We start from the raw sequence: 72089 nt of genomic DNA, 5'->3' as shown, positions 1-72089 counted from the left end.
GTCAACTTTCATCACTGCATAAGATATCGTGCAAGATTGTTTTTTTATTTATCAATCAAAGAAATATTGGTGTATAGAGTTAAAATATAAATTATAGATTAATTATGATTTACCTCGGCCATAGTCACTTTAAATTTGATTGTAGGGGGGTGCTGCTTATCATCTCAAACTTCAATTGCATTCCATCACACAAAGAGCATTCTTTGTAGAAACTTGACCATCTTGTGGAGATTCTCACCCTATCTTCAGCCTTCTTCAACATTGTTTGCCATGTTTTCTCTTGGAATTCCAAAACTGTCACTTCAATATCTTTGTCTATCACATGTGTCCTCCAAAAATGGATTGGTATGTGCTGTAATGTTGATTACATTAATTTATCAATTTCGATTGTTCAATTTATAATAAATTAACACAATCATTATCAAATATATATATGAAGTAAAAGTATAAATTCTTACAAGACTTTTTCGGTTTGATATTGTCATGGCTAATTTGGAAGAAGGTGAAGCAATAGGTTGAGAAGACGATGCGTCGTCGGTTTCTTGGCCAAATGAACCTATAAAGAAGTGATTAAATCATGGGGTATTAATATTTTGATTGACAAAGTTGAATTCATTGTAATTACATACCCGGTTGTTGTTGGATTTCCTTAGCACATCCCGTAGCTTCATACATTTTCACAAAGAAATGATTGGGTGAAATCATATAGAAAGTCAAGAAGTCTCCAGCTCTCAAGTTGTGTTCCTTGTGGAATTGCTCCCAACCATGTTTCAAGCATATTCTTCCATCTGAGAGTGTTTTGACTTTTGTTGTCCAGAGCCTTTGTCCTAGCGGCAAGGAGCTTAGACATTATTGCATGAGGTGCCGAGTTCGAGCCCTCTTGACATTAGTTGTAATTTCCTCCTATCTATAGTATAAGAGTTAATTTTTAAAAAAAAGTGTTTTGACTTTTGTTTCCCTAATTTTTTTGTTGAATTTGTCTTCAAGTGTGCAAATTGGTTCGAGCTTAACAGAATATTGTGTTTGGAAGCTTCTTGGAAAGATCTGTTTTATTGTTTAACATAAATGTAATTATTTTTGTGCATCCAGATGATAGAAGGAATTTATTTGAAACAAAAACTAAAAGTACTAAACAAATTTCAATACAAATGATAATTTTTCTCAAAAGATATTTTTCAGCATATGTTGACGATTATCAAATACATACCATCTTTGATTGTTCTTCAATGCTTAATACTGTGAAGAACTCCGGAGCGTCATCCTCATACATGTAAGAGCAGTATTCTGGAATCACATCCCCCTCCATGTATGAGTTGTCTGTTGATTTAGCCATTTGTTAACAAAGAGAGTGTTTGGAAGATGGAATTGGTTTGAGATTTGAGAGAAGACTTGCACGAGTAATTGATTTTGTGTAGGTGTAGTGGTTGTTGCCTTTATGGATTGGTAGGTGAAAAGGATTTGAATTCTCTGTAGTGTTGTTAAGAAAATAATTAATGAAGAGTACCTCCAATTTTCACAATTATTACGCATAAGATTTACTTTTATTTGCACTTCGGGTGTATGATAATATATTAAGATTATACACAATAATGAAGTTCATCTCATATTCTGAATATGGATAATTTAGATTCTCTATGGAAGAAAAACCAAACATAATTATAGGGATACTCACAGATATTTAAAATTATATTCAATATTTTATACATATGTATTCTCCATTGACAACTCAGTAATTAATTACAATTATAATTAGATGTATACATAATTAACTATTATCAATTATATAACTAATATTATAATTTGATGTATATGTACGAACATAAAAAAGAATATAATCACATTCGAAAAATCCCTCATTTATTGTCCAAGTATTATTTTGCATTTGAAGTTGTTTACATTCTTTGTCCCAATTAAGGTGGTACAAAACTTTTGATCACGTAGACACAGAATATGTAAAATAATTTGCTTTATTCACATCTTGGACGAAGTATAGGATTTGCATGTGTGGAAGTATTGATGTTAGGTTTCTTGAGTTTAATTTTATAAAGTTCAATTAATGTTTTGTTTTATATTTTATACTAGAATTTTTTATTGATATGAAAATTTGAAGCATTATTAGCCCCAATACAAGTTTGTACATTTATTTTATGCATTAGTTATTCTCAAATTTTATTTGTTATATTTATCTTATTTTTCCTCTTTGTCAATTTTAATTTTCTCTTTTTAACTCAGTAAATATTTATTCTTAAATATTATACTCTCTCTGTTCCAACTAAGTTCGTACACAAAATTTTGGGTATGGAGACGTAGTTTCTAAAATAATTTCCTTTATTCATATCTTGCACGAAGTATAGGATTTATTACGAATGTCATCAGCTGCGCAACGCGCAGGGGGATGTACTAGTTATTTTTTAAAATTTGTGCCGATCAGGAACGAGGGAGTAATAACCATTACCGTTGCAGTGCTAAATGAGGCCCAGTTACATAGCACACCTTCGAAAAGCCCAAACAACTCTATTAAACTAAATCTCGTCTCTCACACTTCCTTCTTCACAAAAATTCCGGCGAAACTCGCCAATCGACAACCACCACCGCCGCCTCAGCCCCCTTTTCTTCCTTATTCTCGCCGGACGACCAGCACGTCAGATACTCACTGCTTTCGTCGTGGACTTGTGCTCGCCGCCCTCTTCTCCGCCTCAACTCAACGACATCGAGAAGCCTTTATATTCTATTTATTCATCAGGTCAACTTCTTCTTAAACAATGTTGCATCTTCTTCTTTCCATCTCAGCTCACTCTGCTTTTTGTAACGAGATCTGCAAGTTTGCTTATTTTTCCTGAATTGGAATTTATGCATCTAAAAATTGGAAATGCTAAGAATTGTGATATACTGAATTTGATGCCAACTTGTTTGATTTTAATTCACATACGTGATTAACATTAGGCTTGTAAAAAACGTTTGGTTTTGTCCTGAATTGAATTTTCATGCTCATTAACCGCTAATATCCAACATATGAATACTTCATCCTGCAAATTACAACTTAATTTGACTGTGCCACTGTATTGGCGGGAAAACATGGCTGCACTTGGCTTTTATACATGTACAGATGTTTATAGAATGTGGTCTGATTTCTTCGTCAGGTTGCTAGAAGATTAGGATTAACAGTAAAAGGTGCTCTATCCGAAGAAGAATGACCTTTTGTGTTTTGGTTTGAGGATTCACAATGTCAGGGGTACTGAGTGTAAGTTTTTCTCTCCTTACAGCTCACTTGGTTACCTGAGATAGCTTATTTTATCTCCCCAAGCAAAGTGCATTTTTTTTTTTGGATTATGTATTAACTAAATTAACATGTAAATGTGGACACAGTCAGGTTTGAATGGATCAAATTCTAATATTCCGGATAGCACTGGAAGAACTTTCACAACTTCCTTTTCTGCGCAATCAGGTTCCTCTGGAGCTGTCTTGAACCAGTCCAGTGGTATGCACTATACATTGCTTTATTGAGATTTATTTCCAATTCAGATGAATGAAGTTAATAATATATTTTCTCATCGGCAGGTAATCTCCAGGGGCTTCATAATATCCATAATAGCTTTAACATGTCAAGCATGCCTGGGCCTTATGCATCAAGAAATTCGACAAATATTGGTGGTCTTCCAAATGGTGTCCAACAAGCTCAAGGAAGCGTGTCTAATGGTAGATATGCGATAAATAGTCTTCCTAAGATACTTTCTCAGGTGAATCTATATATCTAGATTTTGGATGAGACTAATAATTTGATATAGTCCATAACTCCATAAATGGTCCCAGGAATGGGTCTTATAGACAAGTTGATTCTATCTTGCTACCCTTTATTTATTATAAAAGTAATTAACTGATGATGGCCTTTTGATGCAGCTATCTCTGGGAAGTTCACATGGACATTCAGGTCTTAATAATACTGGGGGTATGAGTAGTCATTTGTTCAATTGGTTTACATATGCGGTATTCCGACCCGGGTTTCTGAGGACACTAATTGCTACAATTGGATACCTTTAGGCCCCAGTGTACTTCCAAATATGGGAAATACAGGGAGAATTACAAATACTATTAGTGGTCTTGTGGGCGGGGGCAATGCTTCAAGGGGTGGAAGCTCTACGGGCATTGGAAACATCCCTGGTCTTGCATCTCGTTTGAATCTGTCAGGTAATTATTTGTTGTATCTTGGTGCAATTTTCTGGTGGCTCTGATTATTTATCGATCATAACCTAATTTGACAATAAAAGGCATATATAGTATAGCAATGCTGTTATGTTTAGAAAATTAAGCCGAGCTGGGGACTGCAGTTGCTAAATTTTTTTAAACATAACAGTGATTTTTATCATATGCGGGTATTGGATTATTCGGAATGCTGTATCCATATTTGCTATATTGTGCTCCTGAGATGTTTTGTTTAAATTATGAATTCCAAACCAGACTCTGCATCAATCCTTTTTCTTTAATACTAATGATCGACAGATATTTTTCAGCTCCACAGGTGGTATCCATGCTGGGCAATTCTTACTCTGGTGCTGGTGTGCCACTTTCTCAAAACCAATTTCAAGCTGGAAATAATAGTTTTAGCTTTATGGCATTACTAAATGAATCAAATGCTCATGACAATGCTACCTTTGATGTAAATGACTTTCCTCAGCTATCGGGGCATCCTCCTTCAGCTGGTGGCTCTCATGGGCAAATAGGTTATTCAGTTTAATTAATAGCAGATCTGTTTTATGTTACTTTCTGAAGTGGCAGAATAATTTATCTTTAAATGCCCTTTTGTGAAGGTATGATGCAAAAACATAACATTGGTTTTGGTCAACAGAACCAAGAATTCAGCATTCAATATGAAGATTTCCCTGCTTTACCGGGATATAAAGGTGCTTCAATATCTGTATTACTCTGATTCTGGGATATGTTTACTACGGCTCTTTTGGGGGAACCAACTCCAATTCTAGACGGAAGTCCAGATGGTTTGTGGTGATCTGTGTAATTCAATTTTCCTTGAAGAGATTCTTAATGACTATTATTTCTCAATAGATATCATATGCCTTTTATGGTATGGTACTAGAATACCTTGTATAATCTTATAATAATAGAAATTTTAGATTAATGTTGAAAATAGTTGCAGTGTCTCCTCGGTCAAGGCAATATCTCTGTCTAATTAAATAACTGTTCATCTTGGTTTAGGGTCATACTCATTAGATTTTTTCTTTTGTCAAGCATAAAATTTCACACATGTTGCAAGTCTTATTCATAGCTTGACTTCTGCTGAGTATTTACCCAATAAATTGTGATTTGCATGATACCAAAACACTAGAATGGCCTTCTGACTGAACATATAGACTGAAACATTTCTTAGTAGGTGTATACAGTATATGCATTGGTAGCATGTACTTGATTGTAATAATAATGTATATGGAAAGGCATGCTCCTTTTGAAACTTTAACCATATCATATACTAGACTTAGTTTCTTTTTTGAATGGTATTTTTTAATTGTTGATGGTTTTGTCTTTCAAGTGCTCCATATCCTTTCTGTTTGTGTTCTGCAGGTGGTCTTAATGTTGGTAGTGCTGAATATACCATAAATGCTCACCAAAAAGAACAGATCCACGACAGTATGACAAATTTAATGCAGCAGTCTCAGCAATTATCTGTAAGTCACTGTACGTGAACATTTGTCTCATATTGGACAATGTGGGTGTGACCTAGTGGTTGAATGCTTTTGGTTTCCAGCTGGGGAGGTCTTCAGGTTTTAATTTTGGCAGCTCTTATTCATCACATCATCCTCAACAACATCGTGGTTCCTCAATAAATGGCACAGGGTTTCCTATCTAACATCGGGCAGCTCCGATCTTCTATTCATCATGGTCCCGAGGTGAGGGACAGCCTATGCTTGTTATACTGAAACTATTTTTGACTTAAATGCTTTTTTTAAAAAAGATTACTGGTTTTCTCATCACACATTTTTTATTTCCCTCCTTGTAATTTTCATGGTCCTGAGGTAGGGACAGCCTATGTTTGTTATTACTGAAAACTATTTTTTATTTACTAAATATTTTTTTTATTACTAGTTTTCTCATCATACACTTTGTTATTTCCCTCCATTTGTTTTGTGAAGGGTTATGCTTTCTTATTTTATCATTCATCATTTTCCAAGGCCCATATAATAGGCCTGACAGTCATTGCTTTGGGACTTCTAATTGCTTTGGATCTTATGATCATCTTGTGCAGGCAGTATCAGCAGTTCCAGCAGTCCCAATCTCGTTCATAAGTCCATTTAGAGATAAAGACATAAAAGCCACACCGGGATCCCAAAGTATACCGGATCAATATGGGATGCTTGGTCTAATAAGTATCGTAAAAAAGGTAAATCCAACTTTGGCCACTCTTGCTCTGGGACTTGATCTGACGACCCTAGGTTTAAACTTGAATTCATCCGAGACTCTTCACAAGAAGTTTTCATCTCCCTGGTCTGATGAGCCTGTCAGAGGAGAAACCGGAAGTTCAGTGTACCTGAGTGCTATTATGCCAAACAGACACCTCCTTTAAAGGTGAGATTACTATGTTAGTACTCCATCCGTCCCATTCAAGATGGTCCACCTTTCCTTTTTAGTTTGTCCCATCTCTAGATGTCCACTTTCTATATTGGAAATAAATCACTCTCTCCTCTCTCATCATTAAAATATTCAACTACCTTTTTTCTCTCTACTTATTTAGCTAACAATTCCTCCTAAAATCCCGTGCCACTCAAAGAATGTGGACATCTTGAGTGTGACAGAGGGTGTTTGTTTTAGCTTCAGTATGCAATAATACTTAGTTTTATTATGCTAAACATGTTAATATCCACCGCCAAAAACAAGATTGTCCTGCTCTTTTTTATTTCTCTTTTTTGCTTTTGCAGAAGAATATCAATTGTATGCCCTTTAAGAGTGTTTTATTTTTATTTGAATTTGCAGCAAACCTATTTTGCAAGATTCCGTCCAGAAAACACTATTCTACATCTTTTACAGGTACGTTGTTATCAGTTTCTCGGAAAATTTTATAGTTGGTAATGATCATACTAATTATGTGATTCTATTTTCCTGTTATAGCATGCCCAAAGATGAGGCACAACTTTTTGCAGCAAACGAACTGTAAGTTTCTCTGTTCCTAATTCTTTGTTTCTTGTTCCAGCTTCCTCTCACGTATAACACATGAACTAAGAAGTAAACTTCCCTCGTGCAAAGATAATAATGAAAGTTTAGTTGATTTAATGCTTGTTCAGTGATGCCACATATAACAAAAGATGCTAAAGCATATGATAATTGAAGTGCAGGAAGTAATGTATAGGAGCGAGTGTGTTTTCAGTAAAAATGCGATGTGCTACGCTGGGTCGAGATACCAAGACCTATGAATCCACTAGATCACTTGGTCTAGGAACTCAAGGGAACACGGAATACTCTGTCGTTGTACACACTAACCTCCCCTTCAAAGATCCCTCAACCCGAATACTATGGATTAGTATAGAGAAGCAGGGGTCGATCCCACGAAGATGGATACGTAAGAAAGCATTTAGAGATTCTTGACAAAGGCGGCTGCTGCCACGCAAACAGGGTTGAGATATAACTACTAGTAGACCTAGGCAGGAAATGTAAACACTAGACCTAGAAAGCTGTAAACATGCTGAGACCAAACATCATCAAGACTTCGATATATTAAATTCACTTCCTAGACCGTGTAAACGACTACCTAATTTAGCTAGACAGGGAACAACTAACAGTGGGGACCATGACCCAGAAATAGCGAGTACGGCAGAAAAGCTGCAAATAACTGACTGAGAAAATAACTAACAACGACATGCTTTTCTTCAACGGATTTAAACACGAAGATGGAGTAAACAGAGCACATACCCAAATTCGAACAGAATGTAAAAGTTTGGTCGTCGGAAACTTACGACAAGCCGGAAATAACGCAGATCTACATATACTAGACGAAGCGAAATGAAAACTCGAAGACTAGGCATCAAAATAAACCAACTCTGCTCAGATCTCACGTCGAACGCTTAATCCACTTTGGATCCAAGCAATCCGAAACCAACAACAACTAGATTCCACTCCATAACTTCCGATCTAACAGATCTACTCCGATCAACTCCGAATTTAAACGTTTCTTCTCTCCAATGTGGATGATTGGTTATGCAAGCTACAAAACTAAATTCAAACCTCCCGATATTCACCAACAAACTCCGATCACTGTCCGATCCAGCCATTATACTTGCTGCTCAGTTTTCGCGTAAACAATTGCGAAACGTAATCCAAAACAAGTAAGCTAGGTCAAACTCCGAAAATCCACAACGGCAAAAACAGAAATCAAACATTATCGACATAACAAGAAAATTAAACTTGCAATAAAAAACGGGAATAGTCGATAAAACAGAATGCCGAGCTTCGTACTCCAGAATCCAGTCCGCGAGCCTCTGCTCATAAACTGAAAGAAAAGAAAAATAAATCAAAACTATGTACGCCAAAATCTCTAAAAACAATCACAAATACGCCATCCATCCCCGGCAATGGCGCCATTTGAAGTGCAGGAAGTAATGTATAGGAGCGAGGTGTTTTTTCAGTAAAAATGAGATGTGCTACGCTGGGTCGAGATACCAAACCTATGAATCCACTAGATCACTTGGTCTAGGAACTCAAGGGAACACGGAATACTCTGTTGTACGAATAACCTCCCCTTCAAAGATCCCTCAACCCGAATACTATGGATTAGTATAGAGAAGCAGGGGTCGATCCCATGAAAATGGATACGTAAGAAAGCATTAGAGACTCTTGACTAAGCGGCTGCTGCCACGCAAACAGGGTTGAGGTATAACTACTATTAGACCTAGGCAGAAAATATAAACGCTAGACCTAGAAAGCTGTAAACATGCTGAGATCAAACATCATCATCAGACTTCGGTATATTAAGCTTACTTCCTATACCGTGTAAACGACTACCTAATTTAGCTAGACAGGAAACAACTAACAGTGGGGACCATGACCCAGAAATAGCGAGTACGGCAGAAAAGCTGCAAATAACTGACTGAGAAAATAACTAACGGCATGTTTTTCTTCAACGGATTTAAACACGAAGATGGAGTAAACAGAGCACATACCCAGATTCGAACAGAATGTAAAAGTTTGGTCGTCGGAAACTTACGACAAGCCGGAAATAACGCAGATCTATAGATACTAGACGAAGCGAAATGAAAACTCAAAGACTAGGCATCAAAATAAACCAACTCTGCTCAGATCTCACGTCGAACGCTTAATCCACTTCGGATCCAAGCAATCTGAAAACCAACAACAACTAGATTCCACTCCATAACTTCCGATCTAACAGATCTACTCCGATCAACACCGAATTTAAACATTTCCACGATCAAGCAACAAACCAAATTCAAACCTCCGATTCATTCACCAAACACTCCGATCAACTCCGATCAGCCATCCATTCCTGCACAGAGATTCAGTAAACAATTGCAAAACGCATCCAAAACAAGTAAGCTAGCTCAAATCCAGAAAATCACAAGCAAAATCAGATCATCGACATAACAGAAAATTAAACTTGCATAAAACACGGAATAGTTGATAAAACAGAGTGCCGAGCTTCGAACAGCAGCGCAGCTCGGTGGAAACCACAAAATGTGAGAAATTAAACGGGAACTTGTTTTTCTTCCCTCAACAGGACGGTGTTACAACCCAACTTGAAAATACGAGAAAGCGGAAAATGAACCCAAGCGCGAAACCCCCCTGAATTTCCCTCGAAGACCCCAAGTGTATAGAAACGTGAACTAGCTGCAGCATGTTTTAGTGAGGTCTCTACCTCGAGAAGATCCCTCCAGAATGCATGCATCCTTCCTTTTATAGACACGGACATAATCTTCTAGAACTTCGTAGAAATCTTCATTCTACCCTTCAGTTCTGAGATTTGCTCCGTCTTGCAATTTCTTTCACAATGTTCACTTATTCGCCAGTTTCCTCGGGCGTGTGATTGCCTCCTTCTTTTCCTGGACCTGGCGAATTTCTTCTATACACCTGGCTTAGACATGTGTTAGACCCAGCAAATTCACGAATTTATCCCCTAGACCTACGCATGAAAGCCTTATCAATAATGCACACCGACTAATAATGCACAATTATAGTTTAATAATGAGACAGATCATCTGGACCGTTGATGAATGAGATCTAATGGCCCATATTAAGAAGAATAATGATCTAAGGGATGAATAGGAGAATAACGCTCTCATATATATATATATATATATATATTATATATATATAGGTGTGATCAAATACAAACTCTTTATAATACAAACTATACAAACTGATGTCAACGGAGTGTACAAAATTATGCCAACGGGGGCTAATGTCAACAGGGGCTGATGTCAACGGAGTGTGCAAATTCTGTCAACGGGGGGGCTGATGTCAACGGAGTGTACAAATTCTGTCACGGGGGCTGATGTCAACAGGGTGTACAAATTATGTCAACGGGGTGTACAAATTCTGATTGTTCGATGTCAACGGAGTGTACAGATTTGTAGGAAATGTTGACATTAAAAAAATCTCTTATATTAATCATTGATTAATTGTATTAAGTGAGTAGGATTAAAGTTTGTATAGTTTGTATTATACAGGTTTTTGTAGTTTTCACACCCATATAATATATATATATATATATATATATATAGATGTGTGTGTGTGTATACGTCCCTCATATCCCGACTTTTAAAAAAAATAATAATAAGAACAAAAAGGCATCGTCTAAATTTCCAAAATATACCATAACTCCTAGAAACCTAGAACGAGAAGAAGGGAGGAAAACGGAAGGAAAATGTCATTGAGACAAAGAGTAATTTCCAATATCTTGGAAAGTGAATAAGGTGAGCTTTCTATCCTACATACTAATGTGGATAAATATCCCAAGGTAATTTCGAGATGAGTTTTGGTGAACCAAACTCATGCTCAATAATGTTTTGTCCCGTCATAAATGATTTATGTCTATCTGCCTTGGTTATGCCAAATATGTTATAATCGAATTCGGGTTCAAGTAAGGCCACAAACCTTGCTTGGACTAGTGTACACAAATGGACCGTGAGCCGTTGGCCGGTCATGTGACCGTCGTGGAAGGTGGCCACCTTCTCGGTACACAAATGTTAAGATATGGTAAAGGAACTTAGACCGCGGTTGAACATAGAATTTTAGCAAGCTCGGACCTTTTAAGTGAAAATCCATGAGTGTTGTTGTGATGACGTGACAATACTTTCAAATGTATAATTGTATCTTTCGGCCCTGTGTTCATTGAGTACTCATGTACTCAGCTCTGCATGTATTTCTAAATGTGCAGGTTGAGTTGCAAAATGGTGAAGCAAGGGTGTTGAGAGAAAGTTCTTTTGAGTTTGATCTAATAAGACCTCTGAGGTTCATGTCTCTATAGATGAAACCGTGTTGTTTACTTCCGCTGTGAAAGCTAGAACTACTAATCCTATTTTGCATCATAACTCTATCTTTTGGTCCTATATAAACTCTTACTCAAGTAGTCCAGGATGTAGTACATGATATTTTGATAATCTCCAGTTTGAGTTTGTACTTGTTATTGCTCATTCCTATTTCACATCCCCACCTCTCTTAACCCTTCCCTTATAGTCACAAATTTCCATACTATACTTCCTTAGGTAGTGCGGGCGTGACACTTACAATTGAATGTATAATTTTGATTTTCAACCTTTCAATTATTTGATAGTACTTTCAAAAAGTAACACTTAATTTTTTTCTATATTTTTTCTAGCCCTTAGAATATTTTACACAACTTAGTAATGAAAGTTGATTGTTGTTTAACTTATTCGTATTTCTTAACTACTGATCCTATTTTTATGATTAGACAAAAGACTAAATCAGAAATCAACAAATATTTTATGATATTGAGATCAATTTTTACCTTTTAGTGCTAAAAATATTAATAGCTACTTAAATCACAATATTTAATCAAATTTTAGTTCATTTCATAAAATTTAAGATAAAATAACAAATTATAAAATATCAAATATTTTCAATTATCTATACAAAACTAACGTCTTTAATTAGTGATGTTTTTATTACAGTAAAAGAAAGGAAAACAAAAGGAAAAAGATACTTATTGTATAATTATACAACGTCGATTTGAACATCACCGAAAGACGTTTTTACACGGATGAGACACTTATGACAAGTTAAAAGTCCATAATTTCATGTTTTATTTTAAAAAACCTTATAAGACTATAGAAATAAAACTATGCATCCAGCTCACACAAAACTCTTTTATAATAGAATGCATAAATTAATAATTTTAATTAAAAATAATTTATCACAGTAGTATTTAAAAATCTAAAATTTAAATTTAATTTTAATTAAATCTAATGTTGAAATAAAGAAATAAAGTGAAGGATGAAAAAACTGAAGTGAAAGATAATTTAAAATAATATCAGATTTAGAACATCATTGAAAGAAAAAATTAAAAATGTGAAAAGATAAAATTGCCCAACAGCCCAAAAGGGCATTTTAGGGTGTAAAATAGCCAAAATGATCAATTTTGAAATAAACCCTTAGTCTAGAAATGTCTGACGATATTTTTAAAGCCCAGAGACTATGGGCGAGATAAACCCATAGTTCATGGACCATTTTTGTAGTTCGCTCTTTTAATATTTGAATTCTATGGCATAAAGTTTGCTTATCAAACTTTAGTTTCATCTTTTATCTTGCCCATGGTATAAAAGTAAGCTTGTAAATGTTTTTCATCAGACTTTGAACAACATTTTGAATCCCTGAGTGTTTTCTCTCATTTGAAAGAAATAGTATGTCTAAATTTTAACTTTGGTTGTTACATGAGTGATCATGTGATGCTTGGGTAAATGTATGTTTACTAGCTTTGTGAGCTAGTTGGTGAACCCTTTGATGAAAGTTGCTAAGGATTGTCTTCATCTTGTTAAAGAAGTTGTAAGGTTGCAAAGAGTTTGCCATAGTAATAAATACAGTAGTTAAAGTGGAAAAAGAATGAATTATAAAGGAGAATAATATAGATAAGACTTTTATCTACATTATTCTTCTTTTATTTTACTTTACTCTGTCTCTACTCTAAGTATTTATTATTATTTTTCTAAAACGAGTGAAAAAAATGAAATGATTCTACTACTGTGGAACGGAGGGAGTAGCATATAACATTTCTCTATATATGACTTTTTTTTTTGTTGGAAATGACATACAAGAGAATTTCATTATATAATAACTACTTGTAATTGAATTACTTAATTCTTAAAAAATGAATTGCACAAAAAATATGAAGTTTTGTTAATTTTTGTCATCATATAATTTTTAAATGGGATATTGGCACCTAATATCATGAAACTTTCAAAAAATTGGGTTTTTCCCACGAACTTTGAAATTGGCAAATAATATCACGAACTTTACCCTAAGTTTGTTATTTCTCACCAATGAAAAAATTCAGGCAAATAATCATTTTTTTCGTAATTTCTCGACAACAACTTGTGAGTTTCAAGATTTTCAATCTTTGAGAATAGTTTTTCTTGAAGCACACCCTCCAAATTTGTTCTTCAATCTATTAATATAGCCGAAATTTTTTCATTGGTGGAAAATAACAAATTCGGGGTAAAGTTCGTGATATTATTTGTCAATTTCAAAGTTCGTGGGGAAACCCAACTTTTTGAAAGTTACATGATATTAGGTGCCAATATACCTTTTTATATTTGGTTAAAAAGGGTGTGATCAGTTGCTAATTTTTGTAAGTTGCTAACTCTGCTAACTTATCAACGCAGTGTATTAAAAATATCAACACGATGACATTAAAAGTCAACACAAACATTTGTTGACATTTCAATATATTGTGTTGACATTATGTGTTGATATTTTATTGATGAGTTAACATAGTCAGCAAATTAAAAAGTTAGCAATACAAGCACTTCGATTAAGAAAACATTGAAATTTAAATTTAGTTACAATTATTTATCAAATAATACTCTTTTTGATATTTTTCATCCAAAACGTGCGAATGATTTCATGATTTTCAAGTTACAAATTGACCAAATGATTTTATACTATCAATATATCCCAATGCGATTGAATAAATTCCGCTTACAACGGTCCTCCCATCATCACCTCAGAAGCTTTCAGAACTTCTTCTCGTGGGCAAAATGTATCAATCATCCTCTTCTCCCATGTCAAAATACGTAAATTTGAACAACCTTTTCTGCATACTCTAATACCCTTTTTCTCGATCAAGAATCTAATTTTCATTTCCATTTGTCCACGATTGAGTTTAGGCATTTTTTTAGAAATGTCAATTCCTATACACGTATTCTGAATTTTTGTTCTTTACCATGGAATGCATAGTTTTCCTTGACTTTAAATGAAAAGATTCAGCACCATACCTTCCACCATTACATTTTCTTGAGTTGCATTTATTTGGATTTGATTTGTTGCCAATTATGTTTAATTGGAGAGTTGCAATTTCTTATTTTTATTCATTTGAAGGATTATTATGGGTTTCTTAACTGCCTGTAGCAGAAAGTGTCATTTTCACCTTGAATATAAATATATGATTATATTTATGTTGGGGATTTGAGAATTAAGTAGGGAGTGATCAGCAGATAGTTTGTGTGAAGTTATTGAACCCAAATGATTGAATCATGATTTGAGTTTTATGGCTGTTAGAAAAAGGCCCTCTTCGTTTAGTGTATTTTGGGATATGAAGTCATAGTCTTTTTAGGCGTTGGACTATTGAAGTAGAGAACAATGGCCAACATGGCTCACTTGACCTATTCTGGTTCAATGGGTGATGGCTCACACCATTGCCAGGGAGTGCAGATTGTCCCATTCAAGACATCAACGACGTCGTTGAGGATGCTTTTGTTGCATGGGAATTTGGAGATTTGTGTGGAGGGAGCCAAGAATCTTCCTAATATGGATTTAGTGAACAACAGCATAGGTGATATGATAGGGACTTTGTCTGGGAAAATACAAACAAGTGACCCTTATGTCACAATTGCAATATCTGGTGCTGTAATTTGTAGGACTTTCGTGATTAGAGATGATGAAAATCCCGTTTGGGACCAACATTTTAATGTCCCAGTAGCACATTATGGTACAGAGGTGCAGTTTATTGTTAAAGACAACGATTTCCTGGGATCTGAGATCATAGGGGCTGTTGGGATCCCTATGGAGCAGTTAACCTCAGGGACTAGAATGAGTGGAACTTATCCAATCATCGGTGCAAACGGGAAGCCGTGTAACAAGGGGGCTACTTTGAGCTTATGGATTAAGTATATACCAATGGAGAATATGTCAATTTATCAAGATGGAGTGGGATCAGACCTTAAGAATGAAGGTGTGGCCGGTACCTATTTTCCTCTTAGGATAGGTGGAACTGTCACACTGTACCAAGATGCTCATGTGCATAATGGCGCACTTTCAGATGTGGTGTTGAGTGATGGAACGACGTATAAAAATGGTAGTTGTTGGCGTGATATATATGATGCAATATCTAAAGCTCGCTGGCTAGTTTATATCACAGGATGGTCTGTTTATCACATGGTTCAACTAGTTAGAGACGATCCTCTTGTAACAAACAGTAGCTTGGGCGAGCTTCTGAAATCCAAGTCTCAAGAAGGGGTGAGAATACTGCTCCTTGTATGGGATGATCCTACTTCTACGACCATATTCGGGTATAAAACTGTAAGGAACCATCTCTGTTGTGTACTTATGTTTGTATTTCACGATCATATTAGTGGGTATCAGGGGTGAAATGGCTTACTGTTTTCTTGTCATGCTATTCATAGCACTTTTTTTTTCCATGTTTTGATAACTTAAAATAAATCGAGGTGTTCCATGATTCAGAAGTTCAATGCTCTATAAATTTATGTATTTGGTAATGTGCATGACTTTAATGATGAAAATGATACAGAGAAAATTGGCAAGAACAAATATAATGCCTCCACTTAGACATACTACATTCGTGATGTTAGTACTGAGATATAGTATAAATTTTACTGAAGTACTTTCCAGAGATGCTAGTGTAGCGATCCTCTGGTACACTACTTGTACTAAAATCAATTAATTTCGTAAAACTTATCAGCAATCACATGTTTTTTAGCCCAGTTTTGCTATATTCATTACTTTTTCCGACTGAACATATCTTATTAATAAGCTAGGGATAATGGTGAAATATTTTGACAATTTACTGCTTATTACCACAGGAAGGGGTTATGAATACCGGGGATGATGAAACGCGCCGCTATTTTAAGCATTCAAGCGTGAAAGTACTATTATGTCCAAGAAGTGCTGGGAGAGGTAGCTGGGCCAAAAAGCAGGTTGGTTTCTGAATCCTACTCTACTGATAGTGACTTGATTCCTAAACTTTCATCTATAAAAAGTTGTGAGTCATATAAAAGGAGTTTCCTTAGACCTTTGGTACACTTATAGTCCGAAGCTAGACGTTTTCTGAGTCAAAAGAAATAATTTCAGCTGAGAAAGCTATAAATCTGGTTCTTCCGAAGTCCGAACTACTGGTCGCATATGCTTGAAAATGAAATTTTATTATACACCATTTTTTCCCGTTGATGTTAGCATGAGGTTGTGTGTTTTGAGATCTTAATAAGTTCATAAAATGAACATTTTCTACACTTGTGTTCAAGCTATGCTTTATTCCTCAGATTCCGAATCAAGTGTGACTGAATGTTTTGTTATTATCATTAGGAAACAGAAACAATCTATACTCATCACCAGAAAAGTGTGATCGTAGATGCTGTCGCTGGTGATAATAGAAGAAAGATAATAGCATTTGTTGGGGGACTTGACTTATGCAAGGGAAGATATGATACTCCACAGCACCCAATATTTAGCACATTGCTAAGTATTCACAAAGATGACTACCACAATCCTAATTTTGTGGTAATTGCTTTCTCTAATCATTTATTTACAGCATATTATCTTTTTCTATGCATTCCCTCCTAGTTTGCGAATGCATATTAGTTCCGTAGTGCATATGTATGGAAGGTTGAAACACCGAACGTATATTTTTCTGATAAAATAAGTAACTGGTACTTGATCTCAAAAGGGACCAAGTGACAATAGATTAAGGAAGGTGAAAGAAATTAACTTTTCTAATTGAAATATAGCTGATGTTGTTCCTCTGTATTCTTCATTACATTATGAATGTTTCATATAATTAAACAGGGGCCTACTGTGGGGTGTCCTAGAGAGGCATGGCATGATTTACATTGCAGGTTTGATGGTCAAGCAGCATGTGACATCTTGAGAAACTTTGAAGAACGATGGTTAAAGGCCTCAAAGCGCCATGGCCAACTAAAGCTTTCACATGATGATTCCTTACTCAAGCTTAAACGAATTCCCGATATCTTAGGATTAGAAGAGTCCGCCAAAGTTACAGAAGGCGATCCAGAGGCTTGGAACGTCCAGGTAGGACAAAATTACATTATGAGGTCTTTTTGTATCCCATGATGGAGCTAAATTTACCGCGAATATAGGTTTTCCGTTCAATTGACTCCAACTCTGTTAGAGGATTCCCCAAGGATCCAAGAAAGGCCACAGAAAATGTAAACAATATCTTAGTCTTATTTATTACTTCTATCTTCTTTCCAACTATGGTTGTAATGAAAGAATTAATAGTTGATTCCATTAAACAGAACCTAGTATGCGGGAAGAATGTATTTATAGACATGAGTATACATGCAGCCTACGTAAAGGCAATCCGTGCTGCTCAACACTTCATTTACATTGAGAACCAGTACTTCCTTGGGTCGTCATACAATTGGGCTACTTACAAGAACTTGGGTGAGGAACTCATTGTGGCGGTTAAAAGGGTTGTGTATTCATCTCTACATCTTTCGTCTATCAGCAAGTACAAAATGAATCAGTTTCTCCTTTTTTGTATTTAGGCGCAAACAATCTAATTCCTATGGAAATTGCTCTGAAGATTGCTAAGAAGATCCGAGCAAAGGAGAGGTTCGCTGTGTACATTGTCATTCCAATGTGGCCCGAAGGAGTTCCCTCCAGCACGGCCACCCAAAGAATTCTCTTTTGGCAGGTGGGTTCTTGTATCCAATATAAAAGGTTTATGATGCTTTAAATGTTTATGTAATGCTAATATTATCAATAATTCTAAAGTTTTACTTGGTCGGTTTGCATTCTGTCTCATACACTCTACATCCTTGCAGTATAATACAATGCAAATGATGTATGAAACAATCTATAATGCTTTAGTAGAAGTGGGGCTCGATAAAGAGCAAGAGCCTCAGGACTATTTGAATTTCTTTTGCCTTGGTAATCGTGAACCCGATTACGGTCGGAGGGAGTCATCAAATATCAAAAACTCTTCTGGCAATACTCCACAGGTACATTATCCATCCTTCACATTGTAATGACTCAAGCTACTGTGCTCCAGGCCCTAGCTTCTGATTTTCTGGATGTATGTATCACTGCCCAGGCCCTAGCTCGGAGAAACCGTCGTTTCATGATCTATGTCCACTCAAAGGGAATGATAGTGGATGACGAATATGTAATATTGGGTTCTGCCAACATCAATCAACGATCGTTGGAAGGAACCAGAGATACTGAAATCGCAATCGGTGCATATCAGCCGAATCATAAATGGGCTAGCCAACAAACTCACCCGAAAGCACAGGTAAAGCTCCCTTCTTCATGTAGGCTAGAAATAATTCAATCTTACTTAACACTTGGGCTAACTTCTCTAAACTATCAGCATGACTAGAAAAATCAGGCTAATATAGCATGTGGCAGTGATACAAAGTTGGTAACTTTTGGTGCAGATATATGGATATAGAATGTCACTCTGGGCAGAGCACACGGGTACTTTGGAGCCGTGCTTTGAGAATCCAGAGAGTTTGGAATGTGTGAGACGCATTAGATGGATGGGGCATCTCAACTGGCAAGAGTTTGAATCTGAGGAAATGACCCCATTGAGAGGTCATCTGCTCAAGTATCCTGTACAAGTAGATGCAACAGGGAAGGTCGTTCCTCTCCCCGGCTGTGAGACATTCCCTGACACGGGTGGCAAAATAATCGGAACATTCGCAGGGATTCAAGAAAATCTCACAATTTGATCATACATTGTTTGCTAGCAATGAATTTTTGTTGTTGTTCTTCTTATTCCTAACCAACATGTCTCATACTTAGTCAAATTCAGGCTTGTGTACATATATATTGATTTGTAAGATACAGAAATGCATTTATTCATGCCTAGTGTAAGAATTGGATGTGCCTCAGGTTCTTGGCTTTATTCACTTTTTATTATTATGATAGTGTAAGGCTATTATTAATCTTTTATTATTGTTGAACAAATATTAATGATAATCTTTCTCTTTATGCGAGAGTTGAATGAGCAGCTCAGCTCGAAGGAGTGCTCGATGCAGCTAGGCCAGGAAGTAGCCGTTGGCTCACAAGTTTGTTATTTCTGTTACCTGCAAATAGAGCCGTTGGAGCTCAAGTGTGTAGTGTAGTTTGTTGTCGAGCGGTTACTACTTCACGGTCATATAAGCTTAGTTTGTAATTCATCTCAAGCATGAGAGTTTATGCGTTCATTTTCAATAAGAGTTCATTACTTTTCTTAACCAAGTTTCAACTTATAGTCGTCAATTCTTCATTGTTTGTGTGTATCGATTCCTTGTTTATACCAACAAGTGGCGCCGTCTATAGGTAGCACAAGAAGTGCGATTCAAGATCAGATTGGAAAAGAGGAATTGATCAGCAAGCTATGACGGATGAAAATTCGAGCGATGCTAATCCAACAAGGGGTTAGCAGCTGCGCTCGAAAAGGATAATGAAAAATCGAAGGCTGAAGTTGATGATAGATGATCTTGAAGATGACAGAGATTCAAGCAAAGGCTCACAGTGTAGTTATCCTATGTCTTGGAGACAAAGTTCTTCGAGAGGTTGCTAAAGACACCACTGCAGCGGGCGTTTTAGCCAAACTGGAAAGTCTTTACACGAGTCGATCATTGACTAATCGATTCGGCATGAAGCAGAGGTTATATTCATTCAGTTTCTAGAGAATAAGGGGATTTGTTAGCAGTTAGAGGAATTTTCTAAGGTCGTGGATGACTTAGAAAATATTGATGACTGGATCAGTGATGAATATCAGGCAATCTTGATTTTGAATTCCTTACCTAAGAGCTATGATCATCTAATAGTAGTAAACACTGCAGCGGTTGTCTTCTATTTTTTCTTTTAAAAAAAATTTCTTTGATTGTTACTCCATATCGTGCCTTATTCTCTCTGTTTTTTTGCACCAACCTGACATGGTGTCCACTTGGCATCAGTCATATCATAATCTTGCATAAGGGTGTGTTTGGAAATATGGAATTGGAGGCTCCAATTCCAATTCCATTGTTTGGTATCACAAAAATATATAGAATTGGAATTGAATTATAATTCCAAATTTTTCAATTCTATGATTTGAATTCCATATCAAAAGAAGGAAATTGGAATTTCAAATTAGATAGCTTCACTACCCACTACACGCACTTTACACAATACACACATTTCACACACACTACACACACAGACATTTCACACACTTCACACACTACACAAATTTCACACACTGCACACATTTCACACATTACACACACTACACACATTTCACACACTACACACACTAAACAAATTTCACGCACTACACACACACTTTTCACACACTACATGCACTTCACACACTACACACACTAAACAAATTTCACACACTTCACACACACACACACACTTCACACACTACACAAATTTCACACACTTCACACACTACACAAATTTCACACACTACACACTATACACACACTACACTAAATACACACGCTACAGACACTACACAAAATACACATACTACACACATTACACACACGACACAAATTTTACACAAAATACACACACTACGCACACTATACCTAAAATACATACCCCTATTCACAACCAAAATTTCAAATTTGGTTCAATTTAAACTTTTGGAAAATTTCAGTTTTTTTTATTCAGATCGGAACACAAATACTAAAAATCGGATGCTTGGAAATGTGTGTAAAGTGTGAAGGTAGTGCTGAAATTTATGTAGCATGTGTAGTATGTGAAATGTGTGTTGTGCTGGAAATGTGTGAAATTTGATGTAGTGTGTGAAGTGTGTGAAATTTGTATAGTGTGTGAAATGTGTGAAATGCTGTGATAGTGTGTGAAATATGTATAGTGCGGGTAGTGTGTGCAATTTGTGTAGGTGTGAAATGTGTGAAGTGTGTGTAGTGTGTGAAATGTGTGAAGGTGTGTAGTGTGTGAAATGTGTGAGATTTGTGTAGTGTGCTGAAGCGTGTGAAATGTTTGTAGTATGTGCGTAGTGTTGTGAAATGTGTGTAGTGTGTGAAGTGTGTGTATTATGTTGTATAGTATATGTATTTTGTGTGGAAGTGTGTGTGAGTGTGTATTTTGCGTGAAGTGTGTGTGCACAAATTATCAAATTCAATTTCAATTTCATATCAATTACTTCTCTTTATTAAACATAGTATTTGGAATTGAATTAGAATTCAATTTCTTCCAAGTTCAATTCCATAAAATTCCAATTCCAATTCCAATTCCAATTCCAATTCCAATTCCATTCCAATTCAAATTCAATTCCAATTTCATGTCCCAAACGGAGCTTAAGTGTTTTTTAAGAAACCAAATTAACATCGTCTTGTTTCATTTTTTTGCATCGTCTTTTCCTACAACGTTTAGTTGCAATAAATATTTTGTGTTTGGATTTAGTTGTAAATACTTCCAACACAGAAACATAGAAAACGTAGAGATAATAGATGATTGTCTATCCATCTTCATATTGGTGGATGTTCCAAGTGAACCATAAGTAATAAAAGACAAAAAAACAAGGGTAGGCAATTCCCGAGTAATTATTTAGACTGTGTATATAGAAAAGTAGCGTATTTTCTGTAAATCCATCCTCCACATGGTTAATGGATTACTGAATACATCAACATCAGTAATAGCAGGAATTAACACCTCTGAATAATTGTGTATCTTTTGCACTTATTTGTAGAGAGAGAGAGAGACTAGAACAACCACTCTGCGTCACTGCTTGGGCCTGCTTCTTTCAACCATGTTTGATGGACAAGCACCCAGGTTAACCCATCGGCCACGGTCACCCCCTGATGCCAAATATAACAAAATAATGAAAGATGAGGCATATCAAAAGAGATAAAGCTCAACATGAGAATTAGCAGACTTACTTTTGAACTTAATAAAGCAGTGGTCAAACAGCATAGCGCTCTCCGCCTGCAACAGATGAAGGGAAGATGAAAAACAATGAGCATTTTTCAAGAATTTGTAGACCTAAATGCCAACACCTATGGTTATCTCAGACATATACAATCTCAAAGGTATGTTCCTAATGCCTATGAATATCGCCAGCGTTATGATTTACGAAAGCATCTGTCTGATATCTGTTTTCGTGAAGTAAGGGAATAAATACTATTAAGTTATTAGAGCAAACAATAAAGGATTTCTAACTGGCCTTTACTATAATTTCGGCATATATAAGAACCTTCTGCTATGTACAATCAACCAGAACTATTATTATAAGAAAACCAACAAACAGAAAATGTGAGACGGTCTAAATTTAAATGGAAGTTGAGGTTGACACCACCACCCTTCACTTCTTCACACGCTCTATAATAAGATGGTGCTGGCATCAAGAAGCTCCAGATGAAGACTCAAGTGATGGTCAAAATACATGGAGTGTGGGAAACGAGGATATTTAGCATAGATAACTGAACTATGAAGAAAAAGCAGCATCACAAACTGAACTATGAAGAAAGGCTAGCACTTTTAAAGAAAGGATCTGGTGCGAACCACAATAGGACCAAATTGCTCACCTGATTGCTCCCATTTCTTAAACTTCACCAGCCATGAGTCTGACCCAACCTGCACAGGTAAGACCTGATCTACCCAAACCCGAAAGGGCTGGCCTTTTTTGTCCCCATAAGAGGTTCTTAGTGAGTCCACACAGTCATGAAGCTGCTTTTCAATCCAGAAGGGTGAACAAAATCCCAGACTTACTCTGCAAGAAAAAAATTAAAGATGAAGCGAAGCATTAAAAAGCAGGAAATATCTTGCACAGTAAAGTCCAGTTGCAAATTTGAAATGTTAAGAATAAAATCATCATAGCAGAATTGGTCTAATGAAGAACAACACAGAATATAAGTTCTTTTTAAAGTAATAATGTTGGAAGAAATGTAAAGACACAGAGCTCCAATGTATGTATATGTAAGGAATCAACAGTTTAACTACTGCACATGATAAAAGGTTAACAAAATTGGTCTTCTTTTCACACTTCACAGAAAAACAGCAAGTCAAAAGGATACCATATACGTGAGTGTGCATTTGGACTAGAAATACTGAATTGAATAACAAAGCCAAAATACACAAACTGCCTTCAGGTTTGCCAAATAAAGCTCCGAGTTTTCAACTCAGCAAGTCCTCCACCGCTCATAAAACAAGTAAAACTCACAACTTCATACGCAGGGTCAAAGTTGCTCCAACTTAGTATCAGATAGTCAGTAACATCTCTAGGAGATATACTCTGGACCAAGATTAAAGTGCCCGATGGCTTGTATAATACCCGCTGCACATCTCTCCTTTGCATGAATTATTTTAGGATTGTTTTTTTGCATATATAGCATGCCATCTGCAGAATTCCTCCTGGGCATTACTGACCTTGAGACTCAAAAAAAAGATGGTTAGGAAGTATCCCTTTACAGAATGACACAAGATTGCTCCACAACTTTAGGTGAAATACTAACCATGACACCATGTACATCTGGGACAGTAAACAGAATCAGCATCATTTCCAGAGTCACACAAAACAAGTGTATTTTTCGGTAATTTGCCCTCAGCCTTGAACTTATCATGCAAATAAGCAAGTGCTTGCCCTTTGCCAGCACCTTGAGGCAAAATGTCCAAGTCCATACCTCCACTATATATTATTTTGACATCCCAACTGAAAATCAACATGAAAAAGCTATGACTAGTGAGACCAGGAAAAGAAAAGCCCGAGGTAGGGACTGACATAGTGACATGTAGCTAGCAGAAATGACTATATTGCAATAGATGTATATTTGAAAGCAAGCACAAACTGGAGAAGTTTCAGGTAATAAGACTAAAAAACCAAGACGATAGAGACATGACACCATGCAAGTTACACGATTATTCGGAAGGGTAAAGACTCGTCATACCCCACGTTCTTTTAAGCAAGTCGAAAGAGATCTTGTAATATCATCAGCCTTGTCTTTCTGAACATAAAAGCTCGCTTTGTGTGGCCGTTGCTCTGTCTCAGACTGCATCATGTTCATAGAATAAAAGAGTGTCATTCAAATATGGAATAACCAAGGTGTAAGATATTCCAATAGCCATACCTGAAGAGTAAGCTCTGGAATCTTGCTTGTCTCTTCAAAAACTATATTCCTATCCCATTTCTGATTTAAATATTCACCCAACCGTTATCTGGTTCCATAGAGTTACCATAAGTTATTTCAGTTCCCACAGACATTATTGTGATATCAGGGGTTAGCATGGGCTTCTCTTTCCTCTATTCCTTGTATAGGGTGGGTGACCTCCCAGTGGAGAAAACTAGCAAAGAGTTACTACGGTAATTTGCTTCCCACAAGGCATTGCATCTAAGCAGGGAGAGATTCTCAGGATCATGATGATCTACCTGCAGCATATTGTCACTCACTACTCATTAGTACGGCCCCTCTGAACAGAAATGACAAGATTAACTTCTATAACTCACCATTGTATGATCAAGATCAGAGACAATCATGAGGTTCGCATTCTCAGTTAGCCGGTCCATTGTTTTTCTAAGGCTAGATTCACTCTGCAATGAAACGATAATCCATTGATATTATGGTTAAACATCACAAGGGATCGGCTTAGCAATTTAGACAACGATCATCCTAACCATATGCAGTATTTTATGACGTAGAAGAAGAAAAGCACAACAAGATGAGTGATCAAATGTAGCTGTATGGTGTGATAAATCGAATCATGCTTCACAAAATATGATATTAGAGATGAAGCATTTATTTTTCCAGACACAACAATGAAACAGAACAGTCATAATTTTAACTGTGCATTCAGAACCTTACTAAATAGGCTCCATTATCTATATCCATACACTAGATTATTGAAACACAGTTTGAGAACAGTAGTTTAAAAGCCAGTTCAGGTTTATTAGGATATTTTCATAAATCGCTTAAATTGCACGAAATTTATTGCAACTTGTGAATTCATCTACAATATATAACCACCTTTGTCAGCAACATATCATATTTATCATAATAAGGTAAAATCACTGGCAATTTTTCTTCAGCGAGGTATTCCTCATCTTCGCTTTCTTTAAGTAGATGTGTATATATGGGTTTCAATTATTACAGGCGAACATGAAAAAATTAAAACAACAATACATAAAAACATAATAAAGTATGAATTGATCAAGATCTTCTAAATCTACAACATGTGCAAAGGGGAAATTTGCGGAATTGAAGTTTCAAGGTTTTTAAGTAGAGACAGAGATCAGAAGAAGAAGAAAATGTTGGAACATAATTAAGGCATATATCTGAAACATTTGAGATTGAGCAATTGAGAGAGAAGAAGGAAGAGAATGGAAGAAGAAGCGGTGTCGATGATGATACCTGACAAATAGCGTTGCGTTGGAAAGGTGATGAGAGAGGAGTGAGAGTACCTGATAAATGGCTTTGCATATAATGATTCCGGTAATTGGATCTCCGCCTTTCAATTTTTGTTTGGCAGTTGATACTTTTCCTCTTATTTAAAATGCACATTTGTCCATTTCTCAACCATTTTATTTTTGAATATGTAACTTTTATAATACTAGCATTTTAATTTGCATCATTCGTATCCAAAAGAAATGATGCGAACTTGAGACGAGAAGGCAAGTAATAGAAATCTTTGACATATGATGGCATCAGCAGTGGGGCGCCCTAAGGCGCGCCACATCATCATTTTTTAATAATTATAAAATCCATACGAATTTTAAAAAATTAATAAATTAAAATACGAATTTCAAAAACTTCATTTCATTTAATAAAAATTAATACATTACAATGCGAATTAAAAAAAACGCAAACTCAGCGACGGCGGTTATGAGCCCACACTTCTTCAATCATGTCGCTCATGAGCTGCGCATGATCCTGTTGGTTGCGCATTGAGGCCTGTCTAGATAGAACCTCATTGAAGCCTAACGGTAACCCTCTATCGGGTGTCTCGGTCGACGTGCCGGACGAGCTAGATGCACGGTCATCTTCATTCCAATCGGTGATGCTTCCGCCTTCATTCTCGACTATCATGTTGTGCATGATTATGCACGCATATATGACATCGGCGATGACTTCCTTGTACCAGGAACGAGCCGGCCCTTTCACAATTGCCCACCGTGATTGGAGCACACCAAATGTCCGCTCATCCTTCCGCGCCGACTCCTGCTTTTGCGCAAATAAAACCCTCTTCTCACCAATTGGGCAGCTGATCGTCTTTAGGAAAACTGGCCACCGTGGGTAGATGTCATCGGCCAAGTAGTACCCCATATGGTATTGGCGTCTGTTGGCAGTGAACTCGATGGCCGGGCCGTTGCCGTTACATTGGTCAGTGAAGAGGGTGGACGAGTTGAGGACGTTAATGTCGTTGTTCGACCCGGGTACGCCGAAGTACGCATGTCAGATCCAGAGTCGATGGTCAGCGACGGCTTCGAGGATCATCGTCGGGTGGCTGCCCTTGTATCCACTTGTGAATTGGCCTCTCCACGCCGTCGGACAATTCTTCCACTGCCAGTGCATACAGTCGATGCTCTCGAGCATCCCAGGAAACCCGTGTGCCTTCTCGTCCATCTGCATCAGACCCTGGCAATCAGTGGCAGTCGGCTTGCGCAAATATGTGTCGCCATAGGCCTGTACTATCCCCCGACAAAAGCGCTTCACACACTCGCGGCCTGTAGAATCCCCGCAGTGGAGGTACTCGTCAAAAAGGTCCGCCGTGGTGCCGTATGCCAACTGACGAATAGCAGTCGTGCACTTTTGCAATGGTGTAAGGCCGGGTTTGCCGATGCCGTCCTCCCGAAACGTGAAGTATTCATCACGTGAAGACAATGTCCGAACAATACTGAGAAAAAGGTACCGGGACATTCTAAACCGGCGGCGGAAAACATTCGGGCCCCATCGTGGTTGATCGGCAAAATAGTCTTCAACCAGACGTCTGTGAGCTTCCGGGTGGTCGCGTCGGACATACGTCCTATGTCGAATAGGCCTATGGACTTGCTCAGCCGCCGCTGCTGCCGCCTCCTCCTCGCGCTGCATTGCCGCATAGCATGCCGCCATGGCCTCTTCAACGGCTGCATCTAATGCTTCTGACGTCGAACTACCGGACTCAGACGAACTAGAACTATTGGTGTCGTCACCGAGATTCATTTTGGTTGGATGTTGAGAGAGAATATGTAAAGAGATAGTCGATATGTTCGTATGTACAAATGAATGAGAAACGAGATTTAAATAGAAAATTAAAAACGCGTGCCTTCGTCCGCGACCATCGTCCGCGTAGCCCACAGTGGGGCGGACGATGGCGCGGCCGATGGCCTATCGTCCGCGTAGCCCACAGTGGGGCGGACGATGGCGCGGCCGATGGCCTATCGTCCGCGGCCATCGTCCGCGTAGGCCGCAATGGGGCGGACGATGGCGGGCGCGGACGATGCGCGCCATCGGGCGTGTCATCGTCCGCCCCATTGCGGATGGCCTGAAGACTTAAAAATGGATGTGACACAACGGAGTGATCATGATATACACTTAGTATATTAATAAAAATTGTAAATTGATAATGTTTGATAGGAGTACTTTTGATTTATGGAGATTTTTTTAGAAAAATAAAAGACTATTTGTGTATTAGTAGTATAATATACTATGATCAAGCTAATCAATCAGACTTGAAATCTGCAAAGTGGGTTTCGGTAACTTTATCTGCTGCACTTAGTAATTTGAGATGACTTTTCTGATGACATTAAACTGTTGTCTAGTCCCTCCGTTCCGGCTAAAATGATACTCTAGTATATGTTTTAGTACGAGATTTTAGGAGTAGTTAATTAATGTGTTTAAATGGAGAAAGAAAATGTGGGTGTGAGTATTAAATAGCGAGAGAAACAGAGTTGAATATTAATTGTAAATATAAAAAGTGGTTGAATGTATTAATTGGATGGAGAATTTTCCAAAAATGTAATATGTCATTTTATTTGGGACAAACTAAAAAGGAAAGTGTGTTATCTTAAATAGGACGGACTAACGGGGGGAGTATTATTGAATTTCGATGTGCCTATACATTTTGTTTCTTAAATCGGATTGTGTGATTGCTATCATGATTTTGAGTGCTCCAAAAATATTATGGATCTCTCTGTGCAAGAACTATTTGGAGTTTTTCAAGAGATATCTATCTTCATTGTCATGTGCCTGAATTAGGCCAAAACCAACTGAGCTGAATTTTGTGTTTAGGCTCGTGAATATTCATTTTTTGGGTAATAAAGTGAGTTATATTCATGAAATATCCAATAGTGAATTTGGTTTTGTATATATTCGAATGCTTTGGAAAGGATTGATAGTGCTTTATTGAATTTAGATGTGCCTATAATAGTTGTGATTGGCTTGATGGCTTCAGATGACAACCATTAAACTTTTAGGTGTGATTTCCAAATCACACGATCACCTATCAATTTTTTTCTCATCCTTGTGAACAATCTCCTACATCTTATTTTCAAATGTGTATTTTATTATCCAAGCAGAAGAGGCTAATCAGAGCATTCCATTGACATGATGCTTGGAAGAGGAGGCGTTCAACTTGTCTCTCTTTACCGGCACGGTGATAGAATTCTGTGAATGTGTAACGTAAGGTGCCCCAGGGTAGTAGTTGTAGACCTACACCACCAGAGGCATCCTAACGGAATGTATCCCATCGCTCCACGTAATGGCGCCTGACATGATTGGCTGCTGCGTGATGGCAGGTCCGCTCACACTGACCGTCAACCACTGGACGAAAATGTGAGGACTGATGGCTCCACTTTGACACTGATCATCGCCGGCATGTGCATGCTGGCAGTGTAGGTCGAGTTTCGTGATCCCACGTTGGTTGCGGTTCTAGTGAAGGTAGCCATGATCTGCTGCCCGTCTTCCACGTAGAGCGAGAAGGACGGGTAGTTGAGATCCCAGGCTCTTCCCGGTGTGGTCATGGTGCAGCTGCTGTTGTCTCCTGTCACTGGTCTCAATGTGGTTGTGTTGTAGCCCTGCTTGCAGAGTAAGTTGATGTAGTCTGTCTCGGATGCGTTGAAGACTAGCCCCGGATCAAGTGTGGCGTAGGGTTGATGTGGCCGGAGCCGTAGGCGAACTCAAGGCTACTGTCTAGTCTTGGGTCCATTATGAAAGCTGTTTGACATCATTAACAAACCATAAATCCAATAACTGTTTAGAAATGTAACTAACTAACCAACCTGTTGTCATAATAGCAGACTTGATGGCAGCAGGGAACCAATCAGGGTGTGCTGCTTTAACATAGGCCGCAGTCCCCTCGCGTGGGGGCACGCCATGGATGTCCCGGAGACCATTTTAAATAAGACGCTTCTGGTGTCTCCGTGGTAGGATGAAGGTGATGCCAGAGGAGACCACCCAGCAAGGATGTTCACACCTGGTCCGGTAACATCAGGCTAATAAATACACAAGTATAGATGAATGAACAAGCTTAATTTCAACCTTGAGAATATCTGGGGTGATAGGGCTAGGTCCTCTAGAGGAAAACGAAACCACCTTTGGAGCAACAGCGTCCTTCCACGTCTCCCCAACCAGGATGGTTGCCACGGGGTATCTGAAGACGCATCAAATCTTAATACAAGAAGTCGAGTTTTTTCTTACTTGGTGGATCTTATGTAGGCCATCACCTTCTTGGCGTCGTCTGGGGTTATCAACGTTGCTGGTAATGGATACGTGAAGGCGTAGTCCGGGTTTATCTCATCCTAACCCACTACAACACATCCAATGCCCTTTGACAGCAGAATGGTCGAGCCATCCTGCCTGTAACCTTCACACATCACTATCTTCCCCGGTATCATGGCAAGGTTGATCCCTTCTTCATCACAAATTCTAGCATAAGCTTCACTGAAACCGAAGGTGTAGTCCACAGTATCTCCTCCCCACATCAAAGGATATGATGTCCCGTTCAGGTCAAAGCTATTAACCGCGATTCCCTTCATTTCACACACAAAATCATTAGTAGGAGTATAGCATGATAAGGAAGAAAGTCAAGTAGTGATCAGTTAAGTTGGTATACTGTCAAGATTTGTCCATCTCCAAGTACTAAGTTAGCAACAAATTTCCTGTCAATAGTGCTTGCAGCAACAGTGAGGATCCAAGGCGCGTAGTTGGCGAGTGAAACAGGATCAGGACCTTAGTTTCCAGCTGAACATGAGGTCAGGATCCCGTTTCTCATGGCATGGAAAGATCCGATTGCAATGGAGTCTTCAAAGTAATCAGAAATCCCAGTATACCCCAAGGAAACTGATAGCACATCTCCATCTGCAATTGCATCATCGAAGGGTTCAAGGATGTCTGCATCCTCACAGTAGCCACCCGCCCAACATACTTTGTACACTGCGATTCTTGCGTGCATGCCGTGATGTGTGGATGCGCTATCTTGGGGCGGGTCCCCCATGTACACGACGTGCAGCTAATCATGAAAAGGAGATCAAGGTAGCTGCATAAGGTGAATGAGGAGCAACTAACAAATAGGAAATTAACGTACCTTGCGCTCATCATCACAGTGGCAGGTGAGCACGATGCACGCGAGAAGCAAGGTGTACAAAGTCACGGTGTTCGCCATTGTGATGAGGTAATGCAATGTAGTTAGAGTATCTTAGATACAAGTGTTTATATATGGTTTAGCTTGAGAAGTGCTTTCTCCGCTTAGCATTGTTGTGAGGAAGAAAAGACAGAAGTAGATGATAGCTTTGCATTGTTAAACTATTTGTTGGTTTGATGAACATCAACATCTTTGGCGGCAATGATTTGCAAATATGTCAAAATATAGGATTTTCTTGGCCTAGCCTTTCTAAAGAGCGGTTGGATTCCTTTGTTTCAACAAAATTTAACTCATATTTTAGTGTTTACAATCCTAATCAAATATGCATTGTTTGTGAGTACTGTTGACGTTGTGAAAATGGGGAAGGGATTAAAGTATCATTTGCGGTTGATATTTTTGTGCTTAAACAACTTGGAGATTGTGTTGTTTAAAATAACTTGCATGTGAGATGATGTTAAAATAACTTTCAAGATAACTTAGATAAGGGATTATTTGTAATCACAATTTGAGATAATGGCAAGTGCAACAACTCAAAGAAAACCTGAGGAGATTATTAGAGAAAATCTCAATTTGGCCGATGCAAATACAATTTTAGTCCAACGAGAGGTTCTGTGAATATCTATTCTAAGTTTTGTGCAAAATTTTCAACTTCCTACACTAATCATTCAAAATTATTTCCTACTAATGTTTAACTAACTTCTCATGAAATAGCTCAATGCATCATATCGTTGCTGCCAATTTCCACCAAAATACCCCAAGAGTCCTTTTGGTACCATGACATTGGAATGGAATTGGGAATGTATGAAACTGAATTTCAAGGAATTACTGTAACACAAGAAAAATCAGAAAATTGAAATAACGAAATTTAAGAAAATAAAAAACTAATGATAATAATAATTAAGTGACCATTACAAATTTATGAAAAAGATAATTAAATAATTTTTACTGTTTCAATTAAAGATATCAAAGTATTTGTTTAATTTTAATTAAGTAAATTTGAATTTAAAATTTAGTATGAACAAAAATTGATTAGAACAAATTAAAATCATTAATATGTGTAAAACGTAAATAAAATATGATGTGGGCCAAAATAAATATTCATATATGTATGTTCTTGTGTGAGCCCAAGTGAAGAAATAAATTAATGAGATGCCTAACACAACTCAAATTTTTTTATGAATTTGAGTATTAGAGCATCTCCAATAGCAATAGTCCAGACATAGCCCAGCCACAAACTCCTCCTGCCACATCACCAGCTCTAAAATTCCTCCTGCCACATCATCAGGACAAGCAACTGGACAAGCAATAGCTCAGCCATATCCCAGCCATAATAAACAAAATTATAAAAATAACAATCACACAAAATACGGAATTCAACTTACGACACGGATACGGGAAAATGCAATAATTTCATTTAAATTAAAAAAAGGTACATTAAAAAAATTACAAAATTACAAAAAAAACTAACATCGTGCAGTCCTTTGCGTCCACAACTCTTCAATTAAATCATTTTGAAGTCGAATATGAACTTCCACTTGGCGCATGTCGGCATGTGCTTGGAGGCGGCCGGCTTCATCGTGAGGTACTCCACTTCGTACACTGGGGGTGGCCACGCCGTGGCTTGGACCGGCTTCATTATCGTCGTTGGCCCAACTAGTCAGTTGTACACCTTCATCTTCGACAATCATGTTGTGCATGATAATACAGGCGTACATTATATCAGCAATGCAGTCGACATGCCACAAACGCGTTGGACCCCTAATTGCCGCCCATCGAGACTGGAGCACACCAAATGCGCGCTCCACGTCCTTGCGCGCCGACTCCTGCCGTTCCGTAAAGTAGGTCTTCCTCTCATCTGATGCGCATCTGATCGTCTTCACAAAGACGGGCCACCTAGGATATATCTCATCCGCCAAATAGTAGCCCATATCATGCTGGTTCCCGATGGCGACAAAACTGATGGCCGGACCGACGCCTTGGCACTGCTCGTTGAAAAGGGCGACGAGTTGAGGACGTGAGGTCGTTGTTCGACCCGGCTACCCCAAAATATGCATGTCAAATCCACAGCCGGTAATCAGCTACGGCCTCGAGGATCATCGTGGGATTCTTTCCCTTGTAGCCGGTCGTGTAGAACCCTTTCCAGGCAGCGGGGCAGTTCTTCCACTCCCAATGCATACAATCTATGCTGCCTAACATACCCGGGAACTCATGCTTCGCCCCGTGCATCTACATCAGCTCCTGGCAGTCTTCGGGGGTGGGGCTTCGAAGGTACTGATCACCGAATATTTCAACCACGCCCTGACAGAAATACTTCATACATTCAAGGGCAGTCGACTTGCCGATGTGGAGGTACTCGTCCCACATGTCTACCGCGCCTCCGTAGGCCAACTGCGTGATTGCCGCAGTGCACTTTTGAATAGGTGTGTGGCCGGGTCTGCCAGCCGCATCGTGCCTGAAGCGGAAACATGGATATCGACTCTCCAAAGCGTCAACAATACGCATAAACAGGGCCATGCTCATCCTAAAACGCCGCCTGAAAATGTTGGCGTTAAACCGCGACTCCGGTGCGAAGTAGTCGTCAAATAACCGCTGATGTGCAGCTACGTGATCCCGATCAATCACTGCTCGGCGGTGGACAACGGGTCGAGGTCGAGGTACCGCCGGCTGCAAGGCCCGTTGTATCAGTCGGTCGATCTCTCGGGACCTATAGGCCTCCAACTGTTCGTTCAAACGTCGTTCGAACTCCTCAGCATCCCCACCACTACCACCACTACCACCACTACTACCACCCGCGTTACTCATTTCGCGTTGTTGATCTTGTACAGAAATTAAGATAGAGAGAAAACTCGTTAAAACAAGTGGTGCCAATGAAAATGACGTGCAGATCGCGTATATATAGTGTTTCGAAAATTAAATAATAAAAAAAAATCCCGCTCGCCGATCGCTCGCCAATTGGAGCCTGCAATGGCGGCCAGGAGATCGGTTTTTCTCGCTGATTTGGCGCTCGCCGGCTGCAATGATTAGGCGAGCGGCAAGAATCGGCTAGCCGGTGCGCTCGCCTCTATTGGAGATGCTCTTAGTGTTTCATGTTTTGGCTAGGCAGTAGGGGAATGAGACTAATGAAGAAAGAGAAAATTGACTTCATCTTTTCCATCAACACTTCTTTTCTCTCTCTTGAAATTTCCTCCAGCACCTATGTTCGATCCTTGAATTTTTTCCTTTCTTTTCTTCTAATCTTTACTCCTAATCGCAGTTTATATACTTAGCAAAGTGGTCGTCACAATTGATAATCCCAACTATAAATCATTTTACATTAAACAATGTACACTTTTATTTTTCCTTTCATTCTTTTGTCGTAAAAAATTGCAGTTTCTAACTCAGTAAATTAAAAGTTAAATAAAAAACACTTTATTTGATTTAATTAAGAAGAATTAAATGTATATTATAACTACAAATATGTGGGCCATAGTCCATACACCTTTTCTGCTTAATCATTTCTAATTGACACAAATGAATAGAATTATATCGGAATTGAATGGAGTTAGAGCATCTCCGATGCACGGATGTCCCACTCGGACATCCACTAGTACTTCCCAAAAACACCTCCTGCCACGTCACTAGGACTTCTCATCCCACTGCCACGTCACTAGGACTTCCCCTGCACAATCCGTCTTTCCCATCGCCATTCCCACTAGGACTTCCCGCAATTAAAAAAATCATAATTATTTAATCACAATAAATACCGGACGTCCGACCCGGACGTCCGACCCATGCCACAATGGCGGACGTCCGCCCGCCCATCGCCCGGACGTTCGAGGACATGCGACGTCCATACGGGACATCCGTATCCGAGTGCCTTCGTTACAATGGCGGACGTCCCGGTCGCCCGTCGCGGATGTCCGACCGGATGTCCGCCATTGGAGATGCTCTTAACTAGACGTCACCACGGTTCGGAACCGCGGGCTCCTATCCGGTTCTGGGCTGGTTCCGGGCCGGTTCGTCCTGTTCGGCGGTTCAAGGTAATTTTTTGTTTCATTGTAAATCTGTAATTCAAGTAAAAAATGTAAATATACTTGCATAAATAAAATTAGCATAAAGCGATGTACAAATGCAATTTTATTGATACAAATTATAACTTCAAAATTACAAATTACAACTTTAAAATTACAAATTACAACTTTAAAATTACAAATTACAACTTAAAATTTATAAATTACAACTTAAAAATTATAAATTACAAAAGACTTAAAGTCTTGATTACAATTTACAAATTACATATTCGAAACAAAGGGGAGAAAAAAGAAATAAAGGAAAAGGACTTGAGCTCAACTTAAATTTAAAATTTAAGTTGAGATGCCTACGTATCCTCAATGCTCAATTGCATTTTGGAATCAAAGTCCACGTAGTTCTCTTACCTTGCTTATTCTCTATTTAGCTTGATCGGAGGAATTGGCCTATTCTTCTTCGTCGGGGAAGTAGTCTTGGTCGGGTTGTACTACTTGATTGTCTCAATCCGGTTCTTGGTCTCTAATTTCGGCGGAGCACCAATCATCAAGTAACATGGTGGCTTCCATGTTTTGCCCGGTGAGTCTACTTCTTCTGTCGTCCAAGACGTTGCCTCCAACACTAAAGGCGGACTCGACGGCGACAGTGGAAGCCGGAACCGAAAAGATCTCATTTGCCATTGATGCAAGGATGGGAAAATCTTTCTCGTGTGATCCCCACCAATCTAGGACGTCGATTTGTTGGGGAACGGGACCTCCTTCTTCCTCATTGAATGAAAAGTGTGAGTCAAAATATTAATCTAACTCACTTACCGAATTTGTCGTCCTTCCTCCGCTGCTGAAGTCGAATAGGTAGGCCAATTCGGATTGGGCGCCGGGGTCATCAACTTGGAAGAAGCCAAAGTTATGTGTTTGACGGAGGGGTCTAGGTCTCACTTGGTGGGTACTGTTGTACTTGGCTTCGTAATCGTGAAAGAGAGCCCGCAAGTTGAACTCAAAACTTCTTTGCAGAGTTGGGATGTGGGGGAGGTTTATTTGGAATGTTTGGGCTAGGCTTATGTAGTTGTCGTCGTCCTCGTCATTCGATTACAAAGCTCGGAGTGGTTCAAGATCAATAGAAGCCAAATTGTTGTAATAAAATTCTAAAATTTTTAAAGTACCAACTAGTTTCCATTTTGGATCCAAAACTTTTGCAAATTACAAAAAAACCGTTGGGATCTCATTGAAATACTTGAGCCATTTTTCAACCATGTAATATAAAACACACATTAATTCAAGATTATTTGCGGAATTTTTCATTGCAGTTTTAAAACCAAGTGATATGTATATGCAATATTCTAAAACACGAACGGATGTGCAATAATACACACCCGATAACTCAACGGTGGCATTTCTAAAACCTTTGAATAATCTAAATAAACTCATGCTTTGATCCCAACAAGAAGAAGTTAGATATAAATCATCAACAGGGAAAGTTCTATAAAAATCAACCAAATAATCTATATGCTCTAATGTAGAATGCAACATATCATATGTAGAGTTCCATCTAGTAGACACGTCTAAAGTAAAAGTTGTGTACCTTATTTTCTTCGAGTGACAATACTTCTTCCACGCCTTGCCAATTTGAGGCTTCCGGTGGATCAAGGATACAGCTGTTATAATAGGTTGAATATGTCTTTGCCATAAAGACAAAGCATCTTGTACACATAAGTTTAAAATATGACAAATACATCGTTGGTGAAAATACTTACCACTTATCACCGGGGAGCAAGCCGCAATTAAATCGGGTATACTTGCGGTGTTAGCGGTTGCGTTATCAAAATCAACCGAAAATATCTTGTTGCATAACTCATAATCATTCAAAACTTGAATAATTAAAGATGCAATTGCTTGTGCGGTGTGTGGGGAAGGAAATTGTCTAAAACCAATTAAACGTTTATTTAAAGACCAACTATTGTCTATAAAATGACATGAAATTCCCATGTAAGAATTTCTTTGAAAAGAATCCGTCCACACATCGGAGCAAATATTAACTTTGTGCCCCAAGTTGGATAGAAATTTTCCAACTTTTCTTTTTTTATCAAAAAACTGCCGGTTGTTAGATCTTTGAGCAGTTGAGGGGGGGAATTCTTTTTGTAGCAACATTAAAAGCGGTTTGCATAGTAACTTCATATTTTTTGTCATTAAAAAAATTAAACGGCAAATGCTTCATTGCCGCCCATCTTACCATAGCATCGGTAACATTTTTGGGATCATATTAAATAGAGGTGTACCTATTTGAGACGATGAGCCGGAAGGGAAGTTTATTTGGCTTTGGGACTTAGTATGCCCATATTCCACGGGGTGTTTTGTCTTCAAATGGCGATGGAGAGTACCATATCCCCCACTGGTTCCAAATGGATAGACTTTATCGCAATAGTTGCAATATGCTTTGAACTCATTTGTCTCCATGGTAGTGGTCGGATCATTAGGATTTGAAATTACCACCGAGACCTTCTTGTAATGTTTGGTGAAAATGTCGGATTTCAACTTTGGTGACATCTTCTTCTTTTGTCGTCCTGAAGCACGAGGAGCATCGGCCTCCTCCTCCTCATCATTTTCGCCAACTTGGCTGGCGCTAGAAGGGGGGAATTGATGCGATCCATCATCGCCTTCGTCCGACGATAGATTCACATCGTATTCGAAACGCGAAGCCGAATGTGAATGCCCCCCTTATTGGTCGTCATCGGCGAGGGCAAGTAACAAGGCCGCATTTCGATCTTCTTCCTCCTACTAAAATTATACAACTAAGTAAAAATACTAACACAAAAATAAAACACATAGACACATAGATTTAAAAAATGAAATTATGAATTTAATAAACATGAATTAGCAAAAAACAAAAACATATTAGAACTTACTTGCGCTCGAAGAGCGGCTCGCCTTCCCACCTCCTCTGCAACTTGTGCTCTCGTAGGGGCATGTCGACGACGAGTATCACTTTGATCTTGGGCAATTCCCTTGCCCCGATCACCACCACGACGAGATGAAGACATGATATTTATGGAAAATTGAAAGTGGAGAATAGAGAGTAGTGTGATTGTGTGAATATGATAACGTGAACAACGTGAGTAAATTATGAGCGCAAATAAAGTAAACAACTTGAGAGAATGAGCATGGAGAATAGAGAAATTGAGATTGAGAAGAGAAATTCTTATTAACACAAGAATGAGGTGAGTAGAAATGAAGAGAAGGGGGTATTTATAGGGAAAATTGTGATTAAATTTTAAAAAAAAATTCAAAATTTCAAAATTTTGAAAATCCGACGGAACCGACGGTTTCGTCAATGGTTTTCTGACGAAAACCGGCGGTTTCTGACCCGGTTTCTGAAAAGGCTATGTGTAGGTCGGAGGTAGCCTGAAAAGTTGTCGGGAACCGGCGGTTCCGGTGAAACCGGCGGTTTTGAACCACCGTTACGGTTCGTCAAAATAGGAAACCTGAACCGGCCCGGCGGAACCGACGGTTCCGGTCACGGTTCGAACCGCCGCCGACGGTTCCGGTGACGGTTCCGGGCCGGTTCGTCCGGTTCGGTTCTGTTTGGGGACCTCTAGAGTTAAGAATTGAATGATGGTAGGATGAAATAGTATGTCATGTATTGCTATCTTCATATAATGATGAAATACAATTTATATTTTCATCTTATAACAAATTATATTTTGTGTGTTTAAATAATTTAAATTGAAAATTTTTAGCAAGTTATAATTTTTATTTTGTAATATAAATTAATTTAATCATTGTTTGCATTATATTAACAAAGACAAAGTTAAATTTATTTCTGTTATTTTATTTTTTCTTTAACAAAAAAGGTAAATTTAATATTGAAAGTAATTAATTAGTAATATTAATAAGTTATTCAAAACATTTATAAACAAATGGAATAAGACATACTAAATGAAATAAATGTAAAATTATCATTTCAATCTAATGTCCATTCCATCCTTGTTAAAAAAGCTCATTTTTATTTCTAGATTTTTGCAATCATGGGCATCTAAAATTGGAACCACAACACATGTTTACTCTGTCAGCACTAATATCTTTAAGCTGAAACATGAATCTAAAGGCTGAAATATTTAAAATCTTCAACAACCTGGATTTGGAGAGACATGTTAGTCCCACCATTTGCTACTTCAACACACTCCATTCTTAAGACTATAAATGGTGTTAGGATAGAAGCTGGAGTATGACACAATTTGCACCACAAGAGTAAGTGGAATTGGATTGAAAGTAAAACACAATTTGCATTAAGAATGGAAAGTAAAGATGTATGCCAGCTAGGGCAAAATTGAATTCATTAAGATGTAGAACAGAATACTGAATACACCCACCATCTAAGATGCTTCTTTTACAGAATCCAAGAAAAATAAAAACAGAGAAAATGAAACTCTGACTACTAATAATTCATCTGTCAAACAAACTCAGATGCTTGTACCAAACAATGAAAATAGATTATTTGTCTATGTGCTGAATTAACTACACAGAAGAAGAGCCAATTTTATGGCATATGATATCTTCAGTGGCCATTCGCAACAGTTCCATTCGTAACGGCCTTCTTGGCATAGAATCTTCGGTATTTGGAGTCGACTTCAGTGAGATAGTATGTACCTGGTGCAAGAAGGCTGCAGTCCTTGCTTGTGATGAAGTCTTTGCCTCCATACCTGTGCTCCATTAGCTGCATCAGTTCGACAAATTTTTCTGGCGGGAACTGCATACGGAGAGAGTGTTTATTAACAACTATCTCTACCAAAAACAAACATTTAAACAAGCACTGCTTCTAGAATCCAAGAAGACTACACTTTCAACGTACCTCATTCCTTGACTTCAACTTCTCTGAAACGTTCATAACAGATGCAATGTTGGACAGGCTGAAAGGTTTTTCTCCCTCAGTGAAACGGAGAGAGAACATGGTGGCTGCAAGACCACTCCCGTAGGAAAACAAGATGACCCTCTGCCCAGCCTTATGAAAAAAAATTAAGGAAAAAAAATCCATCAAGAAAATGTCTCATATTTTGTGTTTGACATCATTCATAAAGCCGAGCAAGCCAATCCCATAGGATCAACAGATGTTTACCAGAGTGCTACTTTTGTTGTGGATGAGGGAAGCAAATGCAGCATAGAGTGATGCGGTATACATGTTCCCAACTTGTTTTGGGATGAGCGTAGATGGTTGCACTTTGGTATCAAAGAAAGGTTTTGCGACTTGTTGAGATGCCTGTGAAAAGATGACTGTTAGCCCACAGAGCTTTTGTATCTTTAGCACAAAGAATGGTATAGCAACAGACTATCATCAACATAAACTGAGAAAAGGGGAAGATGATTCACACCTTCTCAAGATCGCGACTTTGGTAGCTTTCCTCATTGCTTAGTGATGAAAATGGTGCAAGCTTTTCTTTTGCAGCCACATCGATGAAGCTGAAAATTCATCCAGAGGTCAGGTAGGCAGAAACTTGTGACAAGTAAGTCAATGCTGTACAGATGATGATAATGTTCACCTGGCATTCCTCGAAAAGTCATTGAACAACAATCTTGAGAAACTTTTTTGTACAAGCTGCAGGTTTCAAGAAAAAATGTCAACAATGCTTATTCTTTTTCAAGTAGGAGAAAACTGGTACATTAAAAACCCTGTACTCTGTTAGGCAGGCCCGTGGTTTACACAAGTACCTTGTTGTATGGAGAATGGAATACAAAGTAGTCAGCATCCAAGATCGAGAACTGCTTGCCCTCCTGCTTCTCAAACCTATTGTACATAAAAGTTAATACCAGTGATAAAAAAGCATAGGTGCAAAATCAATTGTCTACTGAGCTTACTTTTGACAGAAGCCTTTGTAACAAGCATCCAGTGCCATGAGGTAACAAGTCTGTGAAAGCTTGCCATCAACAACCTACAAAGCATAGATTCGATCATAATTGAAACAAACAAATAAGGCAATGAGAATTTGTAGCAGGACATCATTTTCATAACACTGGCTACAAGAATTTAACAATCATCAAAGATAAATGACAGAACACTACATACTTTAGCACAACTTTGAAGGTATGATTGACAACAAGAGAACATGTAAGAAAAAAAGGGATTCAGAAGAAAATTACTGGATATTCACTGGCAAGGTCGGGCTTGTAAAAATCATAAACATGAGCCATGTGACTCGACCTAAGCTTGCCTTCAAAAGCAATAGGTGCATTTGGTCCTATTAGCATGGCAATGGCTGCAGCCCCACCAGTAGGTCTAGCTGGTCCCTCGGCATATACCTGTCAACGAAGCAAAAGGGTAAATATCAAAACAAGATGTTGGGTTTAATAGAATCTAAATCAGCACCCATGTTAAATGATGGGATAGACAAAGATCAAAATATACAAAGGATCCTGCTTAAACATAATGGTAACTATTTATTTTTGGCTCCTTTTACTTAACACTTCATCACTTTAGCAACTTTAAATCCAAATATACATGGCTATAGAGATGATGATCCTACCGCACTGTCAGTGCAGACAACAAGCCCATATCTTCCATCCCAAGAACTACTTTCCACCCAATTGACACAGTTAAATAGTGCTGCGGTCCCTCCATAGCAAGCATTGCTTGAGTCAACACCTTCGATATCAGTATTGCCACATTTCTGTTCATGCACATGGAGAAATTATAAGAATCATTATTGTGTTAGAGAAATTTATAACTGCAAATGCAGGGTAAAATGGTAAAAATAAAAAGAATTGTTGAGGGTAGTAGTCAGATATGGACCGCAAGGATATAAAAAAAGGCTTTGATTGAATTGAAATTAGAATATTAATCAATCAACAAATGCAAAGAGAGTAAACGATATAGTCACATTCAATCATGGAACTACTAATGACTCTAAGATTTGCCATGAACATACTGTGGTGAAAGGTATTTTCAATAGAAAAACCGAGGGGAGCTTATTGATGATATGTTACCTTTCTGTTAACTCTAGGAGGCCTACAGCTACACCATAATATAACGTCTCATATTAATATAAGTGATAAAGCAGACCCATAGAAAATGTTATTGTAGCTTAAGTGCAGATAATAAAGCCAAAACACCTCGAAGATAGGCATCAAAAATGTCTTAATGGATTTGCTCTTGTCGAGTACAGTCTCACTTCCAACTTCAAGGCGTCCAATCTGCTTCGGATCAACATTGTACTTTTCTAGAAGTGAAGTTACTGCCGTCATGCTGAAAGTTCAAAAAGTTAACAATAGTTAGAAAATTCAAGGTAACCAAGTTCCTGTTTACTATACTTTGATGAGTTAGTAAGCAAGTGAAAAAGACAGAATGTTCAGTCTAAGCGTTACAGTCTTCCAGATCTTTCCCAAATCATAATTATTAAGTAATGCAATAGATTTTTGAAGCATTTAATCCTTCTGGATACATTGATTTTGAGCAATATATAAAAATTTCAGAGATAACATAAAGTTTACGATGAACACACTTAAAATTTTGTGAGCCAAGATTCAGCAAAAAAGGAAAAAACACAGAATACTTCCCAACTTAATCGTAACAAATGTACTACCTAATTGATCAATAGTGAATATTCACTTTTTCAACAGGAAAACAGATGATACATCATGTTTTAAGCCACAAATGCATTTAACTACCGAAAAAAGGCTATTGTAATACTATATGATAACCATAAACTTTCAATGCATGTCAACATCATCGCTATTATACACAATAATACAATCAACCCAGACACGAAGAACAATACAGAGATGTTATTCTGCTCAATCCCTTTTTTTTTATTAAATATAGTAGATTAATAACCTCATGGAAATGACATCTTCGACCTCGGAACAAAATGCCATGCAATCTTGGCCAAGCCCAATTGTATACTTTCCTTTGCTTGCTCCATCATGAGCTTCCAACACCTCCTGCAACGCATCATATAACAGCTTAAGTCAACAAAATAAATTCTGCAGATAAGTCTCTAAACTAAGATCTGTTTTTCCCCCCAAGTGAATCTGAGATTTTGCTTTATCTAAAACCCTCAAGTTTAAATTTTTATATCAAAATGAAAATAAAATAAAGAGATTGATTGAGATATAGAAAGAGAGCTGGAGCAGAGAAAGTTTGCAATTAAGAGGTGGGTCCACTCCACTCCACCCTACAAAATTTCAGCACAACAAAGAAATCAATCTAAACAAACAGTGACGCACTTCAGCACAACAACAAAATTTCTATAACTAAAAAACCCAGAAACAGATTGCACACGCAAAACAACAAACACGAAGAGAGCACTATGAACACGAAACAAACTGCACTCTTTAGGCATCAAGATTTGGTGAAAAAAAAAGAGAAATTCGGAGAGGTAACTCACCTGCTGGATGCAAGTGGGAGGGAAGTAGATTTCCATGGCGAGGATCCCGACATTCTTGGCCATCTCGATTTTTTTTGTTGAGTTGAGGAAACGAAGGAAAGAGCGGATCAGTTAAACACTCACACAGGAGTTGCAGATGTTCAGCAATCAGAGAGAGAGAGAGAGAGAGAGAATGGGTGTTTGTGAATTGGAAGGTGGTGATGCGTATGTGTATATATAGGGAGGAAGAGATGGTGGATTCAGTATTTCCGAATTTCTTTGCTTCCACAACCCCAAAATGCAGACTTCGTGAATTTCCACTCACCAACCACATTATTCATTTTTTTATTCTTTCTTTTTCCCCACATTCTCTTTCTATACGATGTCTTTCTTCTTTTATTACACCCGAAGTAATAGATTTCTTTTAAATACATAATTTATATAAAAAAACATATTTTGAATTAAATAGTAAAAGAAATAGAGTACAAAAATGAATGAAAACATAAAATTGGAAAAAAAATAAAGTAAAATTAATAAATAATTATTTTTCATATTTTACTTTGCTTTCAACCTAGTATTTCAGTGTCTTTACATTCATCTTTAAGAGCATGTATAATTCTCATTCACCACTTCAAAAACAAGATATACCTTCGTAAAAACTATTTGTAGTAAATTTAAAGGGAAGAGGGTAAACCGAAAAAGCTATACAGAAATAGTCCTCCAGTACAACTATATTTATCTTTTGCGTAGAAAATAGGTAAAAAAAATTAAAATTAAAGAAGAAAAAAGAGATGCATATGATAGTTTTCTCTTAATCTATTTATTTAGATCCTTTATTTGGAGATGCTCTAAGGCCATCCACAATAGGAATAGCCCAGCAATAGCCCAGCCACTGCCACATCATCAGCATTAAAAATCCTCCTGCCACATCATCAAAACAAGCAAATAGCCCAGTAATAGCCCAGCCACATACTATCCACATCATTATTAACAAATATATACAAAATGAAATAATTAAAAATCACACAATATACGGAATTAAATTTACGACACAAAAACGAGAAAATTCACTAATATTAATAAAATATAAAAAGTACATTAATTAAAAAAAATTACATAATTAAAAAAAACTAATGGCGGTCAATCCTCCGTGCCCATAACTCTTCAATTAAATCCTTTTGGAGTCGAATATGAGCCGCCGTTTGGCGCATGTCGGCGTGTGCTTGTAAGAGGCCGGCTTCATCGTGAGGTACCCCACTCCGTACGTTGGGGGCGGCCACGCCGTGGCTTGGACCGGCTTCATTATCGTCGTTGACCCAATTGGTCAGTTCGCCACCTTCATATTCGACAATCATGTTGTGCATGATAATACATGCGTACATGATATCAGCAATGCATTGGACATCCCACAAACGCGTTGGACCCTTAATTGCCGCCCATCGAGACTGGAGCACACCAAATGCGCGCTCCACGTCCTTGCGCGCCGACTCCTGCCGTGCCGCAAAGTAGGCCTTCTTCGCATCTCCTGGGCATCGGATCGTCTTCACAAAGACGGGCCACCTAGGGTATATCCCATCCGCCAAGTAGTAGCCCATATCATGTTGGTTGCCGTTGGCGACAAAACTGATGGCCGGACCGACGCCCTGACACTGCTCGTTGAAAAGTGGCGACGAGTTGAGGACGTTGAGGTCGTTGTTCGAACCAGCTATCCCAAAATACGCGTGCCAAATCCAAAGCCGGTAATCAGCTACGGCCTCCAGGATCATCGTGGGATTCTTTCCCTTGTAGCCGGACGTGTAGAACCCCTTCCAGGCTGCGGGACAGTTCTTCCAGTCCCAATGCATACAATCTATGCTGCCTAACATACCCGGGAACCCATGCTGACTCCCGTGCATCCGCAACAGATCTTGGCAGTCTTCGGGGGTAGGCTTTCGCAGATACTGATCACCGAATACTTCTATCACTCCCAGACAGAAATTCTTCAGACATTGCAAGGCAGTCGTCTCACCGATGTGGAGATACTCGTCCCACATGTCTGCCGCGTCTCCGTAGGCCAACTGCCGGATTGCCGCAGTGCACTTTTGAATAGGTGTGTGGCCGGGTCTGCCAGACGCATCGTGTCTGAAGCGGAAATACAGATATCGAGACTCCAAAGCGTTGACAATACGCATAAACAGGTTCCTGGTCATCCTAAAACGACGCCTGAAAAGGTTGGCGTTGAACCGAGGCTCCTGTGCGAAGTAGTCTTCGTATAGGCGCTGATGTGCAGCTACGTGATCCCGATCAATCACACTGCGGCGGTGGACCACTGGGGGAGGTCGAGGTATCGCCGGCTGCAAGGCCCTTTCCATCCATTGGTTTATCGCGTTGGTCGTATAGGCGTCCAACGCCTCGGCCATTCGACGTTCGTACTCCTCAGCATCCCCTCCGCTACCACCACTACTACCACCAGCATTACTCATTTTGCGTTGTTGATCTTGAACAGAAATTAAGATAGAGAGAGTACTCGTTAAAACAAGTCGTGCGAATGAAAATGACGAACAAAGCGCGTATATATAGTGTTTCGAAAAAAAATTTATTTTTTCGCGCTAGGCGGTGCGCTGGGCGATCCGGGCGCTGCAATAGCGCCGAACGGACCGCCCAGCCGACCGCCCAGCGCCACATAACCGCCCAGCGTTGCGCGGTTTCTCTCTCCACTCAGCCGCTGGGCGGCTGCAATAGACCGCCCAGCGAACCGCCCAGCGCCGACGCTCGGCTGGGCGGTCGCTGGGCGCCTATTGTGGATGGTCTAAATAAAAACCAACATGGTGATTAGGCTGATTAGCTTTGAGATCACAATAATTAATTTAATATTTGTTCCAAAATAATTTGTAATATACTTTAAAGCTATTGGATAGGCTATAACTAATTTTTGTTCAACATTCGTTTGTCCTTTCTTTCGAGTTGTAACTGAAAATATTGATATTAAAACATTCACACTAGAGTAGGGGTGGCGAAACAGGTTACCTCCGCACCCGACAAGTCAGGTACCCATACCCAATTTCTTTTTTATTTATTTTTAAATTAACTCCTATACGAAGGAGGAATTTACAAATAAACTCTTATACTATAGAAATGAGGAAATCACAAATAAACTCCTATACTCGATTTCAGGCAAATTTGTTGTGCCAATACCCGCTCCGCAACGTATTGGAAGTACGGGATACCTGTGCCGGGTATCCCGTACCCGACACTGCGGGTACCCATACACGACCCAAAAATAAATTTATAAGAGGATAAATTTATGGAGCATAAAATATTTGTTACTAATTAATTAAAATAGAAAATTTGAAAATCCTAATAGCTGAAAAATGTTTCCTAATTAATTTACTGTGTTGATTTTGATGGTAAGCTATGAATAGATTAAGAATAAAAGTGAAGGGAAACTCTATATCTAGTTCCGGTGAGTTTTCAACTATATATTTGTTGGAATATAAAAATGGTTAAAAAGATCTCTTAGAACACTTAGATTCTATAATGCATTAAAAGATTGTATATAGTTGCTACTAATAATATCGGGTATTATCGGGACAAATATTTTATACTTAAATATATGATTTTATTGCTAATTGTATCTACTTTCATAAGTACTAGGAGTAGTACTTACTAACTGTTGTATGCGTGTTTATATTTACGTAGGTTTATTTTGTGAGCTATAATTTATTTTTATTTTTTTGGTAAATATTGTATGCTATAAATCGATAAATTCGAGGTTGTTTTTGCTCTTAATACAAGTGAAGGGCATATAATTTTTATTTTCAATTGCGTAATTAATCTGAATAAATGTCTGTTAAGATCACAATTCTCTTAACGAAGAAGTCCTGCTGTCGTCGAACGCAACACACCAATTCCGGCGCCCCGATCGTTGGGGTCGGCGGTCAAAACTCGCGACTGGCGCGGAGAACTTCCTCAGTCGGCAGTAATTAGAATTCTTTAGAGTATTGCACAAGAAACGTGGGCAAAATATTTCTTCATTCATTGTGTGCGGCATTAATGAGAAGCCATATTTATAATACTCTAGACCCTATGGTTGGTTCGACCTAATCCTATTCATCGGGAAAGAACCAACAAAGAAAACCCGACGGACGATCGATCCATTAATTGTTCACAATAAGGAAATAAGAATACAATAAAAGAAGTAACTTAAAACAAAATACTTAATGCAGAAGTAAAAAACGTAATTCAAAACTCTTTCAAGCATTCCGTCGAGCAACTGGTCCGCTACTTGGTGACGAAGTCTTGGTAGCGCTCTGGCTGCTTGATTTCCTTTCTCGGCCTCAACTTCCTTACCGTGTCCACCTTGGTGACTTCCTCTGACTGTTTCTCCAGCTCCCCAATGGGAGACGTTTCTTCCTCACTATCTGGTGACACCGAAGTCCGCGTCGAGGCCAGCTCAGCCGTGTCTCCAATTGTAGTCTCCTCCGTTACCCGTGATTCAGTCGAGTTCGTAACAATGTCAAATGAGACTCATTAGATTTTATGATAATTTACAAATTTATACATCGATTGTTTTGTAATTTGAAAGGAAAAGAACACTATTGATTTTTCTTTTTTTTCTATCTCATTTTACTTTCTTATCTAATCCAATTGACACGATTTACAAATTAGGGTATTCTTCAAAGCAATACTTTTCACAATGAATATTTTTCCTATTATGATAATTTTTTAGGGGAATTCTCAATTCCTATTGTTCAATTTAAGTTCAGAAAACTAACTTTTCAAAAACAAAAAGAAAAATGTTTGCTCTATTTTACGATGGAGTGCTATGATCTAGTGTAACTGGTTTAAGATATAGGTAGATAATATAGCCAAATAAATACATGTTGGATTTGAAATTTACAATCGAATAAGAATAAACTTCTAGGCACGGTTAGCTATTCGTTTTATGTTTATTTGTTGATTATTTTTGTTTAGTTTATTTTGAATACGTCTAAGTTAGTTTAACTTGGCAGGTCGAACACGAAATATATAAGAAGCACGACAATTATTTTTACCATTTAACCCCTTATTTATATTGCTTTATTAGAGAGGATTATTATTGTGTAAACTTAAGAAGGGTATGAGTAGCATTCCATTGGACTATATATTGTAGTGTTAATTAATTATTAAAAAGGGGGGATATGGAGATCAAAGTGAGGTACTAAAGAGCATCTACAATTGGGGAACCATGAGCTTCTACAATTGGGGCATGGTTCCCGGTGGGCGGCACCTTACGTTGTACAGGAGGGGGAAGGGGCGAGGCCGGGAAAGGGGATGCTCGTCGGGGGTGGCAGGTGGCGCGCCCGCCAATTAAATTTTATTTTATTCCAAATTCAAAACCTTATAAATACAACTTTATTGAACTTTCATTTTATATACTTCTGAAAAAAAATTAATCTCTTTTAAAAATAGATCTAATACAAATCACAATAGGTAATTTCGTATTTCTAATTATAAGTTTTTCCTAGGATCTACCATATCAAAACTCCTTTAGTCGGGAAGGTGACCACCTTCCACGGACACATTGACCACCAACCTTCTCGATGACACACGATCTTGGTGTACATTAGATCGAGTAGCATTTGTTGTCCTACTGGAACCTGAATGCGATTCGATAAATTTTGAAATAGCCAAACAGATAAGTATATCTCAAAACAAATTATTTATGGGAAGACAATAACTTGAATCAAACTTATGTGAAAGTTTTTAAAGAAAAGTTGAAATCAATCATCTTTAAAAGTAATTAGCTATATCTTCACTTAACATGTTGGATATAAAGCTTACTTCGCACACTTTCTAAGCTTCACACAGAAGTTTCCTGCCTTAGATTTAGCTTTCCTCTCGCATTTAGTCTTAAGAAGATGAAACAAATTAAGGTACATAGCTTAATAATAAATATACACCTATCAAATATGCATCTTAGTTCGAAGCCTAGGTTAAGATATTTCCTTGCACTAATTACAATTTGGTTAAATTTATAATTAGGCTTTTATTTAAGATTTATTATTCAGAATTGAAATGTTTTAATCGTCAGTTAATTTTTTTTTAAATCGAACTAGAATTAAATAATTAAGATTAAGATTTAGTTAAAACTGCACATGATAATAATTTCATTTTTCATCATATCTCGTACATGTTCTGATATGACCAACATATCGCTTTTAAATAGAGAAGTAATTAGATTGAATTTTACAATGATGTTTCAGAAAATTGTTATTTCTAAACAAATCCACCACATAGAATTATTACAAAGATGCCCTAAAAAGAATCAATTCACAGAAATGCTGCAAACTAATTGAATTCCAGCCTTTGTCTGACTAAGAGTGACAGAATAATATAAAAGAAGTGGACGAGTAATTTATCGTATCGGAGGAAAAAAACAAAGGTAAGCTTGTGATATATTCATACATTAGGATTATCATATTATTATATATAAAATATTGAGATGCCTTAAAAGAAAATTAAAGAAAAATACCCAGATCTGTCTTAGTCGATGGGGACAATTTCCAGATAGGAAATGAATATAGTAAAAAGGAAGGCCATTTGATCGATTGGAATCTTACCAAATGCATCACCACCTCTCCATATTTGCCTAACCTTTGGAATCTCCGTCGTTTATTTAATTCGGTTAATGAGTTGCAATAATTAATTAGATAAAATGTCAAAGTCAAAACACTTGTGCATTAGTGAATACTACAAACTACAGTTAAAAGGTAATAACATGTGTTTGTCCTTTAAAGCGCATTAGCAAGGCTGTCTATTGCATCAGATCAAAGTGGTACTATTAAGCTGTATTACTACCTACTACTAGTATTTATTAAATCCAATTAATGTAAGCTTTTAGTCATGTTTCTTACCTTGATCACCTCTCCAATTACAATTCAATACAACTCTATCGACTATAATATTTGTATCGCTGAAAGATTCTTCAATACAAATTAATTCAATACAAATTATACTAGCAGAATAATTTTTACTTTTTATTAATCTGAACATATTTTTGTCATCATTATATTAAGGTTTGGATTGGGAACTAATTATATATCGATACGCATGTGCGGAATTTAGAGACATCTTATGAAAATGAGATTTTTCGAAATCAATTGTATTTTAAGGTTCCATTATTAGTTAATTTTTTGTAGTGCTCGTGGCCCTGACTCAGTTGAACACAATATCCAAATTTGTTAGTTATGAATTTATCATTGATGGTTTATGTGAAAATTTGTTTATGTAATAGTAGTAGTTTGACGTCGTACCCAATTATCGATACCCATAAAATGTTAGATTTGCTTGGATTGTGGAATTCTTAGGCTATATTGATCATTGGAGTTTCTTTTTGTGAAAGAGGGGTCAACTTTTTTCTTCTATGAATATACTCAATTTTTGTTTAAATATATTGAGTATGGATTCGAAAGTATTTATAAAAAAAAAAACTGAATTTTCAAACGATTGCCCAAAAATCAGAAAAATATTCAACTTTGTAATTAATAAATTGAACTTCCCCACCCTAGCAATGACGTCGACAACGAACTTAAGAGCTTGAAAAGGGCAAGCTTTAATTATAATCTGTTAAATGCTTTTTTCTTTGTTTTTTTGGGTATGTGCAAAATAACAAAATTTGACTTTGAACGAGTTTAAGCACTGAGGTGGCCAAAAATGACTCAGTAATTTGTTTATAATTGTGCGTGTGTTTGTGCGCATGTTAGAAATAATGGGAAGAAATTCCCAAGCCGTGTACAGGCGGTACTCTAACTATTACAATCGAAAGGAAACTTGCAACAAAAGAGGAATGGAAATTACAACGGAAATAAAGCAAACCAAATTTATAAGTCGAGTCGAGGAAAGCCCTCTTTCCGCAAGACAAATTACGCCCCGGCTAGTGCTCACGGAATGGCGTATTGCCCCCAAAGATAAAACGACTCCCTCCTAGCGTGTAGAAGCACCTCAAACCCGCTAGGCACCGGCGAACTTGATGGAGTTCCGAGAATCGAGCTATGCAATGCTCCTATATGTGAACTAGGATGTAGAGAGCTAGAGATAGAGAATGCTTGTTGTTGTTGGTTACTTCTACTCTCCTAAGCTCCACCTATTTATAGGATAGGGGAGGCCACCTCAAAGGTCTTGCATTAAGGGACACCATAAACCAAAAGTAAGTGAAAGGCCAAAAGCCTAGACTTTTGGAAATTCCACATGTTTCACATGTTTTCCTACAATCCCCCACATTGGTTAGAGCTCTGCCAGCTCAAACCAACACAAGACATGAATGCATGTATGCAGACCCTTTGCTCAATTCTCGAGAAACAATATTGCATTTGGAATAGTAGCTTGGGGCTTTGAACTTTCCATAGTCAACACTATCGGGCATACCGGCGGCCTGGTGGACGTGATGCCTTGAACCATTCCTCCTTAGTGTATACCAAGACAATAATATTGACACAATATTATTTACAAACTCATCAGTTCTCACGTTTGTGTCCTTACTGGCCATGGAACACCACTTTGGATTCATAAGTGATTCACATGTTGAAGCGGCCCACACTTCTTCACTTACATAGGTGATTCTTTTCCAGGTATCCTGCAATACCCACCTCCTCGAGGTTTCTCAGAATCATTAAAAGTCAAAACTTAGCCTCTTACCACATGCAGGTAACAACACTCAATGCTTTCTAAAGAATGGGCGAAGATTAAAAATCTTCCGAGTGTTACAACTAGATTCATATAGCTTCGTTTTCCCATTGAACCAAGCCCATGGGATCTCCAATCGTATGGTTGGGTTACCACTATAATCATCTTTTAAGATGTGGTTTTCAGTCCCATTCCTTTTAGCAATTTATGCATTTGATCACGGTTTAAACCTTTTGTTAACGGATCCGCTAAGTTATCAACTGACCTTACATAGTCAACTGTGATAACACCACTTGTGATCAATTGCCTGACGGTATTATGTCGCCGACGAATATGTCGAGACTTACCGTTGTATAAGCCACTATGTGCTCTCCCTATAGCTGCTTGGCTATCACAGTATATCACTACTGTCGGCACTGGCTTCTTCCAACATGGAATACATTCTAGGAAATTTCTGAGCCACTCGGCTTCTTCCCCTGCTTTATCCAATGCAATAAACTCAGATTCCATGGTGGAACGAGCAATACACGTCTGTTTCATTGATTTCCACGAAACAGCACCACCCCCCACAATGAACACATAACCACTCGTCGAGAATGAGTCTTTTGAATCAGAGATCCAATTTGCATCACAATACCCTTCAAGTACTTGGGGATATCTTGTGTACTGCAGCTCAAAGTTAAGAGTATACTTCAAGTATCTCAAAACCCTACGCAGAGCTTTCCAATGTTCCTTGCTTGGGTTGCTCGTAAATCGGCTCAGCTTATTCACCGTACACGCAAGATCTGGTCGAGTGCAGTTTGTGATAAACATCAAACTCCCTATGATCCTTGCATATTCTTCTTGAGCTACAGGCTCACCCGTGTGCTTACTCAAATGCACGTTGGGTTCCAATGGAGTCTTAGCTGGCTCACAATCGAATGAGTGAAATTTCTTTAGCACTTTCTCAATATAATGAGATTGTGTCAGAGCAATTCCCTCATGATTCCTTTTAATTTGATTCCGAGAATCACATCAGCTAAACCCATATCTTTCATGTCGAAATTTCTCTTCAACATGTTTTTGGTTTCGTTGATAATGGCACTATTGCTGCCCGTAATCAACATATCATCTACATAAAGACACACAATAACAAAACCGTTATCTGTGTTCTTAATGTAAACACACTTATCGCACTCATTGATAGTGAAACCATTTGCCAACATCACGTTGTCAAATTTTAAATGCCATTGTAATGGTGCTTGCTTCAACCCATATAATGACTTTACCAGTTTGCATACTTTACGCTCTTGCCCAGGCACAACAAACCCTTCGGGTTGTTCCATATATATTTTTTCTTCCAGATCACCATTCAGAAACGCAGTTTTCACATCCATTTGGTGAATCTCAAGATTGTGCAAAGCAGCAATCGCAAGAAGCACCCGAATGGAAGTGATTCTCGTAACAGGTGAATAGGTATCAAAAAAGTCATGCCCTTCTTTCTGCTTAAAGCCTTGGACAACTAGGCGAGCTTTGTACTTATCTATAGTACCATCGGGCTTATATTTCCTTTTCAGAATCCACTTGCACCCTAAAGTCTTACAGCCTTCAGGTAAGTCTACTAACACCCAAGTGTTATTTCTCATGATGGATTCAATCTCACTGTTGATAGCTTCTTGCCACCACGCTACGTCTGGGCCAGACAAAGCTTCCGCCACTGACTTTGGTTCGTCATCAAACATAAAAGTTATGAAGTCGGGACCAAATGTCTTAGCAACTTTAACTCTTTTACCACGTCTTGGTTCAACATCCTCAGGACTTGACCTCGTCCTTTTTGGAGGATTAGAACTAGTGGATTCATCCATCATTCTTTCACTAGAACGATCCTCTTGCCTCTTACAAGGGTAAACATTCTCAAAGAATATAGCATTCCTTGACTCAATCGTTGTTCCTTCAGCCACGTCAGGCACAGCTGACCTATGGACTAGGAAACGATAGGCACTACTATTAAGTGCATGACCAATAAAGATGCAATCGACTGTTTTAGGGCCTATTGCAACTTGTTTCAGAGGTGGCACTTCTACCTTTGCTAAACACCCCTACACTTTGAGGTATGAATATGAAGGTTTCTTCCCTTTCCACAACTCATAAGGAGTTACATCCCTATTTTTTAGTGGAATTTTGTTCAGGATATGATTCGCTGTTAACACAGCCTCCCCCCACATGTTCTGGGGTAATCCTGAATTAATCAACAAAGCATTCATCATCTCTTTTAGTGTTCGATTTTTGCGTTCAGCAACACCATTTGATTGAGGAGAATATTGAGCTGTGGTTTGGTGAATTATACCACTTGCATGGCATAATTCTGCAAACGGCGCTACATACTCACCACCTCTATCACTTCGAACACGCTTAATTCGACAATTAAGTTGATTTTCGGCTTCATTTTTGAAGTCTTTAAACGCTTCAATTGCCTCATCTTTACTTCTTAATAAGTAAAGGTAACAATACCTTGTGCAATCATCTATAAATGTGATGAAGTACTTTTTACCACCTCTAGTTTGCACAAATTTTAAATCACATACGTCTGTATGGATTAACTCTAGAGGTTTTGTGCTTCGCTCTACCGAATGGAACGCCAGTTTAGCCATTTTGGCTTCAACACACACTTCACATCTTTCTTGTGAGTTAAACTTATCTACTTTTAGTAAATTAAGATTTACTAATCTTTTTATAGCATTTAGATTTACATGTCCCAATCTATTGTGCCATAAGTCAGAGCTTTCAAGCAAATAAGAGGATGTGTCATTTTCCTTATTGCTTATTCCTTTTCCACGGTGAATGACCGTAACATTCAGCTCAAAAAGCTCATTCACTAGGTGACCTTCACCTATGAACTTTTCATACTTGGTCAATAAAACCTTTTCACACTCAAATTCTAGTGAAAATCCATGATTTACTAGAAGTGAGCCTGACACCAAATTATTTCGGATGTCTGGGACATGCAGTACATCCCTAAGGGTAAGAACTTTTCCAGATCCTAATTTTAGGAACACATTACCCACACCAACCACCTTAGAAGAGGCTTGGTTTCCCATACGTACTTTTCTACCTCCAACAGATTTGTTGGTAGAAAAAACGCTTCTTTCGGAGCACACATGACATGTGGCACCTGTATCAACAAACCATTCATTTGGATTGTTACCATGGTTCACATCGGAGACCATTGCGATCACCTCGTGATCTTTGTTGTTTATAACAACACGTTCAAATAATTTGCACAATATTGTCTCCAACAATAAGTACACAATTATATTGAACCATATGTGCATTGGTATATTCAACAACCCCTGCATCCCAATTATTACTACCAAGTCAAAATTGGTCTTGCTTGTCAACTGACAAACGATAAACACAATTCTCAAGAGAATAGATCTCAAGGAATTAACCATTTCGTAGCTCATGAACATTGGTACTGTTCGTTTCTTCATTCCAGCTTTGGTGCTCATGTTTCCTCCAACCTCAATTGGTATAATCCTGTCTTAGAAGAGTACACTAATTTGTCTTGCGATTGTTAGAAATAATGGGAAGAAATTCCCAAGCCGTGTACAGGCGGTACTCTAACTATTACAATCGAAAGGAAACTTGCAACAAAAGAGGAATGGAAATTACAACGGAAATAAAGCAAACCAAATTTATAAGTCGAGTCGAGGAAAGCCCTCTTTCCGCAAGACAAATTACGCCCCGGCTAGTGCTCACGGAATGGCGTATTGCCCCCAAAGATAAAACGACTTCCTCCTAGCGTGTAGAAGCACCTCAAACCCGCTAGGCACCGGCGAACTTGATGGAGTTCCGAGAATCGAGCTATGCAATGCTCCTATATGTGAACTAGGATGTAGAGAGCTAGAGATAGAGAATGCTTGTTGTTGTTGGTTACTTCTACTCTCCTAAGCTCCACCTATTTATAGGATAGGGGAGGCCACCTCAAAGGTCTTGCATTAAGGGACACCATAAACCAAAAGTAAGTGAAAGGCCAAAAGCCTAGACTTTTGGAAATTCCACATGTTTCACATGTTTTCCTACAGCGCACGCGTGTGTTTGATAGTTACACAGGCTTTGGCTATTTGTCATGAAAGGTTGCTGTGTTAGTCCAAAAGTTTTCTTATCATAATAGTGTGATATAATACTGAATGGAAGTGAGAGATAAGTCATGATTATACATTGAAAGATGAGGTCCCAGTTATAATTATATCTTAATATTTATATATAAAATTGGTATACAATATTAATTATGCATTGTTTTAATTTACAGAGGCCATATTTTCAAATAGGGAAAAAATTAATCAGACGGCCTAAGAAATGTTGGGGTTGCAATTCCAAATGTTATTGAGGATTAAATTGCGCATTTTTGTACTACCAAATAAACTTTGGTGTGGGATTTCTGATTTAAACTAACATTGGGCCGATAATTTCCCAAAACGGCCTATCAGTCATTCGTATAGATAGTTTATTGAAAAGTTTATTACTTTGCCCTGGCCTAGAAGAGCAATTAATTTTCTTTTAAACTACTTTGGACTATGGAGTGTGGAGTGTCAAATTTTCAAGGCCAAGGTACCGTCCACTACAGGGGTGGCGAAACGGGTTACCCGTGGGTACCCGCACCCGACAAGACGGGTATCCGTACCCGATTTTAGCCCAATTTATTGTCCCAATACCCGCCCCGCGACATACCGGGATTACCCGATACCCGTATCGGGTATCCCGTACCCAACCCGAAATCATAATAAAAAATTTGAAAACCATAATAGCCGTCAATGTTCCCTAATTTACTTTATTAATATCGATGGTAAGCTTTGAATAAATTGAGAATAAAAGTGAGGGGACACTCTATAACTAGTTCCGGTTAGTTTTCAATTGTATATTCGTTGGAATATAAAAATGTTTCAAAAGAACTCTTAGATTATATAAAGTACTCCCATTATTCCATCTTAATAGATGCGTTTCATTTTCTTTACTCATTTTGGAAAAATATAATATAAATACTCTTCTCTACATTATTATCTCTCTTACTTTACTTTTTCTCTATTTTAACTATTTATTTTTAATTTTTCAAAATGAGTGCGTATATGACTATTAGTACAATATTTTTTAACTATTTACTTTTTTTCTCCACTTAAACTATTTGAAATGTCTCTATTAATATGGAATAGAGGAAGTATTAAAAGATGGTATATGGCTAATACTAATAATAACGGGTATACCCGCAAAACTCTAAAATATACTACCCGATCCCACCCCGTTTCCCATTATCGTCGGGTAGCGGGTACCTGATACTCGGCGATAGCGGGTCGAGATGGGAATTACCCATTACCCGCTACCCATTTTGCCACCCTTAGTCCACTATACTATAATGTAAAGAAAAGAATAAATTTTGGGATAGGTAATGTGGAATTGTGAAATTCAAACAAAATAACAAGGACCTTTTTTAGAAGCACTATGAAAGATGGTCATAACTCATAGTCACGGGACTAAACAATGGCCCTGTTGGGTTGGCCTTATCATTATCAAGGCAAGATTAGATTGCTCAACATCTTTATCTCTTATTTTGTTGCCAAGACAACTTATGTTTTTGGCCCGTTATTAAAGCAAGGTTTACTTTTAATCTTGCCATTTTCACAATAAAAAAACAGTGATTCAACATCAACATTTTGGTGATACTAATTTAGTGATTGTTTTCTCCCTCCTTGCAGTAAAGAGAAATTCCGGATTAATCGTAATTTTGAATTGGACGGGCAGTAAATATTAGTCTACTGTAGTGGCTAATTATAATATTTGTTTAGGTTAGGATTAAATTGAAGCTCAATTTAATTAGTAAAGTCCAACACTTGTGGGTTCAGTCCAACCTCCATGAATCTCTAGTTTGACCCATAACAACTCTATAAAAGAGACACGAGAAGAGACAAACAACTAATTTTATTTCATCTAATTTTAAAAAATCCTCTCTAGGGTTTTTCGATTTTTATCAACTATCTGTCTCTTTTGTAGCTAAAGCTCTGTCTTTTTTTTGTTGTTAAGTCCTGAATCATTCGATAAGCTTTGCAATACAATGATCAAATAAAGACTTTGAAAAAAGGATTAGAACATATGCGGTGGAGCAAAAACCAAATTAGAGACATCACTTGGAGACGTCATATGCTATCTTTGATTCTTTGGAGAATCATAAGCGATATGTTACCTAACCATTTAAATCATTTTTTAATTCATTATACTCCCTTCGTCCCAAGGTTGTTGAGTCATGTCTTTTCTGCACATGTTTTAAGAAAATAATAGTATTAAATAGTTAATGCATGTGGAAAGAGAGTGAAGTAAGTAAAGAGAACCCTCAATATTAAAAACGGAAAAAAAAATGATTCAACTACCTTGAGATAGGAGAGAATATGATTTATTTGCGTTCTAAAGGGCGTTGATGTTAAACCTCAACAGTTGTTTGATTAAATAAAGTGTTGAATATCATTCAATTTTGGTTGCAATGATTAGGAACAAAAAAAATAATGGAGTGAGAATTATGGATGATGGAGCATAGTAGTTAAACTTAAACCTCAACAGTTGTCTGATTAAGCGCAGTGTAACGCCATTTCTCCTTCTCCACGAAATCAGCATCCAAAAACCTCGCAACAAATGCCCACAATCTGTACACATCTTCGAAATTGGTTAACATCCCTATTGAAGCCCACACCACTCCCAAACTTCCCTCAAAACACACGTTTTTCAACACCCCAATGCTGACACAGATGTTGTTTCGACAAGCCAATTTCTGCACCAAAATCGGCTCAACTCTCTCCCCCTTCCAATCGCACACATTGAACGCGATCGCCGGCCCTCGGTCCAGCCTGATCCTCGGCCCGTACACCGTCACCAGCTGCACCCCATTCCCGGCGTTCGGATGCCGGAGACTCGTCAGCGCGTTCACCAGCCAGTTCACCAGGTACCTCAGCCTGCTGCTGATCAGAATCAGGCCCAATGCGTCCGCGTTATCCAGGCCGCGGAACTCGATCGCCTTATCACGATCCAATTCCACTATCTCGGACAACAATTTGCGCTCTTCCGAGCTGGAAGAAGACGATTTGATAGGTGGTACGAGGTTGATGATTCCCATGTTAGTCGAGGATTGAGAGAGTAGAGAAACGTTGGATTTCTTGATGAAGAGACAACAGAATCCGGCTGGGTTTCGGCCGAAAATGTTGAAGAATGAAGAGATGAGGAAATCCGGGTGGAAGAGAGAGAGGCCTAATGTCTCCATTTCCTTTGGTGCTAAAGCTGATGCATCCAGCAACACGTGCCATCCTTTCTCTCTCGCCATATTCATCCACTGATACGAATAACGAGCTCCGCTCATTTTCGATTGGAGTGGGAACACAAACAGGCCGCGTTTTTTGTTCAGTAACATTTTCCTTAGTTTCCTGGAATTGACTCTGAGGTAAGGCCAGGAAAACGTGGCGGACTGGGGCCGTGCGCCGCGTTTTCTGGCGGCCTGTATCATCACCTCCAGAGCCTCGTTGTCATGGTCATAGACTGTGACGAGGCTCTGGTGGGAGTCGAAGGGGTAGGAGTTTGCGAGGAGGCTGAATGCCGACGATTGACTGGCCGTGAAGACTAGCGAGTAGTCTTCCTCGGAAAGGTTCATGTATTTCAAGATTCTTCGCTTCGCGGAGGCGTGAAATTGGGCCTCCTCGGCGCCGTAGAGGAGGTAGGAGGTGAAGTTGGTAGAGCTGTAGGAAAAGTCAAAGAAGCTGTCGTCTGCATACGGGTTTTGGGCGTAGGAGAATAGGCCGTGGCCGACGTAGTCGAGGCAGACGTGGTTGGAGAGAAGGAAGTGGTTGTATTCCTGAGCTCTGACGCTGTCAGCGAGGACGGTGTTGAAGTAGTTGGGGACGGCGTCTCTGAGGCTCGAGAGGAGGTCCCGCAGCGAGGGGAGTGACTCGTGATTGGTGAAACTTGTGTGTGGATGGAGAGTGGAGAGGATTGCGGAGACGAAGTTGCGGCCGGGGGTGGAGTCGGCCGCGGAGGGAAGGGGATTGGCGCAGCAGGTGCTAAAGCACGCCTTTGAGGCCTCTTTAATGCAATTTGGTGATTGCATTTGTGAGTTTTGAGTTGCCTTCTTTTCATCCTATCTAATTTCAATTTGCTGAAAATGAATGGCCAGCTTGTCATGAGACCTATCTATCTATCTATCTATGCTTGACCAAGTCTTTCATCAATCACAATGTTTACTTTCTAATGTCTACTAGTAGTATTCTTGTTACAAAGATTCATGCTCCTTTTTTTAATTTGTCCAAACATAAAATAAAGCATTAATATGACCGATGACTTCGTATAATCCACTAACAAATAAACAAAAGACGAAATGGGAATTGTGATGTGGCCGGCGCTTATCTGTAGTGTGGTGGCCAAGAAATAGACCTTTTTCCTTTTAAATTTTGTACGTTACCCGAAGGGGACCTCGAAAATTCATAATGATGGTACATAAGTCAATTATTTTTCAGTTTGTATCGTTTGTAATAAAGTCCCCACATGATACACAGTTTCCTTGGTTGATATCTATAATTTTCACATACAGTTCGACAGTTATTATTGATAACCCAAATTAGGGGGTTGGACTTTGTTTCCTTAATTCTCATACCAAGATGGAATGAAATGTGATTCCAAATTTTATTTTAATTATTTATTTAGTAAGTATGATTTATAATTTATATTTTAGAAGACATAAAATTTATAATTTAATCCTTTTTTTTTCATTCTATTCTATCCACGTTCCATTTCTTCATTACAAATGGGGACCTAACATGTGTGTGGTAGTTGGCTAGGGAGTGGTAAGGCATGAGACAAATATCTTTGAATCGCAACTTTGAAATGAAACAAAAAAAAATCCTTAGATTGAGAAACCCCTTAAATTAAAAAAAAAGATGTACTCTTTCCGTTACACAAGAATATGCATTTTTGGTTGGACACGAGTTGTAATACACAATTAGTAAAGTAAGAGAGAAGTAGAAAGAAAAAGTAAATAATTAAAGTATTGTTAGTGGAGAACGAGTCACACCTCATTAGAGATGAAAGTTTCCAAATTTAGAAAATGCATATTTCTGTGAGACGGGCTGAAAAGGAAAAAGTGAATAATCTTATGAGACAAAGTGAGTAGTATATAATACGATAACTACCATGATTAAGAAAATCTAATTCCTTAAATTAAAAATAAATAAAAAGGTTTAAATTTCACCACTACTTAAATCTTTTATTAAAAAACTAATATAAACATTTGTCACATGTTACGTTGTCCAATTGAAGATGACTCACTTTCCTTTTTGGTTTGTCCCAACTAAGATTATCTATTACTAAAAATGAAAACACTTTTCTCTCTACTGTATTCCCTCTTTTTTACTTTACTCTCTCAATTGCACACACAAAATAAAGTTGCATAAATTCCCGTGATGCCAAGGAAGAAGTCATCTTCCTTGGGACGGAGGGAAGTAGATAAAGAAATCAAAAGATGGATATTACTTCTTTCCTATTTAAAATTTTTGTGTATGTTCATAGACAAAAACAACAAAAACAAAGCCTTCAGCTGAATCAACAACAGTAGCATATAGTAGATGAGATGAGATACTCACATTTTAAGGAAAATGAAGAATTTCCTCTTTATTTACACATTTATTCAAGCAATCAAAGATCCAAAAATTTGGATTTACACACCATAACCAATAAAAAAATGAATGAACCATACCCAAAATGAGTTTAGTAAAGAGAATTGTAGGTACAGCATGTAGCTACAATGGAACCTATGCAAATCACCAGAGAAGGAATGAGGGTGAGATTTAAGAGGTTACTCTCCCCGAAATAACCACCTATGGTGATTGTTGCATCTGCAATCACACGAGCAAACGTCCCAGCTTCTGTCGACAGAAGTCCACCATTGTATGTTCCACGAGAAAGCCTGGACGACATAACTCTGGAGAGCAGCGACAGATTGACGCCTGGAATGATCCCACAACATATCATCAACAACATTCTTGGATATATTTCGGTTATGCATTATGCTATTTGTCATGTTTAATGAGATATTACCTTCCAGTACTTCAGCAGCTACAAACATGATGAGCCCTGAACAGACATATTGTGGCACGGAATATGGGACAATAAACTGGAAACTAAAAAGTATACCCAGAAAGACCACAATTTCAGATGCCAGTAATATTTGCCTGCCAAGAGATCGATGGGAATAAATATTAGCACGTTTGGCTCAAGATCATAAGTACTCGCGTAAAAATGAGATTGTGCTGTCAAACACGTGTGTACTACGTAGTGCACACTTGCTTTAGACGTTTCATTGATATAAGAGATAAGAAATTACCTGTCCTCATACATATTGCTTATGTAACTTCCAACAACAATGTTTATAGGAAGAACCGTAAGGCCAAGGCTGGCAAGAAAGATTGACACTTCACTAGTTGTCCAACCAAAATAGTATGATGAGATTACACTTGATTCTGAAAGGAGGATCTCCATTGCGTATTTGAGCATGAAGTATATCAACAACTGAACCTGCAAATAGCATACAGAATATAAACTTTTACCAGGTATATAAACAAGAGTTTTACTACTCAACATGACCAGCAAATAAAAGAGCTTTTGAAACATCAGAAGGACCAAAAATTGGTTATTGCATAAATGCATAAAGTCCAGGTTATATGATCACAAATCACTGAAATAATCTGAAACTTACAAATAGTACTTTGATAGTGTTACAAAAATCTTAATATGTCCAGTTCACAAGTTTGCTCCATTTCTAGTACAACAATCATGGAGAACTATTAGAAGTCCTCATTCAACAATATGGACATATAAGGTCACGCACCAAAATTAATTGAGAAAAGCATCTTAGTCAAAGTTAGATGTCAATAGAGTAGTTTAATGTGGAGTTAGAGCCAGAAATGGAGTGCAGCATTGGAGATGAAGAGGCATAAATTTTACCCTATAACTGCATCTAATCAAACGAATTTGAATGTATCAATGCAGCAGTATTCCAGCTGCATTTTTTCATACATTGCCTCAACAAGAAAAAAATGACAAGAACTATCGTGATGCCTATGAGATTGATTGATACCCCCATTAATCAACTTTGATGGTGTTCTATGATGTGATATATGATTGTTAATATATGAAGTGTTCAGGAGACTGGAAGGATGTTAAACATTAAATTTTTATGAGAAACATGTCCAAAAGAATCATTAATATGACATAGATGCACTAGTTATAAACCAAAAGGGAACAATTGCAGGTATTTTTTCTGAGAATAATTATGCAGATATAGGTAAGTCTAAACAGCTCAGACAAACGTAAGTCCACAAGTGTTTTTCTTTTTATTACCTTTACAGATGGTGTGAGTAGCCTATAGGCTGCTCCTAGTGAGTTCGCTGGTCGACGTGATTCCTCTGGAGCCTCTTCACTAGCATCACATTCTTGATCCCCATCATCATCTTGCTCATGTTCTGTTGACATAAGCAATGGTTGTGCAAGTCCCTTCTCTAGCTTATCATTTTTTGCTGTCACAAACAAATGGATTATCAAATTTTAAGTGTCTTTCCGTATTTGCAACTCGGCCTGCTTGTGAGCAGGCCTACACATGAAGGCAGAACAAACAGCAATTAAGAATCATAAAAGCTAGATGAAAAAATAAGGGTAAATCTTCAACTTAACAGAATTGCTTAGATCAGCATCAGCCAAGGCTTTGTTCTACAGGGGTCTACCTTTCCAAGTCTATTTCAATTAGGAGTCTTGTAAGTTGTATAAATACCTCCCTATGGATGCATAGGAGAGGCATGAATGGGATTAATTTGCGGCGGAAGTCTTTCCGAGGCCTCGCAAGAGGAAGGCTTTCACCTGTTTCTTTCATTGTTCTTTCAGTTAGTTTATCAAAAAGGTTCATGTTCATTCATGGTCTCTTTGTTATTTCATTAAATATGAATCGATGCTTTTCTCTCCATACCAAAAGCACTAAATTGCAATGTACATACCAGCACTAGATTTCTCTGGGGCATCGTCGACTTCAATCTCACAAGCAGGTTCTATGAATGAGATCGACAACAATACTAAATAGCATGCCCACGCGATAGTCATTACCCAGCCAGGTAGAGTGACTTGATTAAATGTGATATCGAAGATCCTGAAATTAGTTTGAAGTAGCCCTGCAAATGCAGGGCCGCATGCCATTCCCAATGCACTTGCACTAACAAAACCAGCAGAAGCCTGCATCCGGATTTTAAGTGGCACACAGTCACTAATATAACGCCGATTAACTGCTCTTGCAGAACCCAAACTGCAATTGTGCGAAAAACAAGGGGAACCATCAAATCATTAATCCCATCAATGTCAATTACTTCGAGATTAGGTACACAGCATTCAGAATGCAAATGTAAGTGCCAGCTTTAAGACAGAAAATCTCATGTGTATTATCATTCAATGTGTATCAGATCTTCACTTGAATATGGATTTTCTTTTAGGCCCAGTTAAGAAAGTTAGTAAAGAGAAGGCTGAAGTCTGCTGACCAAGTAGTAGGACAAACATTAGATTTTAAGCTAGGGAACACATCAATCAGTTTCCCACAAATTGTCCTTAGGTTGTTTTAGGCTGAAGGATTTGATGATCCGTTACAAATCAACAGGTTATTTAATATGAAATTCACCCTCTTGATTTGAATGATCTTTTGCCTATTGGGGGGGGGGGGGATTCCACTATAAGGACAGACTTGAAATCTATTTCTTTCAAATCCTTCAATTTTAAATTCCTTAGTTTTTCACACGGCATTGTTGTCCCTCATCTGGAAAATCTATTCCTTAATCTACATGATTTTGGACTTTGACTAGGAATCAGCAGCACTAATCAAGATATAGCAAAAGCACCTAAGATGTAGACAATAAACATTCAGCAATTAACTCATTATAAAAATAAAAGGAAAGAGATATTAAACAAACCACACAGGCATGCTGGCATGCAAATGCTATACACATAAACCATACAAGTATGCAAGGAGACCGATCAATAAAGAGTAAAATAAGAATAGACACAGAGACACAGGGATACCAATCAGTTACCTACCCGCAAAATACACGACCAAGCAAAAGTAGTGTTAATGACTTGGAGTCATAAGCCAATGCATACATAGCGTTTCCAATAAGGAGAACTATGCTGCTAAAGACCAAAGGTCTGAAGTATGACTTGTTAGACCAAGCACTGAAGTACACAGAAGAAAATATCTGTGCAACTGCCATTGCCCCAATTACGATACCACAGACTGTTGGAGCTGCACCAAGGCTTGTAGAGTAGTCATCTGCGGTGGGAACAATAATATATGTGTTGACCATATAAAGAAAGGTGTTTGCCAAGTTCAGAATTAGCGACATGAAATGGTATCTCTGATTGTCAATATGCTCTTCTACAACAGAAGGCAACTCGTCGTGCATGATAAGTGCATGTTGGCCCAAAAACTCAAGGAAATTTGTTGAATGGGTTAATCTGTCAACAGCTGATTGTAGTGAGTCAACAACAGGCTCCTGCCGAACCATAAAAATCATAAAGAATAAATTCTCAAGCAGTAATCTATCACAAAAACAAAGAAAACTATAAGAATAAGAACACATGTATACCTGGAGTGGGAGTGCAGGCTGATCATAAATCGATAAGTAGCTTCCCTGGCGGTCCTGAAGATCAGCAAGATTGCGAGATATAGCTCCAACCACGGCACCCAAACCCTACAGTCACCAGCAATGCTGATCATGTTATGTTCAAATTACATTTTCTTAGTTTTGGCATCACTAGTTGGCCTCATTATTGATGTTGTGATAGCTTCAGTAAAGCTGAGGAAACAAATATTTGCAGATTATCTCTAGGTACATTAAAAAAGGGCAACAAAACAGAAGCAATGAGATCCATTTCCATTTAATCTTACCACATGCTTGAATACTTGCTGAAGCTGGGAATAAGGATGATTAGCACGAGTTTTGACGTAGTAATCTGTGAATTTGTATCCAAATCGCTTATCAAACTTCTTAAGGATCTTCCTTAGACCGATGGCATTAATTTCAACAAAAAGAAGGAGCTTTAGGAGATCCTTCCCAACTTCCCTGTAAGCTTCTCGTAGCTCAGATATTTTTGATATGTCAGGTTGTTCTAGAATAGCCTCTTGTTGTTCATTCAGCTGGGCAATCCTGCTAGCGAGTAGGCCTTGTTGTTCCAGCATAAAGAGAACAATTTTTTCTATCTGCAGTGACAGAAAGGCAATATATAAACTACATTGCAAAAGTTGTGCAAACAAATCTCTTAAGCTTACTGTGGCGAGCATGAAAATAATCATTCATAAGAATACAAATGTCTACAAACAAAATGTCAGAAGTCCTCTACTCCAGCATATTTGTTAAAAATTGTTTACTTCATTAGATCTGAACTTCTGAAGTTATTAGAGATCACAATAAACCTACAGCACAAACAAAGATGGCATTTGAGAGAGATAGATTATCCGTATTCAATATTTCAGAAAACACATAAACCGTAAACCATAATAATTTCCATGTAACTGCAGATTTTCATTTTAACCTTATCAGAAATATTGTATTTGCATTATGATCCAATACTTCTGTCTACAAACTGGTATCATTTCAATTAACATTATCTAGCTCATACCATGTTGACAGAATACATATATATACAGTCAAAAACGAAAAGAGTTTGACGAACCGTCGAATATTTACTACTTACCTGATTATCCAGCATTCTGGAGAAATCCTTGAGAACATGGCGCCGTTCCAGTGCCCCAGCTTCAATTTGATTTGCGTACTGCTTTACCTTTTTCTTCATTAATTTGTAGTTGATGTAATATCTAAATTTCACAAAAAGTAAATCTTTTCAGAGTAAAGATAAGTGAAGGTAATGATAGAAATAATTATGTACATGTTCTCCTCTCCTGGATACATGTTCACTAACTTAGACAGCTATAGCATACATCTAAAGTTATTGTAAGGGTTTATACCAATCTTTGTGAAGCATATCTATCACTTCAGTAAACCAATAATTATTAACTTTTGAGAGAAGACTGAATCTGAATTGAATCATACACATACCCTCTCCATTCTTCAATTTGTCTTTCCTTCAACTTCTTCCCAAATTCAACCATTTCCCCCTGCAACATCGCAAAATTCAGGTATGAATTTGCAATACATTTATGCTAATTCTGGTTGAAATGAAAATTCATTAATTTCACATAATCTAAGCAATAAACATTAGAACTCACTTGAGAGAATGTCACAGAACAACTACGCGTTCTTCAATTTGTTCTCCTGAAAGTGAAACATGATAATTAGTGATGAACATTGAGCACCATCAAATGCACAATCTGGAAATATCATGCCATTATATACAAAAATTAAAGGAAATCAAATCTCACAAACGGAATCTGAGTTTGAAGCAGAAGCAAACTACGTTTTCTCAGCTTCACTGCCGACTATGTGAATGATTATGCCCAACTAAACATACATGTATTTATACAAATATATGAATTTTGTTGACCTTCAATTTAATTGGGAAAAGAATATTTACTGCAACTCCACATTGGATTGCCACCGTTTCACAGAGATGAAGAGGTAGCAAATATTGGATACAAAACGTAGACTAACTCCATAGTCCAACCTGTGATCTCTTTATTATTCGTATTTTTTCTTTCAAAATTTTTACCTCCCAACAAGATAGACCAAAATTTTTATTATTTCATATATAATTATAATTACTTAATTAAAACTATTTATATAAAAAGTTGCATAACTAGTTTCATTAAAATTTTAAATGCAATAAATTTAAGAGTAAAGACCAAAATTGGTCATGAACATATGTCCATTTTAGACATTATTTTTTGAATTTTTTATCTCAAACATTTCAATTCGGATCACAATTGATGATTCTAAGCTAACAGTTCCGTCAATTTTTAAACAGTCAACGTTTTTAACTCGATTTTGACAAATTAAAGCCGTTAAGTTAAGTATGATTACTTACTCCCTGATTATATTCTTAATTATTATTAATAAATTACTATCATTATTAATAAATTACTTACTCCCTCTTCTGTCGGCGGCGGTGGTTTGTTTTGTGGTGTGTTCGATTGCGGCGGCGAAGGGGTCGACGTCGTCTCTGGATCTGTGGCGGGGGAGAATATGTTCTTCCGCGGCGAGCGTGGGGATTTGGGGGAGGATTTGGTGGGGGGATTTGGAGGGGAGGTAGAGGGGGTTTTTTCTTTTATTGTTCTAAAATAAAACTTAGATTCCGTGAGTGTACTGGACTTTTTTTTAATGAAACGCATGACGGAGATGCGTCTTTAAGGGAGACGCATAAGGGTCATGCGTCTTTTTAACGACGCACAACCATCATGCGTCTTAGGGAGAGACGCATCTCCCTCATGCGTCTCTTAACCCATATATATGAATTCATTCTTGGTTGTTTCTCTTTTATAAAAACATCCTTGAATGTTTTATGTTTCACTTTCGATGTGGGATAAAATCATTCTTGGTTGTTTCTCTTTTATAGAGACATCCTTGAATGTTTTATGTTTCACTTTCGATATGGGACAAAATCATTCTTAATTGTTTCTCTTTTGTAGAGACATCCTTGAATGTTTTATGTTTCACTTTCGATGTGAGACAAAATCATTCTTGGTTATTTTTCTTTTATAGAGACATCCTTGAATATTTTATGTTTCACTTTCGATATGGGACAAAATCTTTCTGAGAGAAATGCATCTTCTTTAATTTGTTGGCGTCCATCTTATAAGAATTCTAAAGTTAAGCATGTTTGGCTTGGAGAAATTGTGAAATGGATTAGTCAATGATTTCGTACAATTAAACATTAAAACACATGAAATTATATGAGTTCATTATAAAGACAAAATATCATTTCACATTTAGTTTATAGAACAATCTAGTCCATCACACAATTAATTTATTTTATTCTTATTCTTATTTTACTAATCAAGCAACACTACTAAATCTTTATCTTAATTCTATTTCATTTATTTTATCTTAAAGTCCATCTTGATTTAATTATTTTGACATAGCAAGACTTATTTTTTGTAGTTCATTGTTGTAACCAATATAGATTTTGTTGGAGCTAAGAAGAATTAAATCTGGTTATCTCTTACTTAGAAAAGCATATGCTTTCTCCATCCTATTAATTTACAAATATTTGTTTTTTGGCATAGAATTCATATATATTTATTTAAATTAAGTGAAAAGAGAATAAAGTAAAAAAAAGGAAAAATAAAGACGATGATATTTTACATTTTAAGAAATGTTTCATTTCTAATAGAATAGATAAAGTATAATTCATAGAAAAAGCATAGAGGAGTTCATTTGTGATTAAAAAATTATTGAAAATAGATTAATTCAAGAGAAATTAGTAATTTATTTTTGGCACCTTTATAAAAAAATCCCATAAAAATCAACTAATTTTTCGTCCTTGATTACAAATAAACTCACACCGCGTGCGATTGCTAAATTGTTTTATTAAAAATCATCCAATATTTTTAATTAAAAAATATATTTGATGGTAAGAATTTTGAGGCTGTTAGAAAATAAAATAATATTCTATAAAATAAGAGTGTTGGACGTGATAAATGATGATCCTAAGAAAGGCAAAAGTGTTGGATGTATCTATAAAACATAAAACAACCAAAGATTATTTTGTCCCACATCGAAAGTGAAAGATAAAACATTCAATGATGTCTCTATAAAAGAGAAACAACCAAGAATGATTTTGTCTCACATCGAAAGTGAAACATAAAACATTCATGGATATCTCTATAAAAAAGAAATAACCAAGAATGATTTTGTCCCACATCGAAAGTGAAACATAAAACATTCATGGATGTCTCTATAAAAGAGAAATAACCAAGAATGATTTTGTCCCACATCGAAAGTGAAACATAAAAATTCAAGGATGTTTCTATAAAAGAGAAACAAACAAGAATGGTTTCATATATATGGGTTAAGAGACGCATGAGGGAGATGCGTCTCTCCCTAAGACGCATGATGGTTGTGCGTCGTTAGAAAGACGCATGACCCTTATGCGTCTCCCTTAAAGACGCATCTCCGTCATGCATTTCATTAAAAAGAGAGGCATGAGGGTCATGCGTCTCTCCCAAAATCGGAACAAAAAAAAAGTCCAATACACTCACGGAATCTAAGTTTTATTTTAGAACAAAAAAAGAAAAATACCCGAGGTAGAGGTGGCGGGGAGGGGGTTTGAGGGGCTTGATTTTGCCGGCGTGGAAGAGCTCGTCGGTGGGGAGGGAGGGGGCGGAGGAGAGGTGGCCGCTGAAGTCGAAGGCGAAGTCGGCATCGTCGAGGTCTTGATCGGCGTCGCCGTAGTTGGATTTGGGGTTGCCGGGGGTGGATTCCCAGAGGAAGGGGATAGCGGCGGTGGGGCTGGTGGGGGGCGCTGTAGAAGGAGGAGATTGGGGAGGTGTGGTGGTGTGGTGGTGGCTGACGTCGGAGGGCGGCGCGGAGAGGCCGTGGCTGAGGGCGAGGAGCATGTGCGGCGCGGAGGGGTAGTAGGAGGAGGAGATCGGCGGTGGAGATGGGGAATTGTTAGGGCTGGAGCCGCTGCGGGAGGGGGCAGGTGATGGCGGTGGTGCGGCTGGAACTCAATCGCTGGCACGGCGGCAGGGGGAGGCGCGTGGGTTTATTAAATTATTAAATTACCATAATTTATTAAAATAATTAAGAATATAATTAAGGAGTGAGTAATCATATTTAATGACTTTAATTGGTCAAAATCGGGTTAAAAACGTTTAACCGTTTAAAAATTGACGGGACTGTTAGTTTAGGACCAATTGTGATCCGAGTTGAAATGTTTGGGATGCAAAAATTTAAAAGATAATGTCTATTACTAAAATCGTAAAATGGGCATACATTCATGACTAATTTTGGCATTTAGTCTAAATTTAATGAAATTGTTATCCTCACATTAAATTTTTATGCTAATTGAATGTATATGCTGATAGTAAATGAGAAAGTTAAAAAAATGGTAAATAAGGCAAAATGATATTAGTGGACAGATTAATTTGCATCTAAGGTCAAGACCTCAAGACTGAATTATCATCTTCCATATTAGTAGTTGTATGCATTAATTGATACTCCATAGACCATAGTCCATCCCATCCTGTCCCCAAATTATCCTTAATATTGTCTCACATTTGACATGTCCCGATTTTAAAAATTGATTGATTTTACGAAGAAAAAATTATTATAATAAATAATTTTACAGATCGTGTCGGTCTTCAAATTATGTTTCTAAAATTCTGTAAAACGTGAGTATTTCTTTATCATGTATAGTGCGTCCTCCATTTCTTTTCCTTCCAAGTATTTTTTTTTCTAAGATAATGTTAACCATCTTTTCAAAGACTTAAAATATGTGTGCCTACCTCATTTCGTATATATGTGTAATGTAACAAGAAGACTTAGATTATAAACTACTGTATATTTTTTTATATAATATCGTATACTAGTACTCAATCTTATGTCGTGTTAAAGTATAATTTTGATGTGCTTTGAACTCATAAAACAAGAGATTAAAATTCACTCAAATGCCTAATCAATTGGTCGCCAATGTAAGGTCGTTTATTTTGCAACAGCTGTCAATTAATAATCCTTCTTCAAAAGATTTTTTTTAATGCATAGTACTCCATCAGTCCCGGAAAATTTATCACTTATTTTCATTTTTCATTTGTCCTTAAAAATTTGTAACATTTCATTTTTACCATTTTTGGTAGTATACCATAAATTCCAATAACTCATTATCGCTAACATTTTATTATAAAATACTCTCTCCGTCTCACAAAAGATGTCATACTTGTGGGACGGCACGAGATTTTAAGAGGTTTTGTATTGTATATGAAGTAGAGAGAGAAAATATAATTTTTATATTAATGTGAGAGATAACTTTTACCAAAAAAGAAAATGTGACATATTTAATTGGACAAACTAAAAAGGCAAGTGAGACATCTTTTATGGGACGAGCGAAGTATAAAAGT

At 37.7% G+C, this 72089-nt stretch overlaps 4 protein-coding genes, 1 long non-coding RNA gene and 3 pseudogenes across 9 annotated transcripts in view; 2 read left to right on the top strand and 6 right to left on the bottom strand.

The window, feature by feature from the left end:
* Positions 1-1383, bottom strand: part of LOC121741163 — a 1571-nt gene extending 188 nt beyond the window's left edge. The window contains exons 1-5 of the long non-coding RNA XR_006037799.1: positions 1208-1383; positions 630-827; positions 459-556; positions 114-352; positions 1-14 (exon numbers count right to left, since the gene is read on the bottom strand). The exon at positions 1-14 is cut by the window's left edge and continues 188 nt beyond it. This is a non-coding gene — a long non-coding RNA (uncharacterized LOC121741163). The remainder of the gene's footprint in view (positions 15-113; positions 353-458; positions 557-629; positions 828-1207) is intronic.
* A 1116-nt stretch (positions 1384-2499) lies between these two features.
* LOC121742596 lies at positions 2500-7486 on the top strand (annotated as a pseudogene).
* Positions 7487-14161: 6675 nt separating this feature from the next.
* LOC121810942 (phospholipase D beta 1-like) lies at positions 14162-19334 on the top strand. Of its 3 annotated transcripts, XM_042211687.1 has the most exons (11): positions 14172-14227; positions 14890-15765; positions 16287-16400; positions 16786-16980; positions 17266-17508; positions 17577-17645; positions 17736-17883; positions 17988-18136; positions 18267-18443; positions 18536-18733; positions 18879-19334. In XM_042211687.1, the coding sequence occupies exons 2-11, from the start codon at positions 14935-14937 to the stop codon at positions 19170-19172; spliced, it is 2418 nt and encodes an 805-aa protein (XP_042067621.1). In that variant the 5' UTR covers positions 14172-14227; positions 14890-14934; the 3' UTR covers positions 19173-19334. The 3 variants fall into 3 exon arrangements, with proteins under 3 accessions (XP_042067620.1, XP_042067619.1, XP_042067621.1); XM_042211686.1 differs by having other exon boundaries at positions 14162-15702; XM_042211685.1 differs by having other exon boundaries at positions 14162-15765.
* Positions 19335-22923: 3589 nt separating this feature from the next.
* On the bottom strand, positions 22924-25902 carry LOC121810656 (annotated as a pseudogene).
* A 3038-nt stretch (positions 25903-28940) lies between these two features.
* On the bottom strand, positions 28941-31014 carry LOC121810655 (annotated as a pseudogene).
* An 8277-nt stretch (positions 31015-39291) lies between these two features.
* Positions 39292-43713, bottom strand: LOC121811337 (hydroxymethylglutaryl-CoA synthase-like). 2 transcript variants are annotated; one of them, XM_042212173.1, is made up of 12 exons: positions 43367-43713; positions 42814-42920; positions 42093-42225; positions 41507-41650; positions 41124-41282; positions 40842-40915; positions 40695-40770; positions 40526-40581; positions 40358-40445; positions 40105-40245; positions 39841-39990; positions 39292-39738 (listed from the first exon to the last, which is right to left on the bottom strand). In XM_042212173.1, exons 1-12 carry the CDS (start codon positions 43427-43429, stop codon positions 39547-39549), a joined length of 1383 nt encoding a protein of 460 aa, XP_042068107.1. In that variant the 5' UTR covers positions 43430-43713; the 3' UTR covers positions 39292-39546. The 2 variants fall into 2 exon arrangements, with proteins under 2 accessions (XP_042068107.1, XP_042068108.1); XM_042212174.1 differs by having other exon boundaries at positions 42814-43153; positions 43367-43712.
* A 14699-nt stretch (positions 43714-58412) lies between these two features.
* On the bottom strand, positions 58413-60188 carry LOC121811601 (molybdenum cofactor sulfurase-like). Its single transcript, XM_042212471.1, has one exon. It carries the CDS (start codon positions 60102-60104, stop codon positions 58560-58562), a length of 1545 nt encoding a protein of 514 aa, XP_042068405.1. The 5' UTR covers positions 60105-60188; the 3' UTR covers positions 58413-58559.
* A 1445-nt stretch (positions 60189-61633) lies between these two features.
* LOC121811075 (SPX domain-containing membrane protein At4g22990-like) lies at positions 61634-67673 on the bottom strand. 2 transcript variants are annotated; one of them, XM_042211852.1, is made up of 12 exons: positions 67580-67673; positions 67305-67350; positions 67135-67193; positions 66773-66893; positions 65967-66278; positions 65665-65769; positions 65117-65571; positions 64036-64337; positions 63389-63564; positions 62373-62563; positions 62087-62220; positions 61634-61995 (listed from the first exon to the last, which is right to left on the bottom strand). In XM_042211852.1, the coding sequence occupies exons 3-12, from the start codon at positions 67185-67187 to the stop codon at positions 61757-61759; spliced, it is 2088 nt and encodes a 695-aa protein (XP_042067786.1). In that variant the 5' UTR covers positions 67188-67193; positions 67305-67350; positions 67580-67673; the 3' UTR covers positions 61634-61756. The 2 variants fall into 2 exon arrangements, with proteins under 2 accessions (XP_042067786.1, XP_042067785.1); XM_042211851.1 differs by having other exon boundaries at positions 67458-67599.
* Positions 67674-72089: the final 4416 nt, after the last annotated feature.

The sequence above is a fragment of the Salvia splendens genome, chromosome 7 (genome assembly GCF_004379255.2).
Source record: "Salvia splendens isolate huo1 chromosome 7, SspV2, whole genome shotgun sequence".
Taxonomy (NCBI): domain Eukaryota; kingdom Viridiplantae; phylum Streptophyta; class Magnoliopsida; order Lamiales; family Lamiaceae; genus Salvia; species Salvia splendens.
This window is presented reverse-complemented; position numbering and strand designations above follow the sequence as displayed.

Coding starts and splice junctions, on each gene's coding strand:
- LOC121810942 (XM_042211685.1), top strand. CDS start 14,827: ATGGCCAACATGGCTCACTTGACCTATTCTGGTTCAATGGGTGATGGC. Junction 17,884..17,987: donor GGCTACTTACAAGAACTTGG/GTGAGGAACTCA, acceptor TTTTGTATTTAG/GCGCAAACAATCTAATTCCT. Junction 18,444..18,535: donor CTTCTGGCAATACTCCACAG/GTACATTATCCA, acceptor ATCACTGCCCAG/GCCCTAGCTCGGAGAAACCG.
- LOC121811337 (XM_042212173.1), bottom strand. CDS start 43,429: ATGGCCAAGAATGTCGGGATCCTCGCCATGGAAATCTACTTCCCTCCC. Junction 41,651..42,092: donor TTTTGATGCCTATCTTCGAG/GTGTTTTGGCTT, acceptor GTGCATGAACAG/AAATGTGGCAATACTGATAT. Junction 40,582..40,694: donor TCCATTCTCCATACAACAAG/GTACTTGTGTAA, acceptor TGAAACCTGCAG/CTTGTACAAAAAAGTTTCTC.
- LOC121811601 (XM_042212471.1), bottom strand. CDS start 60,104: ATGCAATCACCAAATTGCATTAAAGAGGCCTCAAAGGCGTGCTTTAGC.
- LOC121811075 (XM_042211852.1), bottom strand. CDS start 67,187: ATGGTTGAATTTGGGAAGAAGTTGAAGGAAAGACAAATTGAAGAATGG. Junction 64,338..65,116: donor CTTGGTCGTGTATTTTGCGG/GTAGGTAACTGA, acceptor GCACAATTGCAG/TTTGGGTTCTGCAAGAGCAG. Junction 63,565..64,035: donor CCCAGAGAAATCTAGTGCTG/GTATGTACATTG, acceptor TGTTTGTGACAG/CAAAAAATGATAAGCTAGAG.